The sequence below is a fragment of the Equus przewalskii genome, chromosome 14 (genome assembly GCF_037783145.1).
Source record: "Equus przewalskii isolate Varuska chromosome 14, EquPr2, whole genome shotgun sequence".
Lineage (NCBI taxonomy): Eukaryota > Metazoa > Chordata > Mammalia > Perissodactyla > Equidae > Equus > Equus przewalskii.
Window position 1 is genome coordinate 10,949,889 of NC_091844.1, and position 52,662 is coordinate 11,002,550.

At 47.5% G+C, this 52,662-nt stretch overlaps 1 protein-coding gene across 3 annotated transcripts; it reads right to left on the reverse strand.

Annotated features, from left to right (window-relative positions):
- Nucleotides 1-758: 758 nt before the first annotated feature.
- Nucleotides 759-46,452, reverse strand: CNGA3 (cyclic nucleotide gated channel subunit alpha 3). Of its 3 annotated transcripts, XM_008525274.2 has the most exons (10): nt 46,202-46,450; nt 31,050-31,186; nt 21,874-21,987; nt 19,463-19,642; nt 16,249-16,299; nt 10,880-10,882; nt 9,868-9,936; nt 8,451-8,558; nt 6,261-6,367; nt 768-3,781 (listed from the first exon to the last, which is right to left on the reverse strand). In XM_008525274.2, exons 2-10 carry the CDS (start codon nt 31,148-31,150, stop codon nt 2,376-2,378), a joined length of 2,139 nt encoding a protein of 712 aa, XP_008523496.1. In that variant the 5' UTR covers nt 31,151-31,186; nt 46,202-46,450; the 3' UTR covers nt 768-2,375. The 3 variants fall into 3 exon arrangements, with proteins under 3 accessions (XP_070429627.1, XP_070429628.1, XP_008523496.1); XM_070573526.1 differs by lacking the exons at nt 9,868-9,936; nt 10,880-10,882; nt 16,249-16,299 and having other exon boundaries at nt 759-3,781; nt 46,202-46,452; XM_070573527.1 differs by lacking the exons at nt 10,880-10,882; nt 16,249-16,299; nt 19,463-19,642; ... (1 more) ...; nt 31,050-31,186; nt 46,202-46,450 and having other exon boundaries at nt 759-3,781; nt 9,868-10,080.
- Nucleotides 46,453-52,662: the final 6,210 nt, after the last annotated feature.

The window sequence follows — 52,662 nt, forward strand, 5'->3', positions numbered from 1 at the left end:
GTCCAGTGGGAGGGGCGACCTCCAGCCACAATGGCTGGGAGACCACAAACCCTGTCTCAGATTCCAAGACGGTGAATAGGAGTCATGAAGAAAACCAACCTGAGACTCAGCTTCCAGCCATCTTGGCAGCTGGAGGCTGACTAGAGGAAATTGTATCCATTTATTCCTCTAGGAAAATAATGTGATGTTTTCTGCACCTGGGTAGTTTAACAGGCCATCCCCATTATATTGTGTTATTTAAAAGTTTATTCGCAACTCTGTGAGGTGGGCAGTATCATTGCCATTTTTCGAGTGAGGAAAGTAAGGCGTCAAGAGGTAAAATAACTTGTCTGAATGGCAGGGTCGTGACTTGAACCAGAAGAGGCCTGACTCCCCAAAGCCCACGTTCTAACTTCCCACCCAAACTCCTTGGCATAAGCAGTGGAAGAAGCTGGGACACACTTACCCGGGCTGCCCCCCGCCTCCAGCCCACCATGCCTTCCCGAACTGCCTGGACAAATGGTGCCAGAAAACTTAGCATCGTGCTGGGATACACTTCTTATATATTTGAATGCTTTGACTTCGTTGCTCTTGACTACTGTTGCAGCTTCGGTTACATTTTCTCACCTGCTTCTGGCTGTGCATATCCCCACACGGGGCACGTGCCGTCTCCTGCTCACCAGCGCCTGCTCTCTCTAGGGAAGCCAGCTTCATTGCCCTAGTAACATAGCCAGGACTGAACCTTCCCTTTGACAAAATCTGAAGCAGGAGTCAGTCAATGTTTTTTTAATGTAGGTCTTTATTTTTCCTGTGCAAATATGAATATAGGCATAATTAATAGTTAAGGCTTTTAAAATATGTGCATTTTGAGAATACATCACTAGTTACATTTTGCAGTTGATATGAGCTTGGATCACACCTTCCTTTAAGAGACCTCTTAAATTCACTTAAAAAAATTAAAATGGCCCAATGATCCATAATAAAAACCAGAAGAGATTCATATGAACCCAAAACACATGCTTGAAAGTGCAGCATCTTTCACATGAACTATACTAGGGCCCGGTTACATGGATCATGACATCAGACCACAGAGACTTCAAAGCTGCTGGAGCAAAGCCGGCCATTTTGTCCCAGAAGGAGAGAAAAGAAAAAGAAAGAGGAAGAGGAGGAGGAAAAGAAGGGAAGGAAGGAAGGAGAGAGATTGAAGAGAAGAGAAGGGGAAACCCTGCACATATGGCTTCTCTGCATCAGGAAAATGATTCATTTTTGGGTAATTTACAGTGTGTATTTAAGCAAAGGATAGACCATTGAGGTCATAATTCACAATCATAGAACCTGAATATATAAATGTCTTATAAAATGCTAATGGAATTCTATTTACTGGGTTACAAAAAAGAAAGCTAGTTTCTGTACTCTGCACGCTTCTGGCTAGCTAAGAGCTTCGTCTGGGGATGTAATTCCAAGGGAGGGTGGGGCTTCCTCTGTGGGGGTGGAGGGGCAGTTTGCAAAGACACAGCCTAAGAGTCTCGTCTTCTAAAAGTTCTGGTCGTCAGCTTTATTTGGCTTAGGACCCCATTCCAACCTCCAACCTGAAGGGCTCACCTGGAGCACAGCTCTCTTGCCGCAGCCAGAACAGGCCGCCCCAGAGGCCCCGTCCCTGGACCGGGAGACAGGCTGTCTCCGAATCTCTTTGGCCGATGAGAAGGAGGGGTCTCTTTCCTAACCGAGATGCTCTTTTCCGTGAAACACACTCTGGCTTCACAGGGGCTGGAGGGCAGGGAGTCTGGATTTGCTCCACAGACGTGGCGTGACCTCAAATGGGGTGGCCTCGCTTTATCCCTTGTACTTGTCACAGAACGACCAAAGGCCAGAGTTTCTGGGGTCCTAAAGAGCACCTGGGGAGATACCAGATTCAGAAATATGCTCCAAACTGTCTCATGTAAGGTTGAATTTGAGTGACGACGTTGTATTGTCAGCTTCTGATATGTCTCCCTTATCAGAGGAGGTGGGGTGACGTGTGGGAGGCGGAGGGTGACTACAATATTCCATTTACAAGAAAATGAAGTCCAAAAGTCTAAGAAATCCTCGTGCATAAAAAAATAAGAGTTCTGTGCACACCCTTTCCTATGTTTGGGTTGGGGACACCTCATACTTTAAGAAGCCCTGTGTCACTCAGTGTTTCATGTGGACCTCACAACAGCCTGGCACCTAGCTGGTAATGAGTCCTGTTTTCAGATGAGGAAACTGAGCCTCTCTCCCGAGGCCACACAGCTTGCAAAGGGTAAGGAGAGCTGGAAATCAACCCTGGCCACGTCCCGTGTCGTCTACCTGCGGCCACAGAGCATCCCACTGACAGGACCGTGGGAGACAGAAGACAGACATCTGCATTGTCACTGTTATTTGGCCTCTGTTTTTGTAGCATCCCCAGGAGCTTCCCCATCGGATGGGACATCTGTCCCACAGATCTTCACCTGGCTTTCCAGCTGGCTGAGACGCTGCTTCACTCTCATCTGGGTGGAGTTGTACTCGGCCAGGAGCCGTGCAAACCTGGTCTGCAGGATGTCCAGGGAGGACTCCAGGTGCTCCACCTTCTCCTCGATGTCCTTGGGGTCCGCCCCGGCCTTGGCCAGTTCCTCGTCAATCAGGTTGTCCTTCATCAGGATCTGTCGTCCCTTCTCCTCCAGGGCCTTCTTGGCATCAGGGTATTCAGTGAGAGCCTCCATCAGATCATCCTTGGAAAGGCAGAACAGGTCTGAGTAACCAATGCTCCTGATGTTGGCCGTCCTGCGGTTCCCTGATTTGCTCCCCTTGATGTTTAAGATGCTGATCTCCCCAAAGTAACTCCCATCACTGAGGACCACGAACTGTGTGATCCCATCGTCAGCCACCACAGCCAGCTTGCCCTCCTTGATGATGTACATCTCCCTCCCAATGTCCCCCTTCTTGCAGATATAATCCCCAGGGCTGAACACTGTGGGTCGCAGCTTCAGCACCAGTTCCACCAGCAGCCCCGCCTCGCAGTCCTGGAAGATGCGGACTTTCTTCAGAGTGTCCAGGTGCACATTGATGGCGATCTCGGCCTTCAGCTTGTCTGGGAGGCTCTTGAGCACCTCTTTCTCATCCACCGTCTTCCTGTTGGCCCACAGGTAGTCAAACCACCGGATAACCCGTGTCTCCAAGTCCTTGGTCACCTTGCGGAACTGCATGTACTGCTTGATGGAGTCAATCTTGGCCTGGAACTCGGCCCGTGAAGCATTCATGTTTGAGATCATGGAGCCCACATTGCCCACAATGGTAGCAAAAATCAGGACACCTACCAGGAAGTCTACGACCACAAAGAGATACTCCTCATCTTTCACAGGGGGTGGGGTCTCACCGATGGTGGTCAGGGTCAAGGTGGACCAATAGAGACTGTAAATGTACTTCCTGGAGAGCCGTGCGTTCTCAGGTTTTGAAATGTTTGGATAAACCCAGGAATCTGTCCCGAAACCAATAAACTTGGAAATGGCAAAGTAGATGCAGGCATTCCAATGGATGATGATGAGGATATACAAGACCAAGTTCCCAATCCTGAACACATTTGGGTAGTTGGTCCTCGTCTCCGTGCGGTCAAAGAATTCAAAGAGCCGGGCAAACTTCAGTAGGCGGTTGAACCTCAGTTCTGGGTAGTTCATGCCGAGCTTAAAATAAGCCAGGTCCGTGGGGACCAGGGACAACATGTCCAGCTTGAATTGCAAGGTCTTTGTGTAATGCTTCCACAGCCTCTTGGTGTCCTTGACCATCAAGCCCTGCTCGAGGAAGCCTAAAGAAGAAGATGGAAGTCACTTGGGCAACAGGGTCTGCCTTTTTTTGACCGTGGTCCACAGAAAGATATCTTACCTTGTGACTACAGAAGACGTAGTTATACATATATAACAGAAACAATTTTCAAAAACCACATTTACCATTACTACAGGAAATGCACTTGGTTACTTTCTATTCTACGATGTTCTAATCTATTTTATTTGATTAAAAATATAGATCGATTGGGTAAAATTAATTGTGGGTTGGTTATTCAATGATAGCAAAGAATGATTATTAAGTTTTAAAAGATAAATGGAAGTTATATTTAAAAAATGTGTCCTTTAAAGTTAGAGATACACACTAAGTGGTTACTGTCTGAGATTTGCCTTAAAATACTCCAGCCACGAACAGAGGGTGGGTGATAGATGAAACAAGATTAGCAAAATGTTGATAACAGTCGAGCTAGATGAGGGTACGTGGGGATGCATAATACTACTCTCTATGATTCTGTGCAAGTTTGAAAACATTAACAATAAAAATCTTAAAAACACAGGTCATGGCCTGTCAAATTGATTTGCCCAGTCACTAATGGAGCATGACCCGTTTTTTTAAAACATTGCCCAAGAGCACAGTTGTTCTCCTTCCTGGTTGCACATTACTGTCAACCAGGGGGCCTTTAAAACACATGAAGCCTGGGACCCACCCGCTGGGACCCCGCCTGCCTCGAGATGGGCTGGCCAATGGAAGTTGCGAGGCATTTGTACTGGTGAAATCAATCAAGTAGACCATGACTTGCATTCTTCTTCTCCTTCTCTTTTTCCAAAATATTTTCAAATATGCACAAAAGTAGAGAAAATAATATATGAATCCTTTTTAAATTTTGATAAGCATCAGAATCATCCTGAGGGTTCTGTAAACCACCAAGTGCCAGGTCCATCCCCAAACTCTGGTTCCATGGGTCTGGGGCACTTCTAACAAAATGCAAGTGATGTGCTGGCCCAGGGCCACACTTTGAGGGCTAGACTGAGATAGGACTGCTCCATCTGTGAAAAGCAAACATCAAGTTTGTTGTCACATGTTAGGGACACCCTCCCTCTTGGCTCCCAGGCCCTCTATCATTCTTTGCATACACTGTGTTAATTGAGTGCCTAGATCATTATGTGGTACACCTTGTGCCTTGGAACTCCTCGATACTTCTTTACTACGTCTTCTCTAACTCTGACAACTTTTCCCATTGAAGGATCATCCATGACCACTTGGTTTCTATGCCCACCTGCCCCCTCGCCCCCCATCCCCGCTTCCCTGGCTTCCTGCTGAATCTTAAGTTGCCAAGGACAGTACCCAAGCACAAGAAGGGGTGGAGTCAATGCCGGAGTGAGGGTGACCTGTCCCACTGAAGCTTGGTTGAAACAGGAACAGTTGGCCGAATGAGTCCGGCCACTCACGGGGCTTTTCTGTCTCAGTGGGCTTATGTGACCATGGAGTGGCTGACCACCAGGACTGGCTCAGTCACCTATGCAAGCCTCAAGCTGTGTGCCTGAGGTCTTTAAGTGATGATGCTGGGCACTAACATGGAAGCAGATGGGGTGCCAGTCTGGTCCTGCTGGGTAGTGACTGTGGACTTTGGGCAAGTCATTCAGTGTCTCTGAGCCTCAATTTCTAAATCAGCAAGATGGAGATAATCACACCAGCACCTCTTGTCTCCTGCAGCAGTTCTAACGAGAAAAGAAGACGTGCTTGAAATGCTTCGTACACTGTGCAGTCACACCGAGGTTTCTTGCTGTGATCTGGTGGTGTTTATATCGACAACCATGGCATGGTTTTTAGTTCAAAAATCTCGGAAGTGACAAGCATGGCCTCCACCAGCTTATGTGATGTCTCTGAGCAAATTTGAAAAAGGTGCCTCAAGGGTGCAGAGCTTGGAGCCTAAGGCATGGGTGGGGTTTCAGCCCCTACTTACAACCGGAGGTCACCGAAAGAAAGTCGTCATTTGCCTAGGCCCTGCTTCAAATTTTAGTTCTCCATATATTAAAACTCCTCTGCAGCCACAGAGTAATATGTCCCGGATCCACTGACTGTCCAAGAAGAGGAACTCCAAGGCTGAGCCGGCTCTCCCTCCTGCTTCCTGCCATGTCCAAGAGTCACAGCTGGAGGGGTCCTTTGAGATGACGGGTTGGCCGCCTTCTTATTTCAAAGTTGATACAGATGAGGCCCAGAGAGACAGCTCGACTTGTTCAACGTCACACAACTAGTTGGGACAGCAGAGACCCAGGTGTCCTAACCCTTGCTTAGGGTCTCATCCAAGGGGTTATTGTGGCACCACCCATGCTCACTGTTGGGGGTTCCTCAGACCTGCCTGGCCTCTCCTGGTCTGGGGTAGGTAATGTCCACCCTACTGTTCTGGATCTCCCTGAATGTGCCCCTGGTCCCCCTCCTGATGCACTCTGTGTGGTCTGTGGGCCGGCCCAGAGTAGTCCCCAGGCCTGGAGCACACTCACCTGTCCGGGCTCTCACCAGCACATCCAAGCCATACAGGACATCTGCTGAGTAGTCCAGGACCAGCCACAGCATCAGGTGGTCAGACTGAAGCTCATCAAAACAGGCCCTAAACAAGTGCGGGAAGGAGCAGGCATGTCAGGGACAGGGACCAATGTGGCCCCTGCTCTGTGCTGCACACAGTGGGTTGATCCATCCTGGTGGCAGCCCTGCTGCAGGGTTTGTACCCCGTGTCATCACTCCAGGCTCTGAAGAGCTTTTCTGTCCCAAGGTCACAGAGAGCTGGGATCAACCCCAAAGACGGGGCCCTGTGGCCTCTCAGCGGTAAGCTCTGAGACCCCGGGAGTGGCAAACTTTCTAGGCCTCACCGGTGGAGTCAGGTGAAGAGGCTCAGGACTTGCCCTTTCTGGGATCAAATGCCAACGAAAATATAAGAATTTCTGAGAGATTAACCACTGAACAAGCCAGTAAATATTTTCTACCTCCTAGATCTTTATCCTCGCTATTCCTCATAAAGGCAATACCCTCAAAGACCCCTCTCAGCCCCAAAAGAGTAGCAGTTGCTCCTGTGTCCCCATCCTGCAGCTTGCTCAGCAACCGCAAAGTCCCCTGCTGCCCCTTCAGAGCAGCAACAGGTCCCTGCAGCCACAGAGCTGACACTCCAAAAGCAGCAGCTTGCCTGTGTGTCCCCTCCTGCAGGTGTGCTAGGAAAGGCCCCAACTTCTCCTCTTTCTCACTCCCCACCCCAACTTACCCTCAGGAGAGCAAGGGATCACCCCTGGCCCAGACGATCCGGAGAGCCCTGCTCACACTGAGACAGCAGTGCAGGTCTCCGCTGCATCCCTGACGTGCAGCAGGATCCGGGGCCTCCAGACCCACCGCTCAGCCTCAAGAGCAGCAGCTTCGTCTTGCGGGCTGGCTCAGGATTGCCCCAGAGCCCACCATCTGCTCTCAGAACAGCGGGCCTCCCCTGCAGCCTTATCTTGCAGTCGGGCTCGGGAAAGCCCCAAAGGCACCGCTTACCCTCACAGAGCAGCACCTCTGGCCGGCATCACGTTGTGGTCCTACAACATGCTCAGCAAAGTCGCAAAGCCCCTGCTCACCCCCGGAAATAGTCCTACCCGTCCTGCAGGCTTGCTTAGGAATGCACCCAAGCCCCCTGCCTCCCCTGCACCGCCACATCTACCCTCAGAAGAGCAGCAGCTCACCCTCATCCTGGTCCCACAGGCCCGCTAGGAAGGCCCCCAACCCCTTGCTTACTCTCAGAGAGTAGCAGCTCACCCCTTATCCCACCCTGAAGCTTGCTTAGAAAAGCCCCGAAGGCTCCTGTGTACCTCCAGAGGAGCAGCACCTTGCCCCTCTGTTCCTGAACCTCTGGCTCAGGAACTTCCCACAGCCCCGGCCACCCTGGGAAGAGCACATATACCCCACGGCCCCCTGCTTACTCTCAGAAACGCGGCGTCTTGTCCCTGCATCCCCGCCCGCACCTTGCTCAGAAATGCCAGCCAGACCCCCGCCTGCCACATTAGAGGAGAAACAAGGCGCCCTCCATGCCTCTCCTGTAGACTTTCTCAGAAATGCCCAGAAACCCCCGCGTGCCCAGACAGCAGCGGCTCGCCCTGCATCCCCGTCCTGCAGCTTGCTCAGGAAAGTTCCAGAGCCGCCACTTATCCCCACAAGAGCAACAGCTTGGCCCTCATCCCAGAAGTACACACTTGCCCAGGAACTTCCCAAAGCCCACATCTAACCTCACAAAGGAGCAGCGGCTCACCCTGCACACCGGAACTGCATCTTGCTTGGGAAAGCCCAAAGCCCAGCTTACGATCAGAGATCAGCGCCCTCCCCTGCTCAGGAATGCCCCAACCCCTACCCACTTCCCCTCGAGGAGCAGCAACTCGCTCCTGAATCTTCCTCCTACAACTGGATTAACAGGGCTCCAAGGTGCCAGGACCCTCTGTTGATCTCAAGCACAGTCCCCATCAGTGCTTCAGAGAACTCTAATGGTCCTCTTTTAGATCCTCCTTACAAATGGAGAAACCGAGGCACATATAGCTGGATGGTGATTGTGAGGGGACCAGAAGTCCAGCCTCCTGAGTGGGACTCAGAGCTCAGTCTGGAGGGCTGTCTGCCCTCACTCCCCGCCCCTCCCTCCCTGACCCTCCCAGGCTGGAGGCCCCACCCCACACCCATACCTGCACACGAGCAGACACCAGTTATAGAAGACGGGCAGGGCAATGGCAGTCAGCCAGTGGTAGTACACGTTGCTGGAGGGGTCCACCACAATGGGTTCCTTCTTCTTTCTGGAAACACGGAGACACACAAACAGTGCAGTGTGTTGGAAGACCACAGCATTGGAGGGTCTTAGAGACCTGGCCTAGCTTAGAGACCCTGGGGCAATTGCAGGCTGAAGCTCAAGAGATGGCAGTCCAAGGACAGTGTCCTGTCAGTCTCAAGAGGTCACACAGGGTGTCCCTTTATGGGAAGACAGGCTGGGAACAGGGCAGACTCTGCTCCTTCCCTCCTTGCTCAGCTCCCCAGGAAGCCACAGTTGACTATAAAATCACGGTGATGTCACGCCCCTGTGTCCTGGGGTGTCCTCCATGCCCTTCAGGATGCTGAGAACAAACATGCAGCATCGTGATGTGGGAACTGTCTGGGGGAGCTTTGTGAAAATGCCATTTCCCAGGGCCCACCTGGACCACCATCCAGGGCTGGGGCCTGGAAATGTGCATTTTAACATTGCCTTAGGGGGTTTCTGAGGCTGCCCCTCTCTGGGCTGAATTTGGGAGCCCTGGGGCATTCCCTTGGGAACGCTCTCCATCTGGCTCACTGCATCTGTGCAGACATTCTAGAGACTCATTTCCAGGCACTTGGATCCTGCCTGTCCATCAAAACCACCAAGCTGGGACTCATCTAGGTTACATGGGCCAACAGTGAATGGAAGGAGCAGCTCAGGGTGCCTTCCGGTTTTATTTTCAGGATTTTCTGAGGATTACAGTTTACAGGCAGTCCGGGAGAGTCTTCTTTTTCTCTGTGTCCACGTTCTCCTCCTACACTCCACAGCCCCCACATGCTGGCCCAGGCCTGCCGGGCTGCTCCTATGCCCCAGAGGAGACCCTGGGGCGCCTTCCTGCCTTCGCCTCCACTCAGTGAGTGACAGATCAACTGCTCACTGACAGGGCTTTGGAATGTTCCCGACGCTCATCACCACGGGGTTTGGATTAAAGTTCGTGAATAGAGTTTTCTAGTGCCCAGGAAGCCTCAACTTACCCCAACTGTGTGGACGGCCGCTTGTGTGGACAAACAGAATGCCTGGGGAGAGGACACGGGGCAGGTCCACAGGGACAGCCCCGAATTGCTCCTTGGTCTACCTGTCAGCCCCCTTTGGGCTCCCAGAGCTGGGGCAGGACTCTTCCTGTAGAATGGGCCCCTCACGTGATTTCAGGATGCCTGACTCCTGCCGGGGCAGGCTCCTCTTCCACAGCCCAAGCAGGCCCCTCTGACTGAGCCGCATGGCCTTCAGACTCCCCAGCCCTGGGCCCCGGGAGCGGCAGGCCTGCGGTGACCTCTGAACCCCTGCCTTTGGAGGCAGCTTTTCTCAGTACTTACTCCTCTTGCTTGGGGCAGTTTTCCTTTTTCTCTTCCTTTTTCTCTTTCTCCTCCTTTTTCGCCTTGTCACTGGATGATACAGGGTGACATTTAGCAATTTTCATATGCCAAGGACACTACCAAGTGGAGAGGGCAGGCTATGGTAACATGGAGGAGAGGGGGTGGTGTAGGAAAGGACGTTTCCAGCACGCTGGGAAGAAATGAGGTTATTTATTTCAACATTATAATTATAATAATATCTTTATTATTATATATAATAATATATATAATATTATATATATTATATATAAAAAAATTATTATATATAATAATATCTTTATTATAATTATAATTACTATTCCTGGAGTGAGGTAAGCCACCCCCGGAAGCACACGCTGTATACACTGAGGTATACATGTACAGGGGTCAAGTCTAACGTTCTACAGTTCCTGACCTATGTTCATGAGCCCCTAGGAACTCACAGACAGCTTGAGACGGGAGACATTTTGAGGTAAAGGGAAATAAACCCCAAACCACACATTTAGGGCGGAGAAGTCACTTGGAGCTTTGGAAGTCACATGTAAAGCCGTCAGATCTGAGGGAAAGGTGTGGCCTGTTGTTTGTTGTGGATCAAACGAAAACCTGGCCCTTGCCGGACTGTGAGGCGGTAGGTGGAACAGCGCCCCTCCCGCCCACATCTGCAGGAAGGTCCCCAGGTGCAGTGTCTCCTCAGCACGTGGCTTGGCCCTGCTTCGTCTTCTTTATTGCATGTCTTTCGTGGGCTAGGCATGGTTCTAAAGGTTATCGTTAACAGTTATAGTAGTTCTGCAAGCAGGCATCATTGCCCAGGGAACAGTTGAGGAGACCAAGGTGAAAGGTAAAAGACCCAGTCTGCCCGATGGGGCATCCACTGGAATCATCTCGGGCCCCTCGGATTCCTCTATTCTACATCCCTGAGGAAGGCGCGGGCTGAGAAATAAGTGTCTGCAAATTAAACCCTTGTTGAACAAGACCAATATGATTTACCCAGAACTTCCTCAGGAAATAATCCAAGACGTGTGTGAACACGCATCGAGAAGAATCACTACCATTCTGTCTAATAGTCAAAAAGTGTAAGCAGCCTAATCACCCAACAGTATGATCTTCATCATCAATGACGGAATTTGATGAGACCACTTGAAATGGTATTGAGGGAGAATATTCAGTGACATGGGAAAATTTTCCTAATATTTCATGAAGTTAAAGAGCAGACTGCAGGGGGCCGGCTCTGTGACTGAGTGGTTAAGTTCACGTGCTCTGCTTCGGCGGCCCAGGGTTTCGCTGGTTTGGATCTGGGGCGCAGACATGGCACCACTCATCAAGTCATGCCGAGGTGGTGTCCCACATAGCAGAACTAGAAGGACCTACAACTAAAATACACAACTATGTACTGGGGCGCTTTGGGGAGTAGAAGACGACGAAAAAAAAGATTGGCAACAGCTCAGGGCTAATCTTTAAAAAAAAAAAAGCAGACTACAAAAGAGTTCATAATAATAGCTGTATTAGTTTTCTATTGCTGCCAGAACAAATTACCACGAATTTAGTGGCCTAAAGCGACCCAAATTTATCATCTTGCAGATCTGTAGGTCAGAAGTCTGGTCTGGGTCTTGCCAGACTAAAGTCATGGTGTCGGCAGGGCTGTGACCCTTTCTGAAGACTCTGGGGGGAATCTATTTCCTGCTCACTTGAATTGTTGGCAGAATTCGATTCCTTGTGATTATAGGACCAATATCCTCATTTTCTTGCTGGCTGTAAGCTGAGGGCATTCCCAGTGCTTAGAGGCTGCTCCATCTTTGGTTCACGGTACCCGACCCCCCTCTCCAAAGCCAGCAACAGCAGGTTCAAGATGACATCTCTCTGGTTCTCTGCAGCTGGGAGAGGTTCTCCACTTTAAAGGATGCATGTGATTAGATTGGGCCCCACCTTGATCATCCAGGGTACTCTCCCCACCTCAAGGTGCTTAAACTTAATGCCTAGTACAAAGTCCCTTTTGCCGTGTAAGGTAACATAGTCACAGGATGTGGGCATTAGATCACGGGTATCTCGGGGAGCCATTATTCTACCTACTACAGTCTGTCCTTTGGCCCTCAAAGATTTACATGCATTCCATGTGCAAAATGCATTCACTCCCACTCCAAGATCTCCCGAAGTCTCATCCCATTATAGCATCAACTCAGCATCCAAAAATATCATCTAAGTCTCATCAGCTCAAAAGTCCCAAATCTCAACATCTGAATCAGTATGGGTGAGGCTCGGGGTGTGAATCACCTGGGGCATGAGTCCTCTCCACCTGTGGACGTGTGACACTAAAGAAACAAATCACTTGCTCCCAAAATACAATGGAAGGGCAGGCATAGATAACAGAGCTAGATAGTCTAGCTCAAAAAGGCAGAAGATGGAAGGACAAAAGGAGTCACTGGTCCCAAGCAATTTTGAAATCCAGCAGGGTGATCACCATTACGTTTCAAGGCTTAAGAATGCTCCTCTGTGGTTTACGCCTCTGTCCTCTGGGTCATGCTCTCTTTTTCATGAGAGGTAGCACCCTTTCTCATGAAAGATAGTTTGTAGCTGAGTGGTCTTATTAGCTTGTTTCCCGCATCTAGAATTTAGGGGTCCAGTAATATTCCTTCATTTTGTACTGTTTCTGTCCCTTCAGGTCCAAGCTGCCAGTGTTTCTGCTGGTATAAAATCTTCCAGAACTTTGTGAGTCATGTATACCAGGGGGATGCTTTCTGCTAGACCAGAGACTCATCCACAGATCTTTCTGAAAAATCTCATCTCTGTTTTTGGCTCGAGCTGGGATGGCTGCGGGGAGCTATGCGCCACACCCTCAGTCTCTTCCGAGAGTCTTTGGTGTGACTCAGTGCTCGACCTTCTGATCTATCTGAGCTATTAGCAAAAGGTTGTTCAGCCATACCCTCGGGTCTCCTGACAGTGAGTTTTTAAAATCTAGTATCTTTTGTCACTTGAGTAAACTGAAATTTCCAAAACCATCAAGTCCTGTTTCTTTTTCATTCTACAGTTCTTCCCTCAATTTATCTCTCTCCTCTCAATTTTACCACAAGCAGCAGGAAGAAACCTGTCGCTGCCTTCAACGCTTTGCTTGGAAATATCCTCAGCTAAATATTGACGTTCATGGCACACAGGTTCTGCTTCCCACACACCTGCAGGCACAATTCTGCTAAGTGGTTTGCCGTCACAAAACAAGACTCTCCTTTCCTCCGGTTCCCAACAGCCTGCTCCTCATTTCCTTCTGAGCCCTCACCAGCAGCATCCTCAAAGTGCAGGTTTCTACCGACAGTCCATTTATGACCATTTAGGTATTAGGTATTCAGGCAATTTAGGTTCTCTCTGTAGTGCTCCTCATTTCCTTCTGAGCCCTCATTGGCAGAGTTTTAACATCCATATTTCTTCTAACAACCTGTTCAAAGCAATCTAGATCTTAAAAAAAATTACATTCCTTAAAATTCTTCTACCTTCTTCCTAGTGATCAATTCCAAAGCCACGTCCGCATTTTTAGGTATTTGTCACAGCAGCCCCCACTTCTGGCATCAAAAGCTCTGTTATTAGTTTTCTATAGCTGCCATAACAAATACCACAGACCTAGGGGCCTAAAACAACCCCACTTTTTTATCTTACAGTTCTGGAGATCAGAAGTCTGGTATGAGTCTGACTGGGCGAAAATCAAGGCGTCACCAGACTGCACTCCTTTCTCGAGCCTCTGGGGAGAATCTGTCTCCTGCTTGTTTGGCCTGTTGGCAGAACTCAGTTCCTTGAAGCTGAAGACCAAGGTCCCTGTTTTCCTGCTGGCTGTGAGTGGAGGCTTTTCCCAGCTTTTGGAGGCTGCTGCATTCCTTGGCTCATGCCCCCTTTCCTCCGAAGGCAGCAGCGATGGGCTGAGTCCTTCTCACACTGCGAATGTCTCCTCCTCCTTCTTCTGTCTCATGTGTCTCACCCGCTCCTCCACCTCCCGCTTCTGCTTTTAAGGACTCATGTGATGACCTTGGGCCCACCTTGATAATCCAGGATAATCGCCCCATCTCAAGGTCCTTAAATTTAATCACATTTACAAAGTCCCCTTTGCCATATAAGGTATCTATTCACAGGTCCAGGGGTTACGACATAGGCATCTTTGGGGGAGGGGGCTGAAATTATTCTGCTTGCCACACTGGTCAATATTTGTTGAGCACTTACTATGCACCAGGCACTGTTCTAAGCATGTTACATATATTAACACATTTAGTCTTCACACAGCCCTGTAACTAAGACACCATTCCAAGCCCTGTCTTACAAGTCAGGAAACTGATGCACAGACAGGTCAGGTAATTTGCCCAGGTCACAAAGCTCTTAGGTGGCCAAGTTGGGATACAAATGTTCTTAACCAGGATCTATATTAAATACATTCTATCTATTTTTATATCTATCTGTCTGTCTATCTATCTATCTATCTATCTATCTAGTATATATACCTAGAAAAAACTTGGGATATTTGCCAACACGTTAAGAGGGGTTGTCTCTGATGACGGAATTCTACTGTTAACATGAAGTGCACTTTTTGTGGGTGTATGCTCATGGGTGCTTTTCTGTGTTTTAAAAGTTTTTGACAATGAGTGTATTAATAAATTGAGTAACAATAAGAAGTTATTAAAATCGTTAAATGAGAAGAGTAAGGACAGTCACCCATCCTCTGACGTCTTGAGTCTACTGGAGTCTGCTTCCTGCCTCTGGTCTTAATGTCAAGGCACCGGCAGAGGGTGCTGCCCACAAGCTTGTCGGCACATTTAGCCCTGCTGGGAGTTTAATGACACCAGGCTCAGCCACCCTTGCCCAGGGCTTTTGGTCCAGGATTTATCCAGGTCTGGGCCTTTCCTCTGGCTACCAACCTGCTGAGGGCCTAGGAAAGACCCAGTGCCATCCAGCTGCGTCCTCAGATCCATCCAGCACTGCCCCAAAAGACCTACTTAGAGCTGTGAAATGATGCTGCTTTTGGCTAGGAATAGTTTGATCCGGCAGGGAGAAATTGTTCAGGACCCATGAGACCAAGTGAAAATGCCAGAAATGTGGTGGAAGAATGGAGGAGGGTGTCCATAAGAATTATTTCCGTATCTTCTGTGTCCAGGTGGCCCCGTTTTGGGACAGCCTCCCATTTTGTCCCTCGGTCCTTGGCTGCAGTGTGGACCCATGATATGAGCCCATCTGAAAGGATTTATAAGAGCCTGGTGCAACCAACACCATCTGCCTCCATCCTTACCCACAGCCCAGCCTCAGGACAGAGAAGCCTAGAGACCCACAGGACCTCCACCGGTGGTTTCCAGTGCCCTGAGCCTTTGCTGATTTTGAGACTCAGCACCAGGGTTTCAATATCAGGTTTGGCTTTACATCCAACACATAGTGCAATAACCATTATTTTGTAGTTAAATCATTTTTCTTGATTGCTGGCATTTAGGTCTCTGAATTTGATGTCCAAATTTATGTAAACAAAATGCAACAGAGGTTCATGGAAGGAAATGGAAAAAAGTTCTATCAGAAGAACAAAGGGAAATAACAAGAAAAAGCCCTGGCACGTTTCTCTTTCAATTGGAAGTCAAGAAATTGGTGCTTCTTGTGGATATTGAGGGCTTTCTCTCTAAGATGAGACCTCTCATGAGACCCCCACGGTGTTCCATAAAGGGAGACTGGAGAACAGTGCACACACGCACACACGCTAACACACGTGTATGCCCACACACACATGCACACGCCCTCCCTGGGCTCTTGGGTGGCGCTTGTCAGAATCACACGTCAAACTGATCTGCCGGCTCAGCATCTGGTGATGGAAAACAATTACAGCGCGTCACGATTTCAGAAGGCTAATCTCTGGAAATATTTAAATTTCCTTTTTCCACTGCCCCGATTATACCCTTCAAATTGGCCCAAATTGGCCTTAAGACAAGGGCATTTCACTGGCACACGGGAGCTTGAGGTTGCAGAACAGAAAATGCATTCTCATCAGAAGGAGAAGACCCACTGCTCTGTAAAGGAACCCCAGTTTGCCACCGTGGAATATCTAGCAGTAGAGGGTGTTAAAACTTAAAACATTTATCCGATCCAACCCTTTGCTTTATAGATAAGAATAATCAGAGACAAAGAGATAAAATGACTTGTCCAAAGAAGTCATACAGAGCAGGTCCCTTCCCTCTGTTTGTCCATGGGGACAGATTTCCAATAAAAGGAACAGGATGCTAGAGTAATCTAGTGGTGTTTGGGTGGGTGGGAGGCAGGAGCACTTAAGGAGGGAGGCAAAGCTGGGGCTTCCATGGGGAGGAGGGTGGCCACAGAGACGGGGGAGGCAAGCGGGGCCCTGCGGCGAGCAGAGGTACTCACTTCTCTGAGTTGTTGCTGGAGTTGACATTGTTTCTGGCCAGGGGCCAGCCGCTGCAGGGAGGCGGAGAGAACGCAGCATGGGAGTCTGAACTCAGTTCGGATCGTGGGGACCATTTGCCCCCAGGTGACTACTCTGGGGCCCCCACCCCCGGTCTCCTGGGGTTCACACAGAAGCACACTTCAAGCACACAGCTTGAAGAACAGAGGGTGTTGTTATTGTCAGGGGCAAAATTTTCTGTGACTAGTTAGCTGTGGGGGAGAGGATGAACGCTTGGCTAAACGGAGGCTTCTGAATAAACAGGGATTAACTGCTGGAATCCCATCCTGCCTCCTGGCCTCGAATTCCGCTCGATTTCCTTCAGTTTAACCATACGCCGGGCAGCGTGCCAGGCTCTATGAGGGGCACAGAAATGGACCCCCTGTGGAACCTGCCCTGTGGGTGCTCTCTGGTGAAGCAGGTCGAGAGCCTTCCCCACCAGAACGGACACATTCAGCAGCCACGACGACTTGCTACCTCATCTGTAGAGGCTTGGCTCTCCAAGGGTGGCTCCCTGGAAACTCGATCACAGCAGCGGCTTCCAATTTGCAAAGCAAAACATAGACCACGGGCAGAATTGTCCCAGTGTTTAGTCTGTCCTTGCTGTGTCCCCTGCCCCCATGTTAATCCTAAAACTTCAGGCCCTGCCACCTGATCTGTGGGAGAATTGGCTAGAAGGTGGGGGCTAGTTTTGCACCCAACTGGACATTTATTTAAAGCTGAGTCGCTCAGTACCTCATGGTGCTCTATAGGAAAGAGTATTATCTCCGGGTGTCCAACTGCTGGTACACGTTTTTGACACAGCTGGTGTCAGAAATCCAGCTTGGCCTCACAGAGCTGGGCGGTGGCTTGCTTGTCTGTGGTCACTGCAGACCGCTCATTGGAGACCCTGGGGACCAAAGCTAGTGGCCAGTGACACGCCAGCCCGACTCTCAGGGCCCCTCTTCCACGATGCTGAACATCTCGCCAAATGCCATTTTGGTCCTTCTGCTCACCCTGCGCTAGCCTCCCTCTCCCCGACCAGCACGTGGCTCCAACTGCGTGTTTCAGGATTGGTTCTGATCATCGGAAAGCCGTCGAGGAATCAAAGCCCTGGGAGATCGCGAAGGAAAATTTAGCTCCTGGGGTGCAGTGGCCCACGTTTACCACGCTTCTGTGCCCATAATCTCATAAGGCGAAACCCACAGGAGAACTAAGGCCCGTCTCTGCACACATTTTGCATTGCCAAGGGACTTAGCCTGGAAAATTCAAAGTCTTCCTCCCTAAGGAGGCCTCCCTGATTGATCAGCTATTATTCTGCACCACTGCATTCATCTACTCACTCTGAACCTTCCAGTGAGTGGACAGGCATCTGTGGTATAGTCAGGGCTGCCCCGACGGGGTCCTAGCTCAAGCCTCTGCTCATCTGATCACACAGGGAAACAAAGAATCTAATGTTCATTTCCATTAGTCTAAGGTTGTGGAGAGGAGAATTTGATCAATTAAGCCAGGGAAGTCTCTGCTTTCCCAAGAGGACTGAACCAGTCTGGCTGGCTTGCTAGCAAACCTCTTTCTCCTCCGCCCCTCCTGTTTCTCCTCCTGCCTCTCTCTCTCCATCTTCTCTTTTTCTTTAGCTGCCATCTCCCCGTCTTCCTGGCTCAGTAGTGAACAGCACACAGGCTTTACAGTCATGGAGCTCCCTCACCGTCTGGGATGTCTGGCCCTGGGAACCTGGGATGACCCTGCACATGCCCAAGCCGGCACCCAGGCCCTCCACGGTCCCTTTCCCGCAGCCCAGGGAGTCTGAGGGTTTGTAGCCGAAGCTCGTGTGAAAATGTGAGCCTGGGAATGCTGTTCCAGGGGACCCTCGGAGCTCAGCCAGCCGCTCTCACACCTTTCCCCTGCAATGAAGACTAAACGGGGGTCTCCTAATGTGGCCACCAGCAAGAAATCTCCTTGAAGTCTCGTATTTTCTTAAATACGCCTGTACATTTTGCAATCTAATTCATAACCTATAATAAAAATATGCTCCCCCCACATACATATACACATACAAATATGGAAGCAAGATGGAAGCTTCAGGAAGATCCATCTTGTTTCCTCTGAGGCGTCAGGACCTTCACTCCCCAGGGGCCCAGATGCCTACACCTGAGTCCTTCTTCTGCTCTTTGACACAAAGACAGATGGCATTTTCTCTAGCAAATTCTATAGGGACCGTCTGTTCTGCCACACTCCTGCTTATTTTCATCTTTACGTCTTGTAAATCTTGGCATTACCTACGGAATTCGGCCGCAGGATCTTTTTAAACCCCCTTTTTCAGAAAGCAGATTCTGAGCCAAAGTCCTCGCTAAGAGGACTTTGTGAGGCTAAAGAGAGGCCTGCTTCCCCTCCTTGTCCCTTCCACCTGCCCTGACCGTCCTGAAGAGACCTCGGCTGCTCAGAGACAACTGATACAACCTGTGGTGGCCCAGCAGTCTCCCGGCTGACCACTGGGTGGGGAGACTTCTCAAGAACAAGAAGGGGGAGGCCGCAGCTCTGTGTGTGGGCTGTGTGTGGGGCGGGTCCTGGGAGGTGTCAGTCCAGCACCTGCCAATTTCTCTACCTCTCTGTGCCGACGGCATCAGCCACAAGCTCCCAGTCGGGCGGGGGGCCATGCAAGAAGATGCTCAGAATCCTTGCTCTGCAGATCCTTCTCTTACCAAAAAGCAAACACTCTCCCCATCCCCCATCCACCGCCCCCCATAGTTCTTAACCTGATCTGGGACCTGGATGATTCCCCTTGAAAATTCTGACCTTCTTCCCAAAAAAATGCACATATACCTAGGCATACAATTGTGGATTCCATTTAGACACTCCTTGAGGCTCCTGGTCTAACGGACTGGTGAAGCCAGTATCCCCAGATGGTTTCTGAGAACACTAATTCCAGGGAGCTCCACGTAGGATGGGGTCAGTGGTAGAATGAGGCTGGGGGCTCTGGTTAAAGGGTCTCCTCTCCTGCAGGGCTTCTTGGATCTGGACAGGGACTGTTAGAGTGTGGCTGCTCCTCCAAGACAGATTTCTTCTTCAAGGAACTGCTGAGGGGGCGGGGCTCCAGGGTCACCCTCGGGTGTGGTGGATCCGGGCTGCACAGAGCAGGCAAATGCTTCCTGCCCTGCCCTGTCTGGTGCAGGCAGCTCTTGCTCTTTTTTGGTTTCTTACCTTCTCCCTCTGTTCCGTGGCTCCTGGCTGCTCACGTTGGACTGGGCATTGCTTTCTCTACTGGACACCTCCTTGAGCTCGGCTCCACCAAAACGCTCCAGAAAAGAGTCAGGTCTCCCGTCTTGGCGGTGTAAGTGCCTGGAGGCCCAGGCGCGCAGCGAGATGATAAGGTGCGACAACCTGGAAGGGCACAGACAGCCAGTGGGCACAGAGAAGGAGTTGGAAACCCTCTCCTCAAGGGTCCGAGCAGAAGCAGAGATGACCAGCAGGACATGGTCCTGGGGCCCTGGGGGCTCAGGTTTGCACCTCCCCTCTGCCGGACCATTATTCCCTTCTCCTCTGTCACCTGCGGCCTGAGACGGAGCTTCTCTGAAAAGAGACATTGTCTTCTTTAGGGCTTTGTCCTTTTAACATCTTGACCCTACCAAAGGCACGATCCTTCAAATAGGGCATTAGCCAGCTTTCCTGCCTGTCCATCCTCTTTGCCCCTGTAGGGCTCTGTTATGACCAGGAAGCATAGGAAGAGTAAAAATGCATTTCCAAATGGTAGGAAATTTAGAGCAGGGTTTAAATGCACAAGCACCCGGATACAATTTAGATTCTTTCCCCAACTCTTGTCTTACTGTTTCTCATACAAATTCTCGTTTTCCCCCTAGACCTGTACAGAAGTTCCTTTGCAGCTTGCCCTGACCCCTCTCCCAGAGCCAGACCCCACCAAGGCCTCAAGCTCTGAGACCCCGCAGGCCTTGTCCCCAGAGCTCGTCTTAGCTCCAGCTTTTGTGGGAAGCCTTCCCTCAGCCCTGCCTCCTGCCATCCCTGCCTCTGCCCGAGGGGAACGGAAGAGAGACTTGACCCTGTATCTCAGGGCCTGGTTTCCCTGATGTGGCATCCTCAGTGAACGCCCCGTCCTCAATAAAATCAGTTCTGAGTAACCTGGAACAATGTCATGAATTGTTACACACTTTGACCCTAGTCACACTACCGTGACCTTAGCCAAAGAGAATAAATTGAAGCAGGAAAACTTCCCATGCACAGAGATGCTTAGAGCCGATGCTGCAGGCATACATGGGGTGGCTGCCCAGCCCAAGCTGTCTGCTCCGGATGCGCCCCACCCCCCCATCCTCCCTCTGCTGAGGATGTGGAACCACGGTCATACTCCCTGCTCCAGCCTCAGCCAACAGGCTCAGGGATGGTCACCTGACTCGCAGGGAGTCACTCAAACCTCTGAACTAAGAGCCACTCCAAGATGGAGTTGGGCGTTTCAACTCAAGGTCATATGGCAAAGGTCATTTTCAGCTTGTGCCTGCTGATGTGTGAGCAGAGAAAGCCGGAAACAGAGAAGACATGCAGAAAAAAAGTGCAAAGACCATGAAACTCCACGAGAAAATGAGAGGGAGAAGGCAGCTACCTTCCCAGCTCCCCGTCATGAGCCCCACTGGCTCCCTTTCCATGAGGTGGCCTGTATCTTAGGTTCCACAAGCCCTGCCCTGGGCCCTTTAACTTGAGCTGGTTTGAAGGCATTCACTTCCCTGCAAAGAACCTTAAGACAGCATTGTAAGACAAAAACACTGGAAATCACATAAATGCCCAGCTGTAATGGGACTAGTGAAATAAATAATGGTAGCATCCTCCACAGTGAAAAATATGAAGAATAAATAGATAAATTAATATTTTGCAATAACCTTAATCAAAAACCATAGAACAGATGACTATGTAAAATGACTATGGCATTGGTTAAAAAATTTGGTGGAAGGAAATCATGAGCCCTGTTGTGTTGAGCACCTGTCGTGAGTCGGCCCTGGGCTCTGATGCAGCCCTCCCAGCCGCCTGAGGGGTAGGCACTGTTGGACGCGTTTCTAAATGAGACTTGAAGAGGTGCAGTGACTTCCTCGAGGTGGCAGAGCTACGGAAGGCGGCGTGCAGCTGTCATCAGAAGGCAGACAGAGCCTAGTTAATCTTCCCAATGCTTTTGCAAGGGTGCATGCTATGGTGCATGCAGGACTGAGCACCACCGGAGGCTCTTTGGGACAGTGTCACTATTGTCCTCTGCGTGCCACTGTGGTCCACCCTATGGTCTCCCACGTCTGGCTGGTCTTTTTTCTGAATTCTTTTCTGAAACTTCCCTGGTTGGCTTTTTTTCTGAATTCTTCCAGAATTGAGCCAGACCTCAATATCACTTTTTATTAAAGCAATTTCAGATAAATGCAGTTCTTCTTAAACTTTTCTGAGCTCAGAACACCTGACCCAAGAGGAAATTACTGACAGATAGATTTCTGACCACTCTTCTCCTGCCCCTTTCTTCTCTCAATCTTCAACCCCACTGTACCCACCATTTCTCCCTGAGACGTGTCTACCTGGTTTCTGCCTCAGTCTCCCGCTTCCCAAGGTGAGGGCCCAGAATGGTGAGTTACCTGGCAGGCCCGTGGCCAGTGGAGGAGCGTGTTCTGGGTTCAGCCAGTCCTCTGGTCTCCATGGCGATCCCTTGCTGCAGTTCTGACGATGTCTCCTGGCATGGCGAGTGGGTCCTAGGAAATCAAATATGCAGCAAGCTAAATTGATTTCAAGCTCATCTACCTCCCGGACACACTCAGAAATGAGAATGCCAGATGCCCTGCTTAATGAGGAAAGCCGCCTTCACAGATCCCCAACCTGGGGGCTCCCACTTCCGTTCATTCTCCAGTAGGATCCAGCAGATCCCGGCTTTTAGGATAAATGTGGCCCTTCCTTTATAGTAAGCCTGACTGAGGAAGGTGGCTCATGCCCAGCTACTGCCCATGGGCTGGGGGAGAGGGGGCAAGGCAGCAGCGAATGGTCCTCTTCAGAGCACCGGCGGGGGGGTCCCAGTGCCTGCCATCCAGAGCCATAGCAGCTATTTCCATACAGTGAGTCCAGAACATGGATTTGGGTTTAAGTACACCTCTGCATACCGAAATTCTACCTTTGAAGGCAAGATCAGTGTCGCCTCCTTCAAGAGGCCTTCCTTAGCTTGCCCTCCACTTTGTGTGCTGCAGTCACATGGCCTGGGCAGTTATTGGCCTGCTGGCCAGGCAGCCTCCTCAGGAGCCTACTGATTAAGCAGAGGGTCCTGGAAGATTGTGTGGAATTGACCCAGCCCGCCATGGGCATTTGTACAGTGCTTTCAAATGAAAATCCATTTCTACTGTGTCCTTTTATTTTTTTTTGGTATAGAAGATTCGCTCTCAGATAACGTCTGTTGCCAATCTTCCTTTTTTTTGTTTGAGGAAGATTAGCCCTGAGCTAACAATTGTGCCAGTCCTCCTCTATTTTTTCTTTTGTATGTGGGTCACTGAAATGATGGCCTGATGAGTGATGTAGATCTGTGCCTGGGATCTGAACTCATGAACCTGGGCCACCAAAGTGGAGCGCACAAACTTAATCACTGCGCCACGGGCCATCCTCTCTATTGTGTCCTTATACCACACCCTAACCTCTGTCCCCTGTGATGCAGAGGTAACTGGGCTGGTGACCTCACCTGTGCAATTCAGGGTGAGAAGCACGAGCACACATTGGACAGGTGCTCACAACTCAAGGTGAGCGCCAGTCAGCTCCGCAGAGCCTGGCGTGGGTTGAATCGCCTGGATAAGCCAAAGTGTTTGGGCATATTTTCCTTTCTTTCCCTTTCTTTTAAACATCATAGAGTTAAAGTTTGATCGGCCTGATTAAAAGTCTTCCAGGCATTGGCCTCCAGAAATTTGCACTTCATTCTACGAATCTTGAAGAGCCCAGGCAAGACAAATTAAGTCTATCACGTGACCGATCCAGCCTAATCAGCCTTCTTAACAAGGTGGCAAGAAGCAGGCAAGAATTAACACCAGGGAAAGGCTCCGTCTCTCCCCAGTGAGTGATTCGAAGGCAGTCCTGAACCCCAGCCAGTGAGCTGCCGCCTCCTCCTTCCTACAACATCCCTGCATCTCCAGCAGCGGGGAGCTCTCTACCATCCTGTGGCCCATCCAGGCCATCTTCGCACAGCCCCGACTGCCACCAGGCTCTTCCATCCTCAGTCTCCCCATATCAGTGCCACTTTTTCTTCTGGAACTGTGTGGAATCAGGCAACTTCATCTTCTCCATGACTGCCTTGAATGATGGGACGGCTCTCATACCTGTGCCGCAGCTGGTTTTCCAGGCTAGAGACCCCAGCTCACCCAGCCATTCTTCTGCAGGTTCCATTCTCTTCCCCATCATGGTCATGCTCCTGTGAGCAGGTTCTGCATTCTTGACTGACTAGACAGGGAGACCGAGACCACCCTGCTCTTACTGGAGCCCAAGCCAGTAGTCTTTGTAGTTTGCGGGTTCGTGTGCTTTTGGTGGCTCCATCCCCAGTGACCACCAGCCAAAACCCAAAGTTTTATAACATGGGCTGCTGCTACGCCAGAAGGCCCTATCTCGTGCATGTATAATTGATTTGTTGGAGGTAAACATTCATGTGAGTCACTTGATGTTTTGGGACCCTCAGTATGCAGTGGCATCTTACTAGCCTTTCCTCCTGACTCATCTCATTCACAAATGCAGTGCACAAACCGCATACCATCTATTGACTGCTTATTGTATGTCGTCACATGTATTTTATCACTTAATCAACACAATAACCCTATAAGAGAGGAAAACGAGGTTCAGAGAGGTTAAGTAACTTTGCCAAGGTCACACAGCCAAGTGGCAAAGTTGAGATTAGAATGTCATTCCGTCCCATTTCAAAGCCTGCTTTCATCTACTCCGTGAAGCTGCCCTCTGTATTTTCATGTATGGCACCAATTAAAGCTACAGTTGAATAGGACATGGCTGAGGACTGAGTCATGTTTCATGCCACTGGAGACATGGTTCTGCTCCCCTTGGCCGCACTATGTGGGCATGGCTCTTTATTTCCAAACCACCTAACTGAATTTTTCCTCTAATCCCATAAGAGACCACTTACATCTCATCATCTTACATATAAGAGACCCTGGCAGAGGCCCTGCCACACTCAGGAAGCTACAATCCCCTGGCCTTCTAATATTGTGTACAGTCACGCGTCACCCAACAATGGGATATGTTCTGAGAAACTCATCGTTAGGTGATTTTTTTCGTTGTGCAAACATCATAAAGCCTACTGAAGGGGAACAAAATTTGCCACCTCAAAATGTGCTTCTTTGGGGCCGGCCCAGTGGTGCAGTGGTTAAGTTCGCATGCTCCGCTTCTGCAGCCCGGGGTTCACTGCTTTGGATCCCAGGTGTAGACATGGCACAGCTTCTCAAGCCATGCTGTGGCAGGCGTCCCACAGATAAAGTAGAAGAAGATGGGTATGGATGTTAGCTCAGGCCAATCTTCCTCAGCGGGGAAAAAAAGAAGAGAATTGGTGGTGGATGGTAGCTCAGGGCTAATCTTCCTCAAAAAAAAAAAAAAGTGCCTCTTTAACATGAAGATTATTTTAGGCTGATTATTTTTAAGAAACAAAAGACTCAGAAAGTTTTTCTTGTTACATCCCCCTTAACTGCCTAAAAGAATTCCGATAAAAGCTCCTGTCTCAGGAAATGAGCTCTCACCTTGGCATAACATGAACGAGGTGGCAGACAGGGAGGAATCTAGAAAAGCCTGTTTGTTGGGCTCCCCTCTGTGTTCTCTTGTTTCTGTGTGGCCAAACAAGTGCTTGTTTTCCAAATGTTTGCTCCTTTTCACCAGCCTACGAATTACCTTCGTTCCTTTTGAAGTCCCTGACTCTCCCCACCCCCATCATCTCCTCTTGTCTTCAGCTGAGGATGATATTTAAGGTGAGGGCTTTGGCCATTTTGGTGAGCTTGGTTTTCCTGGGTTTCTCCCATATATATATGTTATTAAACTCTTGTTTTTCTCCTGTTAATCTGTCTTGTATCATTTAATTCTTAGACCAGCCAGAAGAACCTAGAAGGGTACAGGAAAATCTCTTCCTCTCCTACAGTACTTACACAAACCTAGATGGTATAGCCTGCTACACACCCAGGCTGTATGGTACTGATCTTACGGGACCACAACCATATTTGTGGTTCATTATTGCTTGAAACATCGTTGCGTGGCACATGCCTGTACTATAAAGGTGGAATGCATGTTCCAAGGCATGTGGGTCAGTTATAGGAGGAGGAGGCAGGGGGATAGTCCCTGGATCCTAGCCGTTGTATGTGGGAAGCAACTGGCAGCTGGGCTGGCGCTCTGTCACAGCATGTGTGCCGGAATATCTGGAGGCAATCCCGAGGATAGAGGTGTTCTCTCCCACCAGGAGCTCCTCACGGAACTCTAGCCACCAAGCCGTCGTCTCAGCATTTCTGCCTAGCCTGCTTTCTGTTAGTTACGTGAGGGCACATCCTGAGACCAGATTTATTTGCATTAGCAGCAAAGGAATCAACGCCCGTGACATCAGAGCTGGTGGGCAGGCCAGGGGAGCAAAACTCACCCTGGATCCCAAAGCAGGCCTGCCACGGGCAGTAGTGAGAGCTGCCACAGGCGGGCTGGATCTACGAAGCCCACTGGAGGAGAAGGCGGTAGAGTAGGGAGCTGGGAGGCCTGGTTTGTTCAAATCTGTACCCCAGCACCTATTAGCTAGGTGTTCTCTGGGCTGGTCTCTTACCCTCCCTGAGTTTAAGTTTCCTGGTCTTCAAAAAGGGAAAAAGAAAAAATTGTTGATTACATATTTATTTAAGTATTGTTTAAAGACCCAAGCCCAGAAAGGCACATTTTGCTGAATAGGGAGAGCCTTATATGACGTCAGTTCAAAGGACTCAGGGGCGACTTTTCTTCCCCGAGCATCTCTCCACTTGTTTGTGGATGCCTGAAATTCTACCAGATCGATGTCCTTCTTCTTGCTCCAGAGTCCTTGTTGTTGTTAGTGCCCTTGAGTCGATTCCAGCTCCTAGCGACCCTGTGTACAGCAGAGGGAACCCTACCCAGTCTTTCTGCGCCATCCAGCACTGTATCAGACAAGGCTTCACTGCTATTCACAGGGTTTTTGTGGCTAATTTTTTTGGAAGTGGGTGGCCAGGTTCTTCTTCCTAGGCTGTCTTAGTCTGGAAGCTCTGCTGAAACCTGCCCACCATGGGTGACCCTGTTGGTATCTGAAATACTGGCATAGCTTTCAGCATCACAGCAACACGCAGCCGCCGCACGATGATAGTCGACAGACAGGTGGTGTGGTGATGGGGAAATGAACCCAGGTCACTGCAATGAGAGCACCGAATCTTACCCACTACCAGTCTTTACCCTCGTTAAATGCCCATGGGTATTTAAATAGTAAATCCAATTAGCTACTCCTCAGGGAAACTGATTTTACCAAGCAGATGAAGGGGGAGATGGGAAGAGAGGAGAGGAACTGAGTGTCTGAGGTGACATTCTGAGTCCCCAAGAACACACAGGCACTACTGAAAAAAGGAGGAACTTTTGGCAATCAATGCAAGAATGGGGATCTAGAACCTCTCAGGGAAACACAGGGGCAGGAAAGACGGCAGGCCAGGCCCTGTGCTGCCCAGAGTTGGCTGAGGGGCTGGGGCAAAGACTCGCCTGGGCCTTGGTCTCTGTGAGATGCGCAGGTCAGGCCAGGACAGCCCTGAAGCTGCCCTCCCACTTTCGAGCCCCCTTTGATTCTGGGTGGTGAGGAGGCCTTTGCAAGAAGAAGCCCGTGGAGTAGCAATTACCAAGAACAAGAGCAACTAGTGCAACACAATGAAGAGACTTTTTTGAAAGACAAGGTAATTTTCGACTTGTAATGCTCATCTTCTAAGTTTATTTATGAAGAGGAGTTCATGTCCACAAGGTAAGGTTTCTCCTGTCATTGGGAGAGGACAGAGGTTCTCATCAGAATGGGAAGTGGTAATTAACTTTGCACTCTGTGGAGCAGCTGGTGTCTTCCTCTGGTGACTTTGGGGACATGAGGGTAAACAGAAGTGACCTTCTAGAACAAGTGTGGGGAATAGATACCTTATTTTTCTTTTCCTCCTCCCAAGTCCTGAGGGACTTGAATGATTGGCGTACATCGCCATTGGCCACATGTGGCCAGGGCGCTGAAGTCAGTGCGCTTTTGTCTTGGGTCCTGGGGAAGCAGGCTGAAAGTGGTTTTCTTTGGCGATAATTGCTTTGGGCTCTGCTCAGGGAGCAGTATGAAGAAGGCTTCTCTTCTGCAGGACACAAATCCCTATGCCGCAAATCTCACCCAAAATAGCTCCACCAGGAGATTGCTCTGGGATGTGGGGTGCCCTGGGTCCTAGCTGCAATTCTCTGTAGCAGATTCTCAAGTCTCTCTCTATTGCATTATCTTCAAAAATATGCCAGACAACTCTTAAATAATTGAGTCAACTGAACAGATCTAAATAGAAAGGAAAAATGCAAGACATTTTTATTTCTGGTATTTTCAGGGTGTAAACAATTCTTTGTTTGTATGAGACATTTTCATCCTTTCCTATGACTCTTCACTAGGAAAATGATACCAATAATTTAAAAAGAGAAACAGAAACCTGCATGTCCAATTTGGTGAAAGCCCTGGGGGGCAGGGATGCCTTGGGGCTGGGGACATGGTAGCTCCTCCCTCTTGGGGCACTCAGCAAAGGGCCACACCAACACACAGGTTCCCAGCACAACTGCTTGAGGCCGTTCTTCAATAAATAAAAAGTGATTGATATTTAAGGACACACATTCTCAATTATTTCTCCCAAGAGCTTTCTAAAAGGATTGGAATTTTAAGGCAAAGATCTATGGTTTGTTCAAAAACCATTTCCTCCTCTAAAACAGTGATTGGAAACTTTAAAGTTTGATATGTATGTGCCAGAGTCCTTCTTTCTAATAAATCTCACAGGGAAAACTAGTTGGTGAATAGACAGATGCTGGGCTGTGCTGGGAAGCAGAGGAGGGGCCTGGACCCAGCCTCCCGGCCTGTGGCTGCTCCATCCCCAGCCTGAACACGCGTTCTCAATCCTTGGTGACGCTAAGGAACCCATTCTGGAAACTTCCATCTCTTCACCCACTCCTGCCTCCATAAGATAAAGCACATCTCTCTCATGAAGGAAGCATTCTTTCTCACTCTGCTTGTGAAATCTCTGAAGTGTTTCCACAGGATTCTGCATTAATCTGTCAACAAGCTTTCACTATGTGAATGGTCAGGCAAGGCCCCAACTGAGGCTTGGTGAGACTTGGCTGGTGGTCAGGCTGAGAAAGCATGTTTTGGACACAGGGAGGAAATGGCCAGTTCCAGATGTTGAGATAGCTGGGGCTACCTGAGGTCAAAGGAGGAGGAGACGTCTTCCCGCCTGGGTGACCAGAGAAGGCCCACAGGAGGGGAATCAATACCAAGACTGACAGTGAGTGGTGATTGACACTTATTACATGGCAGGGGCTGTGCCAAGAGCTCTAACCTCTTTAACCTCACTATAACCCTCTGAGGTCAGCACTAGTACAAATGAGAAAACTCGGAGAGGCTTGGAGTGGTTGAACAACTTTTGGGACCTGGTCACTTGCAGAGTCAGGGTTCGAACCCAGGCATTCTCACCCTGAGTCTGTGCTGTTAGTCATCATGCTGCTCAGGAAATAGGGGATAGAAAGGAGAAGTGAGGGCATTTTCTCACCCTCGAAGACAGCAAATAGCATTGTCAAAGGGCATCAATTCAGAGTCCCTGATCGTGTGGCTGACCGACCCCCTGAGTGTGCATGAACCAGTGTGAGCCCACAGAGAGTCTCCTGGAAGCTAGATGCCCACGGCTAGGTGTCTGTGTGGCTTAATGAGCTAGCAATTCATTTTGCAAAGAGTCGTCTTCCAAGAGACCTCGTGAGCCCTCTTGAACAGCCCACAAGTCAGCCTGGGTGTGTAGGTCGCTGGCTGAGGCAGAGCCAGGACAAGTCAGCTGGACTGGGGTCTTGTCTCAGCCTTGTCTGATCAAGCAGGAGTTCTGGGGAGGAGCCCTAGCCCACCGACTGGGCTGCCTTCTCCTCTTGAGCACCTCACTGGAAGGAGTCGGATTGAGACCCTGTTGCTGCCTTCTCTGCTGCAGGGAGTCTGGAAGCTCCGTGAGATGCTTAGGTCATGCCCCATTGAAGCAAAAGGAAGCAATGGCGCAAAGTTCCATTTTGCTTCAAGTTCTCTCTGATCCTGCCAGCCTCTGTCCTACTCCCATTGGGCCCGAGATCCCAGGAGCCCAATTCTGCTCAGTACTGATACGTCCAAGCTTGGGCCTTTTCTCCCCTCCACCCCAACCCCCTTTGCAGCCTCCCGTTCAAGGGGTTTTATTAGCTCTGATGTGGGAAAGAAACTACTAATGCATACCAAAGTTTTCATAGCAGATAGCTGTCATAATAGTGTTTTTTTTCTTTTAAATAAGGGGCAATGCCTTAACCTGAAGGAGCAAGTCCCTGGCAGTGGGACACGGTATTGACAGTAGGCCCGTTAGGAGAGAGAGATGTTAGTAGGGTGGGAATTTCTGATGCCTCTGAGTCATATCAAATTTCCCGGGGCCCCAGCACCAAGTTAAAATGGCTGGAGGGAATAAATATCTGTTGGGATGCTTTGTGCTTTTCCTTCCTTTGCCCGAGTCCCAAAAGGTGGGGTCCAAGGCTGTATAAGTTTGCAATAATAGGGATTTAATCTCTTTGGAAATTGTTGTCCATCACTTATTAGCAGAGTTTGCTAAGGAGCTGGGACCAAGAACCAAGACAGAGTAAAAACAAAAACAAATGTGCATCTGAGAGATGAAGTGACGTAACAAGCGAATGAGGAGAAATGATGGAGGAGGGTCCGGTGATAGGGATGTGAGACTGAGGGACTGTCATTGCATTTTTCGGCCATCAGATAATATGCAGCTATCATGGGAGGTTTTCAGTGTTATGTATGTAGGACAAAAATAACATAATTATTGGAAATAAAGTTTCCTATGGTTCAACTCAATCAACTCACTGAGAACTTAAGAAACATAAAACCTAAGTCCATTTGCACCAAATAGGTCCTCTTCCATTCACTCACTAGTATGCCAGGAGCTTGGAAAAGAATGCTGCTCCATTTTTTGCAGTCGAAGACACTGGGGCATGGAGAGGTTAAGTGAGTTTTCCCAGGTGTACTAGTAAGTTAGGAACAGAGCTAGAAGCAGAACCCAGATTTCCAGACAGCTGCCTGTGTTGGCATGTCATTGATGGGGCTGATGGCTCTGCTGCCAAGGCATGGCACTGCCTACAGGCCCATGAGCATGGCACGAATCCCGATCTTCCCCTGGAAGTGAGAGACAGGATGTCTGGTTTGTACTACGTCCCTAGTGCGCAGAACACACTCAGAGAAAGTCCAATAAATGTCTGATGTATACATGGGACAGTGTGGCACTTTAAAATCTTTGCAGTAGAATTTAGTCTGATGCATTTGAATCTTCAATTTGTTACCTTCCAGAAGTTATGTAACTTTTTAGCCTCATGTTTCCACATCTCTAAAAGGAGAATAAAAACTGCTTCAGTGTGGGTTGTGCAGATTAAGTGAGATGAAAAATGCAGTTAGCAGGAGCACTGTGAATAGCCCTCGCCCTCCAAAGGCTTTCTTTCCCCCACAGTCCGGATCAGCTATGGGAATAACTTCTTCCAGGCGTAAAATGAAAAGCCATCTTACCTGCTGAGGCCATTTTCAACGTGATCAAGATCTCTGTCCGTGGTGCTTACCGCAGAGTGGGCTGGGGAGGGGTGGGAGTACTGGGTGTTAATCTTGGCCATCTTCTTGATTTGTCACATTCAGCCACAAAGTGGTTGCTGAAACATGAATACAAAGCAGACATGTCATGAGGACAGGGAAGTAGCTGCAAACCCAGCTTGCTGTATGCAAGGGCTACTCCCCCAGGCAAGCCCTGCACACACGCCCTCCTCCAACTTCTCTCACAGTTCTTGCCACACTGTGTTTTAGTTGGGTGTCTCTGGGCTCTTTGTCCCAGGCTGAAACACAAACAAGGTCCTTTCCTCCTTTGTATAGGGTGCCATGCCGAAGAGCTGCTCAAAGTTAAGTGCTGATCCAGCCAATGAATGACTGAAAGGCCAAGTTGGTACCCTATGTAAGAAAGCTAAAATCCTCATGATTCTCTGGAATGATGCAATGTCCCTCGTCACTCTGGTTTTCTCACTTACTTATTTTTATCTTATAATTTTGCATGTTTTAGTAGCTCCCCAAATCCTGTTTTAAAACAAAGCATACAAAAACAAATAATACTTGGCATTCATAGAACCTTTACAATGCAATGTTAAACCCAATACACATTTCATCTCATAATCCTCACAATAACCTCATTAGATAATTATGATTTTTATTCCATTTAAAGATGACCAAGTTGAGACTCAGAGGTGTTAAGCAGTTTGTCCAGCCAAAGAAATAGGTAAAACCTGTTGATGGCATGCTCCCTGTGCTAGAAATCAGACCACGAATCCTTTGCCCTCAACAAACATTAGAAGGGGCCCCTGTGATTGATGAGAAAAGAAAGCTGATGCGAGTGTGGGGCTCGTTTGATGAAAGCAAAGACTGGCCAGTTCAATGATTTCCTATCAAAATCTTCCCGGTAGGAGATAAATCCCTGAGGATGGATTCTCTGCAACAGACAAGCACAGGTTGCGTCGAGCAGCCACATGGCGTAAATGTGTCAGATGTCAGCAGAGATGACTCCAGAGAAAGATGGTGATTCCTAGAAATAGCCCAGTGACTCACTCCAGGACTAAATTAACTTCACATCCAAAAGAAGGTCAATGCAAGGGGCCTAGAGCCCTGAACCCAAGCAACCAACGTAGGTATGGTTCCTGCTCACCAAGATCAACTCACCAGGAGTTACTCAGTGGCTGCCCTGGATCATCAGGTCCTGCTTCATCTGAGGTTTGATAGTATAAGTCTATGATTTAAATTTTACAATTTTCTCAGTAGGTCAAAAATGGTTTTGATTTTTAAAAATTTTATTTATCTAACAGTTAGTGAGTTTCTGGTTGATTATAGGAGATACAAAGAAATATAAGACAAAGACTGTTCTCAAGGACCTTACAGGCTAGTGGGGCAGATGATGGATACCAGAGGGTCCTGCAGGCTGTGCCAAGGGGCTTGGGCTCTACCCTGAGCCCAGGAGGGATGTGATCAGATGTGTAAAGGCCACTCTGGCTGCACTGAGGAGGACATATCCAGGGAACCTGAATGGGTGTGAAGTGAGCACTAAAAGGGAGAGAGAATAGTGGCCTGAACTAGGTTTGTGGTAGTGAATCAGATACATTCAAAAACTACCAAATGGAGAGAATCTCCAGGACATGATAATTGATCAGGTATAAGGGGTGATGAAGCGGGAGGTGCCGAGCATGATGTCCTGACTGCTGGCTTGGGTAGGTGGTGGTGCCACGCACTGAGGCAGGGAACTGGGAGGAGGAGCAGATTGGAGGAAGAGAATGATTCCAGTCTGAGACGTCTATGGAAACTTGAGAGCCAACTTGAGAGCCAATGAGAGTCTTCCATTAAAAGCAATAAACCCAATTTGAAATCATCCATCCTACACTTTTTTAGAGAGCACTTACCATAATAGTGCCAGGCAATGAGCAAAGAGGTAGGGTTTTATCAGAGAACAATATGCAGTCTGTACTCAAGGAGCTCACAGACCAGCGGGATCTGCAACAAGCTTTAAAGAAGTTTTGGGACTGTGTGGAAAAACTATCAAATTGCTCTTCTTTGTACATTTCCAGGAAAATTGCACCAGATAGAGAAAAAGTTCATTGTCTCCAACCTGTGCCCCTTCCCTCAGTCTCCTTGGTCATACCTCCACCCTGAGCACAAAACCTGGCCCCAGATCATTGTACAGAGGCAGCACTTCCGGCCCCTCACAGACCTGCCTCCTGTGAAGGGCCACTATATGCCAGGCACGGGGCAGCTGTTTGTGGAATAGTTTCTCTTTTAATCCTCACAACCTTCCCTTTTGCAACTGAAGAAACTGAACAGGTGAGTAGTAAGCTTGACAAAGATCTGTCTGACTCCGTGGCCTATGATCTAAAGTGAACGGGTGGCAAAGAACTGGCATTGCCTTTTGGCCTGAGCAGAAGTGGTCCCTCTCTGCCTGGGGCCCCGTGCTTTAATGGGCCACACTCTCGCCCTCCTCCAGCCACATCCCTCACAATGGATTGAGAAACTCATGAGGCCAAAGGTATATGCCCACCCAGAACCCTGCCTCCTGCTCTAGACTATGCTCTGAGTGCCCAGAACCCCCAATTCTCTGCCCAGGAGGCTCTGGATTGGTTCTAGAGCCTGCCTAGGCCTCTTCACAGGCATGTGTTCCTGAGAGTGGCCCTAGTGTGCACTCCTCTAGGCCTCACGTGGCCCAGGAGCAGCTGTTTGTGAGGGAGGGGTGAATGGAACTTGGAGGTGTAGGCAGGTTGTCCACATGCATGTGTGAAAAGCCCCTATGACATGAGGTAGACCCAGGGCTAGGCAGAGAAGAGCCACGGGTCTGGGAGGAGAGATCAAATCTCCCGATGCCATCACGTTCGGAGGCCGAACTCAAAGTGGGCTGAGAAGTCTCGATTTGAACCTGGTCTCCAAGTCTTTGTGGAAGTGATGTGCAAGATAGGAAGATAGGCTATGTTTGACTTAGCAATGTGCCGGCTCGGGATCTGTAATGGGCATCTCTTGCCCTCTACCTCACATCCTTCCTGCCCATCCTTCAGTCCAGCTGTTACTATGGTAACCAGCTGCATCCTGGGTAGCCCAGTAGCACCTTGCCTCAGCTACACTGTGGATTGTCCACCTTCTTCCCTGGAGCTTCCCTGCTTCCCCCAGGGAGCACCTGCTGGGACCATGTCAGCCAATCTGACACACATATATACCTAGAAAAGCTGGGAGTTAACCTACCATGGGAAACCCTTGACTAACGGAATCTAGGAACCATGAGTAACTGTTTCCCTCTTCTATTTCTCACAAAGATAATTCACAGGTACATTCTACACGGTCTTTTGGAGAAGCCCTAGGGATCAAGGATCAAGGGTCAAGACAGTTGCCCAGAGTGGCGATCAGTTTGACAATGTACAGTTGGGGTAGTTTTCCCTTCTTCCCTTGTTCTTTCTTCCAAGGCCTCTACTCCTCCTTGGAATCGCTCCCCAAATAGCCTGCCTGCCACATGCCCTTGTCCAAGTTTCTGTTTTTTCGTGGGGGAGGGGATTACATCTGTTTAGAGAACATTTTTTAGATATTTAGATACATGGTAAGAGAGCCATGTGTGCTCTTGACCCAGGCTCATCCAGAGTTAGAAGTAAATCTAATTTCCTTGTGAATTCTGTGTTCTTAATCCAGGAGAATGATGTTGGGTAGCACAGGGCAAAATGTACACCATTAAAGGGAAACATTAGTTTAAGATAAGTCATAAATCTTTTTTCCCCAGTTGTTTCATAAATGTCACGAGTGTCTTTTTTAAAAAATTGCTTAAAAAAATCAGGATCCAAATAAGTTCTATATATTCTGATTGGTTGATGTATCTCATTGGTATTTTTTCATCTAAAATTTTCTGTGCATTTCTCTTCTTTCTCTTTGTGTAAGAAACATAATTGTTTGTACTATAGTTTCCTATAATGGGGATTTTTGCCGGTTCCAACTCTACAATGTTTCCTGTAAATTGGCAGTTGTACTCAGAGGCTTGGTCAAATTTGGGTTCAACTTTTTTTTTGTTCAATTTTTTTTTGCAAGAATATTTCTTTGGGTGATTTTCACAGCCATTGACGATCATTGCCTAGATCCATGAATTCATTAGGAGCTGCAAACAGTTGGTAGTCTATCATTCCTTCTTCATCAGTTAGCTGAAATGTTCTTAAAAAAGAAAATTTTACTTATTATTTGGCTGCTCAGTGGTGCAGTTCATACAGGAGAGGCCGGATAAACATTTAATTCTTTCCCTTTAAGTGTTTAAGTCATGACATCCTAAAAGATTCCCTTACTGTCCTATGCGTTTCCACATCTCCTCGCCCCCATAAACACTAGGAGCACTAACAAATGAGACTATGAAGTTACAATCAGCCATCCTGAGGCTCTGTTGAAAATGAAAACCGCCGTCCAGCCAGGGCCCCCTGAGTATGAGGCATTTTCATATCCATTACTTGCTAATCCTCAGGAATCCCAAGAGGTAATAGTGATGTTGATTTTGTAGATGAGGAAACGCAGGCTTGGGTCTGTCTGACCCCGAAGTCCATGTTGTGTGTGTTTGGTTTATCACACTCACTGCAGGAGATTAGAAATGCACAAATATAATTTTAATTTTCAAGCACAGGCAGAAGATACATCCTGCCAACTAGCAGGGTGACTTTGAAGTGGACCCCGGCGGGAGGAGAGGAGTGGTTTATGAGCATCTCCCAGATGAGTGTGTGTTTCCTAGGGCTTGATTGGGGAATTAAGAACATACCATATCAGACAATTCTCATTTTCTTTACAACATTACTAAATCCAATATGTTTTCTTCTCCCCGACACACTTATTGGCTCCTTCAATGTCGCAGATATTGTACCTGGCCCTGAGGATTATGAAGATGAAGGAGATAGGTCCCTGCCTTTGAAAGCACAAAATTGCATGGGGGAACCAGGCACATAAACAGTGGGTAGGATAGAGAGGTGCTGAAACACAGATAGAGGCATGATGGGGAGCAATGTGGATAGTGGCGGACTAACTCTGCTTCAGGGGCTACTGAGGTCAGAGGAGGCTTCCCAGGTGAGGAGCAATCACAGTTTTTCTTTAACATTATTCAACATTTAGCACGCATCGGCCATGTAGCACCTTCCAGGATTTAACTGTGATTTTTGTGCTCTGGTGCATATCTTTAACCCTCTCTCATTATTCTTGGCCTGGACACCTAGGAAGACCAGGACTCTATCACAGCTCACCTGCATTCCAGTTATTCTTGTACTTTTCTCATTCCTTTATTAACTCCAAAAGCCTTGAAGGCAAGAAGCATTTCCTTCCACTTAAAAAATATTTTATCCTCCCAAACACCCAGCATATACAAATGGCAGGCAATAAAAAGTAGGTGGCATAAATGGAGGAGGGACAGGTAATTGTAATGATGATACTGATAATAACAACAGTATATTCACTGAGCATTTACTCTTTGCCTGGTACTGTTCTAATAGCTTTAAATGTGTGTTAACTCATCTGACCTCCACAACGCTCCCATGAATGAGTCACAGTGCACATTTCTATCCTGCTTCAAAACGGAGAATTTATGAGGGAGAGAGCAAGTGACAACAAAGGAGATCAAAATATGTGAAGCCATTTGCTCTAAACTAAAATGTGCTTCTGGAAAAAAGTTTTGGTCCCACTCATGATGACTAACTCTTTATACTAAAAAGAGTATTGTCTATGCTCTATCTTCTTTTTTTATTATGGCTTAAACATGAAAACCAGTCCTGGTTCAATTTGGGTCATTTGAAACATTATCATTTTCTGAGCCCTGAATGTAGCTTAGGCAACAGAGAGGTGCCTACAGCCCAATATGCATGCTCCTCAAGCCCACTGGAGGCCTTTCTGAATTATCACTGTCCTTGGTTATGACTCCTATTCAGTCAGGGGCTGGCAGGTCCCATTAGTGAGGCACCAAGTCTGGACACAAAGCCATGCCAAACAAACCAAAACCCCAACCAGGGGAGAGCCCCCTGTCTTTTTAAATTTTTTATTTTATTTTATTTTATTTATTTATTTTTTCTGCTTTTTCTCCCCCAAATCCTCCCAATACATAGTTGTGTGTGTGTGTGTGTGTGTGTATATATATATATATATATATATTTTTTTTTTTCTTTAGTTGTGGGTCCTTCTAGTTGTGGCATGTGGGACACCGCCTCACCGTGGCCTGAAGAGCAGTGCCCATGTCCGTGCCCAGGATCCGAACCAGAGAAACACTGGGCTGCCGAAGCAGAGCACGCGAACCCAACCACTCAGCCACCGGGCCGGCCCGGGAGAGTCCCCTGTCTTGACGGACAGGCATGCTTGACCCAGGCCTCCATTTTCTGCTGCTGAAACGAATCAGTTTTACCACTGGGGGTCTTTGATCTTCTCAAAAGGAATATCTCTCTGGGTTTCTTCCATTTCTGTCCTCCACAACTCAACTTTCACAGCATCACTCTGGGCAAAAGCACTCAACAAATTCTCAGTACATATGAGGTTGGACAGGTTCACTTTGTCAAATTAAACTCTAAAGATAAGTCAATAACTCCCATAAGGTCCACATGCCTTGGAACTTTTTTCTAAAACCCACTTCTAATCTCCTTTCCCTTCTTCCCCTGTCCCATCTGAGCACTGCAAGGTAGAGGGAAAACATCCAACGCTAAGTCACTTACTCACTCCAAGAGCTGAGAGGCAGCTCACAGAGCAAACACAAGGAGCAAAACAGGCATAACTATGCCCACTGATGACGGGTGTGTGTTTTCAAGCCATCCTAGGCTTATGTACGGGGAAAACCCTGAGTAAAATATCTTTTGTTTGAGACAAACAACATTGGAAAGACAATATGGGTGGTCGAGGGCACTGTAGTGAGAGAAAGAAGAGCTGGATTCTCTTCTCAGCTCAGCCTCCAATTTGGGCAAGTGAACCAGCACTTGAGTTTCTTCATCCAATGATGGACATGGACTTATTGCAAATGAAATCTTCCACAGAAACCCACTGCATAAAACATTCACTTGTATATTTTATTTAAGTGCATTTGATAACTTTTATAAAGAGATTCAGTGAGACACAAGTTAATTTTGATGATTAATGTGTGGTATGGGATATGTGTCAATGCTGTCTTTATTTGGGTTTTTCAGATATTTAAATATATATTTAAAAAACTCCCTTAAAACGTGTACAGAACACCCTAGGGAACTCTGTGGAACAAAGTTGAAAACGAAGGTCCAACTAATAGTTAAAGGTCCTTCCATTCCAGAAGTTCCACGATGGGACAAAATTCTACAGTGCAAATGTTGTACCTGATGGTCCTCTCATATTTTGTGTGTGAATGTGATCCTATGTGGAGGAAATGAAAATACTCCTGAGATTAAAAAATGGGAAAGGAAAAAACTATATAATGTTAATATTCTCCGGACATGATACAATATAAGTAAAAACTACTGGAATACCAGAACTTATGTGAGAGAGCACTTTGAAAATTATATTAATATGCAAAGATCCCCAACAAAATACTAACAAACCAAATCCAGCAAGGTATAGAAAGGATTTTACACCATGACCAAGTGATATTTTTTCAAGGAATGCAAGGTTATTGTAACATCTAAAGTCAATCAGTGTAATACACCATATTAATTAGAACAAAGGGTGAAAACCACACGATCATCTCGGTGGACACGGAAGCAATTGACAGAACTCAGCATGGTTTCATGATAAAAACAATCAACAAACTAGGACTAAAAGGGAACTTCCTCAACCTAATAAAGGGCATCTATGACAAAACTACAGCTAACATGATACTTAAAGGTGAAAAGACTGAAGGCTTTCCCCCTAAGATCAGAAACAAGACAAAGAGGTCCACTCTTATCACCTCTATGCAACATTGTACTACTAGCCAGAGCGATTAGGCAAGAAAAATAAAAAGATTCAGATGGGAAAAGAAGAAGTAAAGCTATCTCTATTTGCAGATGACATGATCTAGTATATAGAAAACCTTAAGGAATCCACTAAAAAACTATTAGAATTAATGAACGAGTTTAGAATTGTGGCAGGATACAAGATCAGCATAAAAAAAATCAACTGTATTTCCACACACCAGTAATAAATAGTAAGAAAATGAAAAAAAAATCCCAGTTTTAATAGCAGCAAAAAGAATAAAATACCTAGAAATAAATTTAACCAAGGAAATGGAAGATTTTGTACACTGAAAACTATAAAACATTGTTGAAAGAAATTAAAGAAGATACAAATAAATGGAAAGATATCTCCTGCTCATAGATTGGAAGAATTAATATTGTTAAGATGGCAATACTCCCCAAACTAATCTACAGATTAATGCAATCTTTATCAAAATTCCTGCTGGAATTTTTGCAGAAATTGACAGGCTGATCCTAAAATTTACATGGAAATTCAAGGGACCCAGAATAGCTAAAACAATCTTGAAATTTTGAAAAAGAAGAACAAAGTTGGAGGACTCACACTTTCTGATTTTAAAACCTATTACAAAGCTACGGTAATCAAGATAGTGTGATGCTGATGTAAGAATAAGAGATAAGTCAATGGAATAGGATTGAGAGTCCAGAAATAAGCCCTCACATTTATGATCAATCGATTTTTGACAATGGTAACAAGATAATTCGGTAGGGGAAAGAATAAATATTCTCTTCAACAAATTTTGCTGGGACAACTGGATATCCACATGCAAAAGAATACACACCATGCACAAAAATTAACTCAAAATGGATCACAGACTTAAATGTAAAGGCTAAAACTATAAATTTCCTAGAAGAAAACATAGAAATAAATCTTCATGATCTTGGATTAGGCAATGATTTCTTAGATTTGACACCAAAAGCACAAGTAACAAAAGAAAAAATAGATTAGACTTCATCAAAATAAAAAACCTTTGCGTCAAATGATACCATCAAGAAAGTAAAAACGCCACCCAGAGAATGGAAGAAAATAATTTAAAATCATATACTGGTAAGGGACTTGTATTTAGAATATATAAGGAACTCTTTTACAGCTCAATAATAGAAAGACAAGTAACTTCATTAAATAATGGGCAAAGGATTTGAATAGACATTTGTCTGAAAAAAGATATACAAATGTTCAACAAGCACATGAAAAAATCCTTAATATATTTAGTCATGGGGAAATGCAAATCAAAATCATGGTGACATACCACTGCGTACTATCTACAACGGTTATAATAAAATAACCAGATAAGAAGAAGTGTTGGTAAGGATGTGGAGAAACTGGAATCCTCATATACTATTGGTGGGAATGTAAATGGTGTAGCCACTTTGGGAAACAGTTGGAAAGATCCTCAAAATGCTAAACATAGAGTTACCATATGACCCAAGAATTCCACTCCTAAGTGCATATATACCTGAGAGAAATAAAAACATCCATCCACACGACAGTTTGTACATGAATATTCATAGCAGCATTATTCACAATAGCCAAAAAAGGGGAAAGAACCTAAATGTCTATCAATTAATAACTGGATAAGCAAAATGTGGTATATCTACATAATGGAATGTTATTTGTATGGAATATTATTAGGCAACAAAAAAGAATAAAATATTGATACATGCTACAACACATGGATAAACCTTGAAAACACTCTAAGTAGAAGAAGCCAGACAGAAAAGGCCACATATTGCATGATTCCATTTATATGAAATGTCCAGAACAGGCAAATCCATAAAGACAGAAAGTAGATTAGTGGTTGCCAGGGGTGAGAGGTGGGGGAAAGTCAGAGAAAAGAATGACTGCTAATGGCTACAGGATTTCTTTGCGGGTGTTGAAAAGTTTTAAACTTATGTTGTGGTGATGGTTGCACAACTGAGAATATACTAAAAATCACTGAAATGTATACTTTAAATGGATGCCTTTTATAGCAAGTGAATTATATATAAAAAAAGAAGTAATGTTAAATCTAAAACCAAAACACTTTCAAAATGCAAAATTCACAGTGTCTGCTACAAGGAACTCACAAAATATAAATGTAATAAAGGGGAGAGATGTCAAACTATCACAATAATGATAATCATCATCATCATCACATTTTTGAAGGCTTACACTATTCCAGGCACTGCTCTACACGAATTAATTTATTTAATCCTCACAATAATCCCGTGAGGTAGGTGCTATTATTATCCTTATTTTATAGATGAGCAAAACAAGGTACACAGTTCACACAGCCAGGACTATAGAAGGCTATCTAATTGTAGAGCCGGCAGGCTTAATCCCCTGCCTCTCAAGAAACAAGGCCAATTTCTGGGACCAGTAAGTATCAAAGCTTCTTTCATCTGCCCAAGAAAGATTCAAGAGGGCAGCTCAGGTCTTAGAGCACGAGAGCGTGTCCGGTTGTGCTCAGGCTTGAGCCTCCAGGTGATGAGAGGACGTGGAGGTCAGAATCCCCCCTCCCTTTTCTGTGGAGCCCGGGCAAACCCAGGAATGTCCCTGAACCAAGAGAAAGAGAAGGACGCTGAGTTAGAAGAGTTGAGTCTTGTTTCCCAAGGAAACCTCTGAATGGCTGTGAGGTAGAGTTCTCCCTCTTCTGAACTCGACACATTTTTATAACACCAGCAAAGCAAAGGGAAGCTTGCATATTGCCAGCTGCAGATTTTCAATTCCGGCCTGAGAAGAAAAATTAACACTGTTCCCAGGAACAGGAAGAGATTTGGGGTGAAAGAGAATGCACTGAAATTGTAACAAGGTTATCAATTATGTTATTCAACCACCAGACAGAGGCCTATCTCATGCCTAGAAAGTGTCTTGGTCTGCTGCGGAGATGACTCAGAATTAGTGGGACTCTGGTTTCCTCCTTGCTAAGTGTACTCAGTTTCAAAATAATTGTTTTGCAATAAGATTCAGCTGCTCAGGTTGAGATTCCAAAGGATGAAACTGCTTTCCAGATGTTGCTAGAGCTGGAGATCCCAGATCTCTGTAGCCTGTGGTATAGATGCTTAACCCAGAACTCCATCAGTTCCCCCACCCCCAACCCCTGATACACACACACACACACACACCTAGAGCCAAGAAGGACAGTCAGGGGACCTCCTTTTTTCCCCCAAAGACCTGTTTCACCAAGCCTAGTTGCAGGCACAAGAGGTAAAGTGTTTTTTATCTTAATTAACTTCGGGGATGTGACTATAAAAGTAATATACTGTCATCACAGGAAATGATAAGATGGCTGTATCTAACTTTGAGCACTTGCCATGTCAGGCACTATGCTAAGGAATTCACACCAGTTACTTCATTTACTCCTCCCGAGAACCCACTGAACAGGTATTATAACTACTACTTCCAATTTACATGTAAAGAAACTGAGACTCAGAATGGTTAGATAACTTATTCAAAGTCACCCAGTGGCAGAACCGGGGAACAAAAGTGTGTTTGAGTTTAACCCCCTACGCTGCATTACTATAATACAAGATGAAATGTGTGGAGTCCTGCAAAGGAGGACAAAAGAAACGCTCTGGGGTCAGATGAGGTCCAGGGCGCAGGCAGTGTGAGGATGCAGCATATCCAGGGAAGAGTTTTTCTTGGTACCAAACTAACTGGAGCGGCACCACCCCAACTACTCCCAAATACACTCTTCCTCTCCCAAGCCCCTGTCCTGGTTAACGCTATGCATGACACCTGGAGCCAGCTGATCACGCAGCTGAGACTCGTCATGCTGTCACTCCTCCCTCTCCCTCACATCCGCAGATCCAACGTCACCAAGCCTTCTGTTACACCACCAACGACCTGTCCCCTCTGTCTCCTTTCACTCCTTCATTCACTAAGTCAGAAGTGGACTGAGCACTCAGCACATGCCGGGGCTCTACCAGGCAGGTGGGTATGGTAGTGAACAAGCCAGAGGCAGCTCCTGGCCTCCTCAAGTTCTGCTCCCATCTTTGTCCGAGGGTTGTCCCCCTCCCCAGGATTGTTGATATAATTCCCTTTGCTCATCTCCCATCTTCAGTCTTGCCTCTGCAACCCATCCAAGGCCTGGCACTTAGGAGGTGCTCAATAAATGAATCTTCCACACTGACACCAGCATCTTTCTAAAAGGTAGTTTTAATCATGTCACTCAGAAACTTTCAGGAGTTGCCTATTTTGTTCAGCATACAGTCTTAGCCTGACACTCAAGACTTTTCGTAACCTGGACCGTATCAGCCTCAAGGGGACGATCCATTTAAACCAAATTACTCACTTTTCCTTTAAGTGTGCCGTGAATTTTCTCGCCTCACCTATTGGCAGCGTCTGCTCACCAAAGCTCGCCCTGTGCTTCCTGTACATGCCAGTCTCCCTTCCAGGCCAGGTGGGGCCGACTCTGGCTAGAGGATTCCTCCCACAATGCAGGGTCCCCCAGTGCCTCATAACCTCAGGCACTGCATAAGCAGTGGGCTAAGCCATGGAGATATTCCAAGTCTATATGTTACCACAGTAAAGCCTATCCTCTTCTGACCAAGCCACACGTCGTTGCTTCGGTTAGTCCATCTGCCTAGAGAGAGGTTTCCTCTCTTGCTCACCAGTTGAAATTCCCTTCATACTTCAATTTTCACTCCAATATGACCTCCCCTGGGACGCCCTCCCTGACCAGGGGTCAGTCTCTCCCTCCTCTCTCTACCCCAGGGCACTGTTATCACTTCTGTTTCAGCCCAGGGCACAGGCCTGCTGACAGGGGCTGTAAGGGCTTGTCTCTCACACTACAGGGTGATGTCCAAAGGGCAGGGACTGTGTCTGTTTGGTTCTGTTTCCCCCAAAGAAGGTGGTCTGTGATTTGTACTCAGGAGTAGTGAGTGTGCAGCCTACATGAATTAGGTCAGAGGGAGAACATTTACCCCCTGGTCCCAGTGTATGCAGTTGGGGGATGGAGGAAAAAGCTTGACACCTCTCAGTCAGGAGGCCCCCGTGGCAGGGATTAGAGAGGGTTTCAGATGACCAGGCCGCTGGGGGGTAGGAAGTGGGTCGCAGAGCCTGGTTACTGCCGTCCCTCCCGACTCCCGCAGGAAACCCGCACGCAGCCAGGGAGCTAGCAAAGAGCCTTTGCAGCTTCCAATGTTTACCTCCTGGGTGTCATGGCGACGGGGGATTGGTCTCTATGGCAACCCCATTATTAACCAGACACAGCGACCGCTGGCAGATAGTGAATGAGGACAGAAGAGGCAGAAAAACAGGTGCATCAAAGGCAAGGGGCACACGCAGCCCCGCCCCAAGTCCCAGCGAAAGTGACTGAGCTCTTGCGCTGACCAGCCAGTTACACAGGGAGCCACCTTCCACCTTCTGCCGCCCAACGAGGACCCCATACATGACTGAACAGAGGCTGAAGGGGAAGTGTGTGCGCTTGGGCATTTATATGAAGTAAGGGGAGTTCTTGTCTTCCCCGCCCCCAGCCCCACCAAAGGAGGTCCCACTAGCGCAGTGGAGTCCCAGCTGGGTTCCCTGACTTGGCGGAATCCGGGACTTTGGCATACAAGACCTGGTTTGGAGAGCGACAGTAATAAGGGGCCCCTCCCCTCTCCCGGCCCAACTTTCCACTGCCGCCTCCAACTATTTCTCACTTAGGAAGTATGTGAGCCCATCGCCAGACAACGATATTGTTGCTCGTTTTTATGAATGAAAGTGTGGGTGTGTGAGTGTGTGTGTGTGCGGGAGTGGGGTGGGGGTGCTGACGGACAGTCCACAGAGAAAGTTAGGGATCTGGGCTGCCCACTCCGGGATGGAGCCTGAAGCCAGGTGGGGGGCCATTGCCTAAGGGATTGGGGTGCTAAGGACTGTGCCGCTGACCCCGGATTCTGGAAGACTTGGTGTAGAGCGTCCACAGTCTGGTTGTCGGGTTTCCAGCCCAGAGTTTGCACCCGCGGGGCCGCCTTGCGCGGAGGGTCCTGGGCAAGCGGACTGAGTGTCCGAAGCACCCCGTTCGCAGCCAAGGAGGCCCGGCCGCGGGCTCTTGGTCCGCTTTGCTCTCGCCCCCTTCATCCTCGGCCTTACGCCGCGTCTAGCTGTAGATACCTGCTTCAGAGTGACAAAGTTTAAAATCTCCCTGACGGCGTAAAATATGGCAGCTGTGAATTGGGGAATTACCAGGGGAGAAAAGTGAAACAGTCCCTCCGTGGCCCCTCTCCCCCAGCCCCAGCCTTCGTCCCGGAGGCCCCAGCGCCTCGCCGGCGGACCCCGCCCCCTCCGGGCGCCAGGAGTTGGGGTGTGGGCTGAGCTGGGGAGAGTAACCCAAGCACAGAGAGCTGGTATGGTTATCTGGTTAGGGGATTGCAAAGGATCAGAGGGCCCGCCGCCCCCTGTTCTGCTACATGAGCACTAAGTCCCGAGGCCGCTCGAGGCCAAGATCGCGGGTTATGATTTTATCATTAAAAAAAAGTGACTGCTCACTCCCCTAAGAATTTCAATTCCCCGCCTCCTCCTCAGCCCACCTGTCTCTTTGGCTCCCCAAGGCAGAGTAGGGTCTGGCGGAGGCAGTCCCCTGACCCCAATCCGCTGCTCTCCTTGGATCTCGCTGTCCCCAAGCTGCGGACACAACCTCCCCACGCGCGGCGTGGACCGGGGGAGACTCTGCGCGGGTCCCCAACCTGGAGCGGGGGCCGTGAGGCGGCCAAGAAGCCCCTTCCCGGAAGGTCGGCCCTGGAGAAGCGGGATGCGGCCTCTGGGTACAAGGTGTCTTGGGGAGGTGTCCTGGGGTGGTGTCGCAGCTGGACCCCCTTTCCCTCCCCAGCGGGAGTTAGCCCGGCTCCTGTCTCCTGCCCCGACGGCTCAGCCCGGGTCGGCCCAGCGCGGCTGCGAGACGTGAGTAAAAAGAGGTGCGATAGACTTGGGGGGCACAGGTGACAGCTTCTTGTCCTTTGATCCCAGCTGGAGGGGGAGTGTGTGTGTGTGCCGGGGTTGGGAGAAGAAGCCACAGCTGGCGCTTACTTTCTGCCCGTTTCTCTCCGGCCGCGCCGCGGCCCGTTTCAGCACCGGGAGCTGCGGACAGCGCCGCGCGCGTCCTTGGGCTCCGAGGCCCCACTCCGTGCTGGTACTTTTTAAATCCACCTCCCGGCTGGAGTCTGTGTCCCCAGCACACTTCCCAGCGCCCCAAGAACTCCTAGCTCAAGAACCCCTAAAATCCTTACCCCGCCAAAGTGTGAGCTCTCTGCGGCGCGCCTCCGTCTGGCAGAGCTTCTCCTCGCTCCCTCCGGGTTCTGGGTAGCGGCTCCGGCCTCGCTCCCTCCCCCACGCTCCGGCCCCAGGACCCTCTGCGGACGGCGGAAGGAGCCTGTTGCCTCCCTCTCTCTGGGAAAGTCAGGTGAGGCTCTGGAGCCTCAAAGGCGGTCCCGGAAGAGGCAGAAGGCACTCTTTCATATCACCATCCCCTCCAAGGGAAGAGGGGGCGAGCCAGGAACAAGACAGCAGGAAAGTCCCTCTGTCAGCTCAGGGCTGTCTCCTGACCGCGGGCGGCCACCTTGGACTCTTTCCTGGGATGTTTTACCAGCGATGTAATCCACACTGGATGAAGACACAGCGGAGATCCGGCAGTTGGAAGTTTAAAGGTGGAAATATAGAAATGTTAGGGAGATTTGTTTCTAAAACAAATCCCTCTTGGGGCTGTTGTGTATTCTCCTTGCAGAGTTTTTATTTTCTCCTATTACACCAGACAACACCAGATTCCCTGAACTAAAAATTAAAACCCACCAATCCATCTGGCATTCATTGCCCTCTATGGAAGCCAAAGGAGCTTAAACTCTTTTTGGAGAAAATAATTTTATTTAACAAAGCCTCCACATTTCTGGAAACTCACTCCCCCCAGATATGGTGTATGTCTAAGGACATATCTCCATCAGGAATGAAGACCTAATCTCACCTCCCCCTCACGCTCTGGTTCTGGATCCCAGGAGCAGGTCCCAGGAGGAATCCAGCCTTCTTGTCTGGGACAAGGGCTGGAAGTCTCCTGGATTCCGGGTTCCCATAACTGACACTCTTATGGAGGAAACTCTGCAGGAGCAGATCCCACAGCCACCTGAAAACCAGAGGCTTTTCCGAGGACTTGTAACTCATGACATTTCCTGAACGTACCTGTTAAATTATCTATCCGTGAGGCAGAATGTCTGTAGCAGGCTTAAGTTTTCGAGTTCACGCAACACTTGAAGGGAGAGTTGAAGTGTTTAGTATTCACTCGAAAAATAAAGAATTAGAATGGCGCATACGTGCACACACACGCACACATGCACACACACTCGTCTTAAAGAAGGGAAGCAAAACTAGAAATATTTCCTCCAAAGAAAAGTTGGGCTTAATTGCTCAGGTTCAAGGGATTCTGGTCGTAGGAAAACAAATAAGTGGAAGTGGTGAATCAGCAAAACAAAGTTGAAGTCACAGAAGTTGGAGGAGAGCAGAGTTCTTGTTTTATCATTTGGACTTCTGAAAGACACCTGAAGTGAATTTAACACAAGAGAAAATATAATTCACGAGGTTATGCTTCATCAAGACTTTCAGTATCCTTAATCCAGAGAATCTCCAACATACCTCAGTTACCCTGTGCAATTTTTTTTACAGCCCTCATTGTCAGGAAATGCTTTATTTCCTCTAATTCCTGTAATTTATGCTACAAGTTAAAGCTGTTTCTTGTTAGCGTGTCCTCAGGGAAGACTGGAAGCAGATGGTTATCCTCTGTTGTCCAGAAACATTTCAGAGCTTTAATAGAATCTTGAAATACTGATTTTGGAGGAAGTAGTGGTTATCATGAGACAATTTTAATGCATGATCCTAAAAATGAAAAATCTCTTTGGACTTTGTTTTTGAAATGCAGACTATTTCTAAGATCTGAGGGGAGAAAGAAGACCTTACAAATTAACCATGAACTGGAGAAGTGCACTGAGTCTGACGAAATGAGATAGAGCATCCAGTACAGGATCGGGCGTCAGGACGTAATCGGCCCTTAGGAAATGATGTGTGTGGCAGAGGTTACCACTGAAGAACTTTCAGTACCTGAAAGGTGGAAACAGATGAACTGAGCCAGGAAATGAGCAGAAAGAGCCTGGATGGGATATATCTGTGAATTTGCCTGCCAAAGGCATCCAACAGAAAGATCCTGGGCTGCCAGGATGGAGGGTTCAGATTTGCCCGAAGACTCACTGCTTGCGGTGGCCTATGGGGACCTGTCCTGTTGCTCAAGCTTCATCTGAGGCACAACTATGTACCTCATGTGTGTGTGTGTGTGTGGCACAGTGTGGAAGGGACAGCAATCCTTTGTCAAGATGAAGGACACAATCAGCACTAGACAATCCCAGACAAGTGAGTGGGATGTCCTAACGGGTCCATGGCACCAAGAGACCCAGGAGAGGGATCCTCAGAAACCAAAAGCTTTGTTCCAGAATAGGGAGACCACAGTAGGAAGGCAGCTACAGAAAAGACACCATCTCTCATTCTGATGGGGCAGGTGAGATTGGGAGGGGCGGGGAGAGGACTAGGTTACTTCAGCCTCAGTCTAGACTCTCTAAGGAAATGAGGAAGTGTCTGTAGGGAAAAGGGTGGCATCCTATCACTAGCAGCTGAGGAAGGCTGGATCCAGGGAATCTGGCGAGACCACTTCTACCCACCTGTGATTTCAGTGCCAGAGAAATGAAAGGACAAATACTAGCCATGCCCAGAGGGATTGAGTCCGAGCATGAGTAGGCACAGGTGCGGTTTAGGGGACTCCTCAGGGATATGTAGTTTTATTTGTTTATAGAATTTAGAAAATGTCATTGTGGTCTACATAGTATTCTGGCATTTGCGGGTTTTTTCCCCCCAATCAACATTAAGATTCAGTGATGTTGCTGCTTGTAGTCATAGTTCTTTCAGTTTCACTGTGTAAATATATAATTTGTTATTTATTCTCAGTGCATAGTATACATTTTGATTTCAAAAATTGGGGAGAAGAACTAAATTTTTGCTATTCTAACGATGTAAAATCTGCCCAGTGCAAACAAATTTCAGATGTACTGGGGACTTGATATTTATAGGTTAGGGCTGAAAGGCACACAAATTGTGCCCACAGGCGGGCAGCAAGACAGCTACTTCTGCTGGGACCATATGGTGTCCAGCGTGTTAAAGAACACACAATCTGATAAGGGGATAAACCAGACTAGCAGATGATAAGCAGAAACGCAAGCAGATAAGCCCAGTTATCAGTAAGGGGGTGGGGGGTGGGCCTGCTCTGGCAGATGGTCTAGATCCTTGGCAAATGATAAGGCAATTTGTAGGAATGGCTTTTTGGAAATAAAACACTTACGCAGAGGCAGGCAAGGTTCACATGAGAAGCAATGATGCATCAATTTCGCCAGCAGGAATTCTCTCAGTCAGTGCAAAGCCGTCTAAGGCAAGGAGGCCCTGGGGTGGGGGGAAGCAGTCGTTTTCAGTTTTTAAGGCCCACTTTGCCTGCTTCCTTCTCAGACAACGAAGATGATGGAATCTGCTTCCCTTACCTACCAAGCGGTTGGAAGAATAGAAGGAAAATAAAATTAAATTAATGAGACTTGAAGAGTTATAAATTCCATCCAAGTATCGTTAAAAGCCTGAGGAGGACTGTGGTGTCTAGTCTGCTGTGCCCCCTGGATGTGCTGTTTCAGGTCAGCCTTGCAGGCAGGGGACGTGTGGGGCTGCCTGTAAGGCCCCAGTGTCAGTCTTCCCACTCCACCCATATCTCCTCATCTGACCATCAGTGCCTGAAATTCCACCATCAGAACTTCATCCTGCTATTTTCAATCTTTGATCCCTTTTAAAATGCAGGTAACTCCAGGCTGTAGAGTGTAGAAAAAGAATAAAAGAGTCTGATAAGAAAGCTCGAGAAGAGCACTTGATGATCCTGGAGACCAGTGAGGGTGGGATGATATGGATGCCATGGCAGTAGGGGGTAGTATCAGCTGGAGAAAGGGCCCAGGTGACAGATACTGAGCAGTGAGGGCATGAGCCTGGTCCTGGCCCAGGAAAGTAACCTGAGTTTCCCCTAAGCCTAAAGCCTTCGTTTTCTACCCACAAAAGCAGGACGATCCCTTTGGCTAATTGTTAAAGCTGGCAAATGTGTACCGGATGCAAGGCTATTTTAGCGCATTATAACATGAATGGCATGAAAGGTGCTCATTAATAGATGTGGCAGGCCCTGGGGCTCAGCGCTGCCCAGGTCAGCATTTTCATCAAGGGCTTGAGTAAACATACGGTCTCCTGTATATTTGAATATCGATAGAATGTATAATTAACATACACTCAGGAAACTTGGCAAATAAGGGGTGTAAATAAGGATCTGAAAAATCTTGAGAGCTTTTAATGATGGGCTGAATACATAGACCAAGAAAAAATGTAACAGGAACAAGTGTAAGATTCTGCACAAAGGTCCAAGTACCCACATACAGGAAGAGAGACATGGCTTAGCAAATCTCATTCAATATGATGTGTCTCCACAAAAACTGGCCTAAAGCTAATGAGAAATAATGCCACTTAATAGAAGTAGATCATATAGAAAAGAGGTGAGCCTGTCCAGCTCTGCTCTTGTCGACATACCTGGATATTTTCATTTTAGTTGCTTCATTTAGAAAAAGTGTTGCACAAGCAATATTATCTTAATAATATAACTTTAAAAATCAATTTAATAGAACAATTCTACATTTTATGTTACTTTCTAGTTTTTCTTCACATACATGTATCATTCTCTTTCATAGTGATAATGATATGTAAATACAACTTTGTTATTCTGCTTTTAATTATGCGTTATATCTTGAGAAATAATCCATCTTGTTGCATTGGTTTCCAATGATTTTTGGTCATGACCAAGTTGTTTATCAATGGCCATGATCATGGCCAAGTAAATTACATAATTAATAGAATGATTTACACTATTATTGACCTTTTTACATACATTTAAACTATTTCCCATTTTCCAGTCCTTTAAATGACTGCCATAAACACCTGCATAGAACCTTTTCCTATGTTTTGTAATTATTTCCTTAGGTTATATTCCCAAAGTAGGATTATTCCAGAGATGTGAACATTTGAATTCAAGAGAAGTTTTAGCAATTTCTATTGCTATCAATCATTTAGTACTTCCATCATTCTTTCTCCAGCATTCTATTTTATTTTTCAAATTTCATGCATAAACTGTACCCCATTACAGTTTTGATTTGCATCTCAATAAAAGGTAGTAAAGTTGAATGTTTTATGTCAGTTTATTGCTTGTATTTCCTCTTTGTGAATCATCTATTCATGTCCTTTACCCATTTACATTAAAGTTGATGTTTTTCCTTTCAATTTTCAGAGGCTTTTCATGCAATGCTTACAAAGACTTTTGCCTGGTTTATTTGATGAAAATATTTCCCCCCGTCTTGTTGCCTTTTTATTTGAGTTACAGTAATATTTATTCTAGAGACTTGCAAACATTTCCCACTGAGATTCATTCAATTCATTGAAAGCCTATGATGCATAACTCCACTACATATATGATGTCTATTCCTTTTTGATGGTTTTATATGTTTTTATTCTTAATATTAACTCTTTAGTACAATTGGGCTTATTTTGACGTAAGGTCTAGACAATTTTACTTAAAATTTCCATAACTTTGAGCAATTAAGTTCGTGTGGTTCTTAGATTCGTCATCTGTTAAAAAAAAAAAAAAAAAAAAAAGGTACCCACTTCTCCCTTTTATTCCAGGAAGCTCTAATAGAATATTGGGTAGGTCAAATACTTGATTGCCTAGAAAAACCCATTCTTCAACCATGCTATGTCAGTTATCAATTCATTGCCTCTCAGCTCCAAATTTGCCCTTCAATACCTGCTCTGCAGAATTATTTTAAACACTTCTTTATAGTGAGCACGATGTTAAGCTTTCTCAGTAGAGGATGCTGGAGTGACCCTGAAGCAGGAAGAGACTGTCCTGCTGTTTCTGGTGGCTACACCATTGGTCAGCAATGAGGATGTGAGAATGTCCAATAGCGCTCTGCCCCAGCCACATGCCTGGAACACCCACTCCCTTGATGATGTCCCTGCCCCATCCCAACCAGGTGATCACCTTCCTGCGGCTCTCTCAGCATGGACACTAAATGTTGCAGCCCTCTCGCCTGCACCAGTGCTGCAACTCCCTCTGCTTCCCTATGCACCCATGTCCCAGGTTTGTCTCCTGTGACCCTGCTGACACAAGCACCATAGCTCCAGGTGTCCTAGTCACACTTGTGCCCCCATTTTCTCTGCACACCTGTGTGGCGTATATGAACCCCACCTGCATAATGAGGGTAGCTTCCTGCTCGCCCAGCAGCCACAGAGCAGCTCAGGCCTGTGCAAACCAGTAAACTTTTCTGCCATCCCTTGGCTGCCATCCATTAGAACAGCTCCAACAAGGTGTAAATGCTAGCCTTGGGGAGAGGGTAACCATTCCAAGTTTGTCCTTTCTTGGTTACTGTCCTTCAACCCTGGGATACTATGTAAATTCTTCTATACACAACCGATGAATTTTGAACAAGGTCTGTAGGTTAGACAATAGTATTGCATTAGTGTTAATTTATTGATTTTGATAACTGTACTATGGTTAAATTAGAGAATGTCTTATTTCTCAAAAATACTCACTAAAGTA

Excerpts from the sequence above, each read along its gene's own strand:
- CNGA3 (XM_008525274.2), bottom strand. The coding sequence starts at position 31,150 with ATGGCCAAGATTAACACCCAGTACTCCCACCCCTCCCCAGCCCACTCT. Across the intron at positions 16,300-19,462 it reads CCACGGAACAGAGGGAGAAG|CGGCTGGCCCCTGGCCAGAA; the intron begins GTAAGAAACCAA and ends GCCTCCCTGCAG. Across the intron at positions 6,368-8,450 it reads TGGTGTCTGCTCGTGTGCAG|GGCCTGTTTTGATGAGCTTC; the intron begins GTATGGGTGTGG and ends GCACTTGTTTAG.